The sequence below is a fragment of the Bidens hawaiensis genome, unplaced genomic scaffold (assembly GCF_021521415.1).
Source record: "Bidens hawaiensis isolate Kalapana, Puna unplaced genomic scaffold, B.hawaiensis_p1.1 tig00003141_1, whole genome shotgun sequence".
NCBI classification, from domain to species: Eukaryota; Viridiplantae; Streptophyta; class Magnoliopsida; order Asterales; family Asteraceae; genus Bidens; species Bidens hawaiensis.
In genome coordinates, this window is record NW_027491170.1 from 523,934 (window position 1) to 577,356 (window position 53,423).

At 36.8% G+C, this 53,423-nt stretch overlaps 1 long non-coding RNA gene and 1 pseudogene across 1 annotated transcript; both read left to right on the top strand.

Annotated features, from left to right (window-relative positions):
* Positions 1–24,663: 24,663 nt before the first annotated feature.
* On the top strand, positions 24,664–27,491 carry LOC143622412 (uncharacterized). Its single transcript, XR_013151699.1, has 2 exons — positions 24,664–24,850; positions 27,089–27,491. It is a non-coding gene; the product is annotated as an uncharacterized LOC143622412 (long non-coding RNA).
* Positions 27,492–42,235: 14,744 nt separating this feature from the next.
* Positions 42,236–46,465, top strand: LOC143622456 (TMV resistance protein N-like; annotated as a pseudogene).
* The last annotated feature ends 6,958 nt before the right edge of the window (positions 46,466–53,423 follow it).

Genomic DNA, 53,423 nt, shown 5'->3' on the forward strand with positions numbered 1-53,423 from the left:
TCAAATTATCTTGTTGGATACGAAACCATTCATCTGGAGACAAAAGTCCTTCGGTTCTGAAGCTATGACGACGAGTCCTTCTTGGATTGGAATCGCCAGAATCCTCTTCCAGGGCCAACTCTGAGTGAGTTTGGTGGGCGTCTCTCATGATTCGTTCTAGATCTCCCAGATTAGAACCTCCTAGGGCTATAAGATGCCCCAGGTCAGTAGTTGGTGTAACAACATTACCAGTGACATCTAGTAACGGAGTGAAATGTCCCCGAGCCGTTGAACCACCTAAGGTAAAACCTCCGGGGTTTACAGCATCAGTTCTTGTAACAGGAGTCGTGAATCAAGCAAAAACATACGTTGCTCCTTCACGTGATTCAAAATTGGGATCTCGTGAAGATTGCACCTGGTTCTCTGTCAGCCCTTTAGGTAACTGATTCATATCGTAAAGAGGACGGAAAAAATTTCTTGCTGTTCTAACAAAAACACGGATGGCGCCAATGAAGAAACACGGATCTACTCCCCTTGGCGGGTCTTAGATCCAATGAGTCCACAGGGTAGGATACGGTTAGCTGCCAATACGATATGAGCACAATTCCCAAAGTCCAGTGACGTGAACCTGCAAAACAGACACCGTGAGCTCGTTACGGGAAGGACAAGAGGGGGCTCTTCCCGTAACCACCCTCCGACGTGAGAATAAGTACAATCCCGATGAAGATAAAGTACTTAAGTAAATTGAGAGAGTACAGTGGGAGTGAATGAATACCTCATGACGATTGAGAGGGTATTTATAGCCGTAGGGTGTAGGAAGATGATTGGGCCAGCTGTCCCTTTGGAAGATACTTTCGTAACCACCTAGACACGTGTCCTCATGTAATAGGTTCAATTTATACGTTGCATGTGCATGTATAACAACCTGGACACGCGTCTTCCTATAATAGGGTAGTGGATATCCCTGGCCATGTGCACGGTTATAACGGCCTTGCCAGGTGTCCTTTTCTGGTTGGTTGAGAGATCACGTATTGCTCAATAAAGCATCTTGGTAGATCTTCTAGAATGTCACTAGTTGATGACAGCTGTCCCGGGGCATTACCTCGTAGTTATTTATGCGGATGCTTTCTCCGTCTTGCGGATGACTTTTGAGGGTGCCAGGATGCTTCCGCATGCCTTGTGGGGATGTTTCTCCCGCCAACAATTATGCGGGCGTTCCATATGTTCCGCGGGTGTCTTATGGGGGACTTTTGGTTGACCCGCGGGTAACACTTAAGAGTATTTGGGTCTTTTTGGTACCCTACCTCTATAAAGAGTTACAATAACAAATTATACCAATCCTTCCATAAAATGTGATTCCCATAGGATCTATTTTTTATCCATATGTAACCTAAGGCTTTAATGACTCCTACAGCCTTGGAAATACAAGCCGGTTTATTATTAAATATAAGCATGTTTCTTGTCTTCCAAATACACCAACATTCTGTGAAAATAATGCCGTGTAACACATTTTCTTTTTCTTCGATCAAGATTACTAGCTTCATGAACTTTAAGCAAATCTCGAACCGAGAAAGCGTAAATGGTAGTGATACAACACCAATTACTTACAATTGCCAAATCAACAAGGAAAACGAGTACAGTAAAGAGGATGGTCACTAGTTTCAGACTTTCAATATACTCACCGCATAGCCTACAAACTGTGGAACCGACCTCAACACCTCAACGTTTCTAAAGCTAAGAATCGACAATGTCACGATCCTATCCATTTCCACCTTCCACACAAAAGTATTAACCGTCTTAGGAACCCGGCTATTCCATCTCATTATAAAAGAAACCAAAGTCTTCGATCTTCAAACAGGATGGTCTTGATGGACCCAACCGAAAAGCGTCCCATGAGTCTTTTGGCCAAAGCCATTCGTCCGGCTGCTGGTAAATAGTTGCAATCTCGATATTGGCACTTACACATGAAAAAGACATTTTATTTTTTTGTCTCTTGCATGTTTAGAATGGTGTTACAACTTTGACTAAGCCATTATTTTGGATGTTATAAACAATTCATAGATAATGTGCTGATTTCGTTCATCTTCTAATAAGTATTAATTGAGTATATTATAAATAGCCATCGTTTTTCACATACTAAATAGACTCCAAACTCCATATAGGATAGAAGCTAGCCGACTTTATTTATATAAAATAAACTTGCAAAATAACGACTTAATTATATTATCATTATGATCTAGTTCATGAGTTTAAACGGTAGCTAACATCTAGTGGAGTCAAGTGGCGAATTTAACGAATTGCATGCAGAAATAAAGAAAAATAAGAACACGACAATTTAACGTGGTTTGGGTTTGATATAAATCCTATGTTTATAGGCTGCAACTAGGTATTTGATAAGAATCATACTCTAGTTTTAGTCATAATTGTCATTTGTCTATTTTCGGAGGGGGTTAAGTGTAATTATATTTCTATAAATAGGTGTCAATAGCTAATAGAGAGGGGGGAGTACGTTTATGTTGAATATGGCATTGTCATGGCTCCTGCTTATGCAGTGAAATAGGGCTAGGCCCGAAACTTGTAACCTTTACGTTTTCGTTAATACAATCGTTCTTCCTTTTTATCCCTATTATCCGATCTTCACTCTATCTATCACAATCATCACATATCAAACCCTATCAGTATTTTATTTAGCCAAGTTGCAAAGATTACACTATGATCTTCTTAGCTAGAATTTGTCTTAAAACCTTGGACTAATTAATGCACTTAATGCCCCTTTGTTCACAACTTAATCAATTTAGTTATAATCCTATTTGTCTATTACTATCCTGCCTTGTACTAGTTATCAAGTATGTGATCTTATTAATATCATTATTAATATCAGGTAAACACAAGTCCAATAAAAACTAAAACCCCGTATGTTATCTTGGTTATAAATTAATGACCATGATAGCATACTAGATTTTGGCTTTTTCTGGTAGGACCGAGATTTGCTCACCCCTTATAAACGTTAACATGAACGAAAACAACCACAATTTTCTTTCGGAAACATTCATTAATTTCGAAAACTTGTTCCATACAATTCAAAAATAACTAGTAACAATTCGATCTCCACCACTGCCAGCTCACTGCCTGCCTGGGCGAACGTAATATACATATGAAAGATCAAAGCCATATGCATAATTCGAAAGCTAAAATAATCAATCAGAAACGGAGTGATTGTTCCAACACACGAGCATAGAGACGCATCGTCGGAGTATGTAGAACCGCGTTCTATGCTGCTTAGCCATAGTTAAGCACCGTTTTTGAAAGGTAGCTTTTCGACGAATTTTCCGGCGATAATCCGATGATGATCGGATTAAGTAGGAATAAGTGTCCATTAGTCGTTGAAATTGGACAAACTATTAACATTTGTTAGGGCCTATTGTTTGTTTATACAGTGCAAATGTCACGAAGCAAAGTGGGAGCCATACAATATTTTATATAAAGTTTTATCCACCTTTGTTGATATCGACACCCATTCTTAAAAAAAGACATCATTGTTATACTTTATTAATTATAATAAATAATGATTATAAATATGTGTTTGAATTATTTAAAACTATCTAAGAAAGTGACGATTTTTTAAAAAAAATTAAAATTTTATGTGACGATTTGTACAGGTTTGGCACTGTGGAGCTCTAAGAGCACCCACTTTGGACTTGTGATTTCGAGGTCTGGATCAATGTGAAAACCAACATACTAGTATGTACACAAACGACTTTATGTGGTGTTGATTTCTAGTGGCGCCGTGGCGGCCTCTTTTGTGCAAACTCTATTGACACTCTAACGGCTCAATTAGTCGGCTTAATTTCATTGTTCGTTTGATGATTGAGGTTTTCTTATATAAAGGACGCTCCTCGTTCTCTGCTCGAGCATATAACAAATAAAATGCTTGCAAGAAGAATAAACTATTTACATGAAAAATTTGTTCATGATTTTATTTAGTATAAAGGTAACAAATTGTTTCAGTTTGTTAGGAATGTGTCACAATCATGAAGATAGGCTGAATCAGGTAGTCAAAGTCTACTATTAGCTCGTGATTTATTTTTAAAATAGATTTACTGTCTTTTTATATGTAACTTAGTTTTCATAAATAAATATAATATTTTTAATATATGTAAATTTGGTTATTTAAACTTATATATACCAATTTGTAGTTTATAAGAAAATAATAATACGATTGTGGTATGGATAATGGATGTGATAAATGACAGGGCAATGCAATGCATTAGCTTATAATTAAAAGTTATTAACTGATATAAAAAGTAAAGAAAGAAGGCCGTTATTTAATTCTATAATTTTTAATTAACATACAGACACAAACTATAAAAGGGCCAAGTGATACTAACTGTCTTACACGGAGCGTTACATCGGTCTGGTGTTTTTACTTTTAAAATATTAAGAATTGATGCTATCTAATACATATTAAGAATTGATGCTAGTTAAACGAAACATAAAGTTACATAGAAATACTATCTAATACATAAGCCTCTTAAATATAGCCTTACACAGTATCGACGACATTGGCACTAACTTGTAAACACATGATTAGCTTGTTATCGACATTTCCAATACCAAAGGAACTCGAAGTAGGCACTAAATTGTATACATGGAATTTGGCCTTTATCAACGCTACTGACACTAAACCGTAGGCTAAAATAATTTAACAAAAAAATAAACAACTTGAAAGTGTCAACATGAATTGGTGTCATGTGAACTAATCAAAATTTTAAGTGAGCACTAAACTAATAAAAAAAACGACTTGATAGTTTCGTTGGTGCAAGATTCATGTCCCTTTATCATGCCTATTTATCTTTTACTTCAAAACAAAAATGTTTTAAACTATCATTTTAAATACGCTAGTTACATGGGGTTAATTTAATAATATAAAATGGCATGGTAAATAGTTGCAAAATCAATATTGGCATCGGCCATCCACATGAAAGTGACAGATTTTCTGATTTTGGTCTTTTGTACTTATTTCCATCATCTTCTAGAGGGTATATAAAACTATTCTAAATAGATTCAAAGCCGATGTCTAACTATATAGGAAATAAGGATAATAATATATCTATTGATAATAACTTAAATAGGTTATTATGTTTTAATAAAATGCTTGTGTCATTAGTAAATAAATGTTACACATATTCTAAACTTAAACCTATAACTAGACTTAGACCACTCACATAAAGTTTCATGATATGGGTTGAGACCAAACCAATTTAAAACAATAAAAATCGCGAACAAAAACTGGAAATAAATGAAACGACTAAATCCATATTTTATTTCTAAATCCATAATTTATAATATACTGATGTTGTTTGTAATTTACTCTAAAAATGCATATAATCTTACAAAGTACATATAAAAGCATCCGAATCGAATTTCTATTCCATGTTACTATATGCCTCTCATAATTCAACACATCGTTAAATAGGAAAATTGGAGGGAGTCCTTAGTTTGATGTACCCTAACTTGGTCAAATCTAGGGAAAACTGATGCAGTTTTGACTAGAAATCAAATGGCTCAAGAACACAATGGTTTCATTCAAACGATTCAAACCGAATGATTCGGTAAACAAGCTTAAAAGCTTACAAATTCTTTATTCAAAATAATCAACTAACTAAACAAAGACTTAACAACTTATTAATAAATAAAAATAAACAATTGAGATGGGCCGGGCCGGACCGACTTAATGAACCAGATGCTCCTGCATCATACTCCCACTCTTGAAAAAAACTCGTGCTCGAGTTTTGTCTCCGGAACAAAGCCACCTGGATCAAATGGAACATCAATCCGCTCCTTATTTACTATCATCACAACCCGCGTAACTAGTTCAACTTCACACTTTGTCTCATCCATAAGAATTAATGGTGGGCATTGTTGGAGAGTACCTACGCCCACATGGACTTGACTTATATTTTCACACAATGCTTTAGAGTTTTTCATAATCTTATGTGTCCCATGTATACTTTCCTCATGCATGCAAACCTTTTTATTAGCAAAGATATCCTCACACAAGATATATTCCTCCATTTCAATATTGTTTCCATATTAAAATTCCATAATTATCGTATAAGGAGTCAAGGCTCCATCCTTTTGAATTGGCAATTCCTTAATAAATTCCGAAGGTTTTGGTTCAAAAGTCAAACCATTATCTTCAAGTTTAATTTTCAAATCCGGAGATCTGAAACATGACCATTCAACTTGCATATTTCCCACGATCCACGGTTGAATTGTTTCTGACTCCATAATTGGTTCATCTTCCCCGTGCACTGAACCAGTTTTAGCGATAGCCACACCGCTCCCTATCACGCTATCACCACCAAAAAAACCGCTAAGAATATTTTGCACAAATGAACATTCTTCTTCATCGAAATCACTCCCATCTTCATCGAATCTTGGTTTGTCTTCCAATAAACACTCTTCTTGATAGATCGGCTCGTCGAACTGAGGGTGGGGATGGCCGAAAGGATGCTCCTCTTCCTCGTTCACATCGTCCCATACGATAGTTCCCGATTCGGTTTCCTTAACACGCATCTCCCATTATAACTCAAGATCTCGGAATCGTTGTCGGAGCATTTTGATCTCTTGTTTTATTTTAAGATCACGGACTCGTCGCTTGAGTCTTTTGATCTCGTAATCCCATGGGTAGGGACAGACTCGATCGCTGCCTCGAGCGGCAAATCTGCGAGTAGGTAGTCGATCCTCTCCACGGGCACATGAACCACCAATGTTCTCGTCGATGCCTCGGTCGGCGACTCTTCGAACAAGAAAACACCCGCCTTCACGTAGAGCCATTTGAACAACAAAAGCTCTGATACCAAATGATGCAGTTTTGACTAGAAATCAAATGGCTCAAGAACACAATGGTTTCATTCAAACGATTCAAACCGAATGATTCGGTGAACAAGCTTAAAAGCTTACAAATTATTTATTCAAAATAATCAACTAACTAAACAAAAGACTTAACAACTTATTTATAAATAAAAATAAACAATTGAGATGGGCCGGGCCGGACCGACTTAATGAACCAGATGCTCCTGCATCAAAAACATTGATGAAATTTTATATCTCTAAGACTATAATTTATACTTGCATTGGATTAACAATGAGTTTTCCATTCATCTAACTCATTAAATCATTACTCTGTTTCAATAAGAGTATGAAGAAGAATTTGTGGATGAGAATTTGTAAATGAAAAAATTTAGAGGTGTGACTTGTGAGTAGAAATATATAACCACTTATAAAACCATAACTTTCAACTAATTACTCGAATTTGTGGATGAGAATTTGTAAATGAAAAAATTTAGAGGTCTGACTTATGAGTATAATAACCACTCATAAAACCATAACTTTCAACTAATTACTCGCATAGTTGCATGCTTGCATTTAGAGGTGTAAAAAAATACAAGTTTGAGACCGTTCATAGAAAACCAACCATAACCGGTTTGACAAACAAACCGGCTTCACCCAAACTGGTTCATGAACTGACCCAAACCGCCAGTTTTAGTTTTGGTATTGGTTCCTCTTTGAACAACCAAACCAGTTTTAAAACCGGACCGGTTTGAGGAAAACCGATTATAAACCGGTTATAAACTGAACTGAACCGACATGGACCAGGTCGACCTCTCTTGCTCCTAAACCGGTTTATTAACCGAACAGGTTTGAGTCAAACCGGTTTTGACCAGGCTTTAACCAAACCGATTTGGTTTGAGGGAAAAACCTGTTTTGTACACCTCTACTTGCATTTGCGCATATAAGAGCAAAATAATGGCCCACTTATATATCCAGAAGTCGAGTGTCTTTTGAAAATTAAATAAGAAAGTATATTAACATGGACCCAACTCAAATAAGGCCCAAACTCAAAAAAAAATGTTATCAAAGTTGAGTATAAAAAAATAAAACCAAAATAACATACAACCCAACAAAAATTGATGTAATACAACAAAAGGACTATCTTGATTATCCGGTCAAACATCCAACCTAGACTATAAGGTAACGTTTGGTATGCAGAAATAACAACGAGAATATTTTTAACTTTGTATTTTCAAAAATATATCAAGACCATAGACTTTTTCAAATTTAGCCGATCATAGGTTTCTACATATGCTAAGGACGTTATGTTTTACCGGTGCTTTTAACATTGAAAATGATTAAAAAAATAAAAATAAAATAAAAAAAGTTAGTGGATCTCACCCTTTGAGTTGCCATGTGTTACATCTACACTAAGATTAGCCTACAAATGCATTTCCTTAGCCGGCTTCTCTATTCTTAGTCAGTAGGATGAAATATGCACTTGTATGTAGGCTAAAATTAGCCTACTTGTGACATGCTTCAACGTCTGGTTGGTCAGAATGTGAGACATGATGTAACATCTCAGATTTTTCGTATTTGAATTCGTATTCATTTACCCTACTCGGGATTATATTTTGAATCTTTCGTTTGATAAAAACTTGTATTTAACTTGGTTTAACTAATTTTATACTTTAATAACTTTTAACCTTGTCACACAATGCTTATAAACCTTTAAAACTACTTATAATGGCTAAAAAAAATGCCTTTTTGGAACCATATGGACTAAAACTGACAATTTAGAAAAGAGTTGGCCAACCTCCCTTGCTGCGTCGCGCGGGGAGGAAGACCAACCTGGTCACGTAGCGCGTCCAAGTGTCTGGGCAGCTCTTGTTATTATGGTTCGTTAATTCGTTAAAGGGCTAAATTACTCCTAATCAAGCCCAAATCACGAGTTTTGAGCCCCAAGAAAAGTAATCCGCTAACGGAGTTTTACCGTCAGAGGGTGTGAACTAACAGGATCGGAATCATTAGTTATTATCAAACACCATGTTTAAAGTTTTCAACCCAACAGGACATTAAGTCTTAAATAAAAATGCAGAAGCGTAAATTGTAAACCAAAAAGTTTGCGCCACACAGGACGACTTAAAACCCAAGTTATTAAGATAAAAATTAAAAGAAGTTTTCAAAGCGATGGTGTTTAGCGAATGCATGTTCCTATACCGCGCGCCCGCCTCGGCTACCTGAGAATAACATACTAAAAGTGTTAACACAGTGTTGGTGAGTTCACAGGTTTATATAAATAAAGTGTTTGCGTTTGCGTTTACGTTTTGCGTTTGCGTTTTCGTTTTGCGTTTGCGTTTTGCGTTTGCGTTTGCGTTACTAGATAGTGTTAAGTCAATTTATATATCAATAGGTAGCTAACCTATCAACAAGTATTACTAAGTGTTCGACACCGAAGCTGACTGTTTATCAATTGCCTTGCCACCATGTCAACCACGACCATGGTAATGTGTTAGCCAAGATTACACCCACTCGACCTACAGTCGAGTTTAGAGTTGGGTGGGGTTTGTCAAACCCAGTAGAACTACTCAACAGTGACTCGCTATTATCCAAATATTAACCGGTTCGATGTTATGAAGGACTTTGGTTGGTTTGTTTGCCACTTAGCCTTACAAGTGATATATAAAAACTAAACAAAATCTACAGCGTTGGAGTATGTTATCTCCTCCAAATAAAAGTGTTTAAAAAGAGTAAAAAGGGGACGTGAAACTCTCTGTTTACGAAGATAACCAAAAAGATCCGAGAAAAAGGTGTGCGTCACAGAAAATCCTCACTAGTGTTCTAAAAACAAAAACGAGATTTTCTAAGTATTTAAACTACGAGTGAGTCCCTAGACTCGACACATACAACTTATGCATGAGATGCGTTTCGTGTTTCGTTTGTGAAATAAGTGCGACTCGACAAACACGTTGGTGATACGTTACATGTGTGAACAACTACTTACGTGTCAAGTATTAATATTGTACATTACTAGCAATTATCCCCCAAAAGGGAAATTTGGTCAAAACATTGCAAACATCGATCGGTTATGCACTTTTCATGACAATTTAAATAATACAGCAGCTAAATTATCCATGCAGATTTTCACTCGACAAGATTACTCTTATTAATAAATTCTAAAAGGTCAAATAAATCACCAAAAATCATCACAGAAGCATACGTGGGTTAGGTTTCTAAATCTATTTTTATTATATTTTTATCATATATGGTTTTACCACAAAGATCCAAACATCACAGCAAACACACAGCAATCATTATCATGCGCAACAGAATGTTATTTGTTATTCTCGTTAAATGAAAAATCCAATTAATGCAAGACCAATTGGGTTAGGTTCCTAACTCAATGTATTTTCTTCTAGAAGTGGAACCAACCCATTTGGTCTTGTATTTTATGAGATATCTTAGTCGCAAAACAGTCTAACAGCAGGTCTCCCAAATCAGCCTTGCATAACAGTTTTGTAAAATAATAAAAACAGACTTTTATGCGTCCAAAAATTACAAACTCGGACTTTTCAGAAACTAGACTCGACCTAGTATACTGTAGAATCAACAATCGCATCAAAACATAATATTAACATCGAGTTACAGTCGTCCAAACACGAATTCAATAATCTGTCCAGCATCAGTTTTCATCAAAACTCAATAAACAATTAACCTATGAACAATTAACCATGCAAGCAACCCTCTAGACTCATAATCTATCAACAATAAATAGTTTTAACATCTAGGGTTTATGTTTATTATGCTTAATCATGCAATTAACTCAATGGAATAAACTAGAGAGGATGTAATTTACCTAGCTACCACTTTAATTCTTCAAACAAGCTTGCAAGGAGATTGTATGTGTGTGTGTGTGTTCACGGCTGCCAAGAGGAGGGGGGAGGGTACGATCGTATTCAGGGATTAGGGGGTTAGGGTTTGTGTAATAATATGTTTATATTATTAATTATGTTACACTTAGCCCCCTGAACTTCTAGTTAATCAATTTCTAGCATAAACTAGGCTTTTGCTTCTTGAATTTAGTGTTATATATGTATATATATAAATATCAAGTAACACATAGATTAACACATAACTATCAATTACTTATCATTTGTTCACCAACGGTTTGAGTCGACTCGTGTGTGTTTCGGTGAAATTCTGAAAGACTACTTGTGTAGTGATTGTCATGCGTCATTTAAAACCTAATTTAAATGTAATGAGATATGCGTTACAGTTCGTGTGATCTTAAGTTTGAATTAACGGAGTTCGGATTAACGGAGTTAACCTGAAATTGACGAGTGTCACAAAAACACCCAATTTTGGTCATCAATGCATAATTCGGTTTCCTTAATCGATTAAATGCTTAACTAAACCCTTTAACCTCTGTATTATTCATCATAATACTTCCCCTAAACCCTAAATCACTTGTCTCAGCTGTCATCAAGCTTTTTTCCACGAATTCCCTCGTTCAACCATCCTAATCTTCATTAACTTAACAAGCTTATTCAAGGTTTGTTGACTTTGAAATTGAAAACATCGTTGACCTCAATTTCTTCATAATTCATCTTCTATTTTGGGTAAGTTATCTTCTATAGTTATATAGTCATTCATTCAATAAACAAAAGCCCTCAATTAATTTCACTTATTGAGGGAGTTTCGGTGGTCAATTTGATCCCGGCCCGTTAAGGGTGTTTTAGTCAAGCTTAATTGACTTGCCAATATCTCCATCTTCGGGTCAAAAACTAGCTTTAGGTTTGGAAGACTTTTTTGTTCAAAATCAAATTTTGAGTGTATTGATCAAAACCCGACTCCCAACTCACTTTTCGGATTTTGGTCAGTACCATCTCGTTTATTTATTAAAAATATCATAACAAAAGTTCTATAAATCCGTTGGGATTGATTCCAATGGCTATGTTCTCATTTTCTACTCTATTTTTTTGTGTATAAGTCTCATGTCTATTTGGATTATAACACTTTTCACGATAACCTTGCTCGTTTATTTTATCTCTCGGTTTACTCGCTTAATCGCTAAGGTGAGTAATCACTCCCCAATTTTACTGTTTTCAAATGATTTTATGGACTTTATGCATATAAAATCTTATTTTTCATACTACATATTATCCATACTAGTAAATCATGAGTATTGTGTTGTTGATCAATTAAATGTATATTTGCTAATTACTTGCCTGCTTATTTGGTTGATTCTAGCAATTCGGAGGGGTCCGTCATTGATTCTAGCAAGTTGTCATAGTAGCCATAGTCCGTTCGTGAGGCATGGTCAACTGACACCAATTATTTGCTTTCATTTAATTGTTGATGCTCATGATATTGATTTGCAGTTTTTATCTCATATTATATTTAATGTCGAAAACTGTTGATTTTCTCACTCAACCTCGTGTTAACAATATGTGTGTATATATATATATATATAAAGACAATTAGTTTGATTTATATTTGGATTTATATGTAACAAGTCGAGACGATGTGTACGTGATTGAATTTAAATGAATAAATTAGATTTTGTCATATTTTAATTGTATGATAGTACATTGTGAGTTGTGAGCAACCAGTGTAACACCCCGACCGATGGCGGATTATACATCAGGGCGCTACGAATTGTTTCATTACTCGTGACACTATTTGGGTGTCAATAATAAATACATTTCATCGCGCATGCGCATAACACACCATAAAGTAACATAAATCAACATATCATAACTCAAAATATTCAGATAACATAAATTTGTCTTGTTATATTTTAAACTAGGTCCAAAGTAAAAGAAAACATCCTACGTGTCCTCGAGTTTCCAAAAGCAGCTACAGCAAACCTGAACATGTGTTAAAATAAAACGTCAACACTTGCGTGTCGGTGAGAAATCAAGTTTAATAGATATAAATAGATAATAACAAAGCACTGCGCGCAACATGTGTATAACTGGTGTTCAACATAGTGTGTAAACAGATTGTGATCAAGCCTAAATAGATCATAGCTCATAGTTCATAGCGTGCTCCAAATCGAGCAAAAACAAATAATCATTCGTGTATGTGCAAACAAACCAAGAAAATCGTAACGATAGGTCTCCCGTGTTTATCTAATGGATCCATGAAAACTTCAGAATAGGCCGATCAAAGCGGTTAATGATCAACACATACAAATATACAACACTAGTAAACGTCCATAACACATGGGTTTTGCGCACATAATTTCATAAACAAGTTTAAGACTCAAGTTGTACGAACACATGAACATCCCAAAACGTTAAAAATAAAAGGGGATTAGGTACGAGATTACTCACATGTAAAAGGTGCGTTGAAAGATAATGCAAGAACCAACTTTTAAACAAGCGAAAGTTAACCTATAAATAAGAGGTTATTGGTTTAACGATTGGTTTTTATGTCTTGAATATATGTAAGCATATGTAATATGTATCGATTTTTGTTACTTAAACAAATTATTTTAAAAAAATATATATATTTATTTACCGAGATTTCTGGGCAGAAAAGAAGAGAAGACGGATTGCAAAGAGAGGGGAGTTGGAGGCGTCGCTGAGGATCTTCGGCTGAGAGTAAGGGAGAGATTTTGGGGAGTGTTTAAGTGTTTAATTATCCAAGAAAATAGTTTTATTTATAGGAAAACCCAAGGGAACACATCCCTTGAATTGGGGAAAAAGATCTTATCAAATCAAAGCAAAAGATATCAAAAGCAAGAGATATGGTGGCAGCTGCAGGGGATGGGGAAGGCTGACAGGTTACTGTTCATAGCATGGGAGGAGTCAGTCAAAGTACTGTTCAAGACATGGAAAAGAAGATTTTAAAAGATTATGCCAGTTACTTTTTCTATCAACCAAGAGGGTTGGTGAGCATGCTGCGCCGAAAGTGACTTTTCGGACAGATGTCAGATCTGGCCTACTGTGCCCATACCTTGGCAGGTATAGCACAGAAGATAAGATATTTCAAAAGCATACAGGCTGGCTTAAACTGGAGAAAAGACTTAAGTGTCTAGCGCGAGAAGGCTTGAGTGCGCGAGGGCGAAGGCAGACACAGAACAATCCTTAGCGCGCCGCGGGAAGAACTACAATCCATAGCGCGCCGCGGGAAGAACTACAATCCTTAGCGCGCCGCGGGAACAGTTCGCCTCGCGTATCGCAGGAACAGTTGGCCTTCACGCAGGCTTCCTTGTAAGGAGTCTGGCGCGTGGAGCTGCGGAGACATCCTTAGGCGGGAAGAACCAAAGGACAAGCAAAGAGTTAAGAGAAAAAGGGGTTCAAGGCTTAAGGGTTAAGCAGAGGGGCGGGACGGCGACAAGAGAGAAAAAGGGGCGGGACGGCGGAAAGGAATTATTATTATTAGTAATATATATATATATATATATATATATTTGATTTATTTAATGTTAAATTTATAAAGATTATAATTAAATTTTAAATCTTAAAATCGGATCCGAAAACGGGTACCTGGGTCGGGTCGGATTTGGGCAGTTGTCACAGTCTCCCCTACTTTAAGAAATTTCGTCCCGAAATTTATCTCGAAGTAGGATGCGCAGAGAAAAGGTGCGGGTACTTGATCTTCATCTGATCTTCCCTTTCCCAAGTGAACTCGGCTCCGTGCTTGGACTCCCAGCGAACTTTGACAATAGGGATGCGACTGCGCTTGGTTTGCTTCACCTCGCGATCCATAATCTCAACAGGCTTCTCAACGAAATGCATAGACTCATCAACTTGAACTTCATCAAGTGGTATGTGGAGGTTCTCGTCAGCTAAACATTTCTTGAGATTGGATACATGGAACGTTGGATGCACATTGCTGAGCGCGGGCGGCAGGTCCAGTTTGTAGGCAACTTTTCCCACTCTCGCAAGAATCTTGAACGGACCAACATAACGAGGTGCAAGCTTACCTTTCTTCCCAAAGCGGACAACACCCTTCCAGGGCGACACTTTGAGGAGAACAAGATCACCAACTAGAAATTCGAGAGGCTTCCGCCTGCGATCTGTGTAACTCTTCTGTCGGCTTCTGGCAGTCAGCAGATGATCACGGATCTTGGCGATTTTATCGGTTGTCTCTTGAACTAGTTCGGGTCCTGTGATTTGAACTTCACCCACTTCGTTCCAACAAATCGGTGAGCGGCACTTTCGACCGTAAAGTGCTTCAAATGGGGCCATACCGATGCCGGAATGATAGCTGTTATTATAAGAGAACTCGATCAGAGGTAGATGTGAATCCCAATTACCTCCAAAATCAAGAACACAAGATCGAAGCATATCCTCAAGGGTTTGGATGGTTCGCTCAGACTGTCCGTCAGTCTGAGGATGATATGCAGTACTCATGTCCAAACGAGTTCCTAACGTAGATTGGAGAGATTTCCAAAAGCGAGATATAAAACGGCCATCGCGATCGGATATGATGCTCAAGGGAGTACCATGACGGCAGACAATTTCTTTGACATATAGATGCGCAAGTTGTTCAACACGGTAGGTTTCACGAATGGGCAGAAAGTGGGCAGACTTGGTCAATCGATCCACCATTACCCAAATGCTATCATGTTTGCTTGCGGTCAAGGGTAACTTGGTGATAAAGTCCATTGCTATACTTTCCCATTTCCACGTAGGAATTTCTGGTTGATCGAGCAAACCAGATGGGCGTTGATGTTCAGCTTTTACCTTAGAACAAGTTAGGCATTTAGCTACGAACACAGCAATATCCTTTTTCATACCGGGCCACCAATAAGTAAGGCGCAAATCTTTGTACATTTTGTCAGCACCAGGATGAATGGAATACCGAGTTTTGTGCGCTTCACTCAGTATGTCAGTGCGAAGATTCTCATCATTGGGAATCCAGATGCGATTGAGATAACAGAGAGTTCCATTCAGGTTAGGGACTAGATGCGCTTCCGCACCACACGCCAACTCGGCGCGTAGGTTGCCTTTGCTGATCGATGCGCGCTGCGCGTCGCGAATGCGTGATTCAAGATTGCTTTGGATCGGCGCGAAGTGAAGCTGCGTGCGCGGCAAAATACAGTTGAGTTGACTGGGTTTGAGGCTGAGCGCATCGGCTACCACATTAGCCTTTCCAGGGTGATATCGGATCTCACAATCGTAATCGCTGATGAGTTCGTTCCATCGGCGTTGTCTCATGTTAAGTTCCTTTTGATCAAAAATGTGCTGAAGGCTTTTATGGTCGGTGTAAATGATGCACTTAGTACCATAAAGGTAGTGTCTCCAGATTTTTAAGGCAAATACAACTGCGCCAAGTTCGAGGTCGTGAGTCGTATAATTCTTTTCATGAATTTTGAGTTGCCTTGACGCGTAAGCGATAACCTTGCCTCGTTGCATAACTACACAACCGAGACCTTGGTTGGAGGCATCACAATAAACGACAAAGTCGTCAGTACCCTCTGGTAACGTTAGAACAGGAGCTTCGCACAACTTTCGCTTGAGCGTTTGAAAGGCTTCTTCTTGCTTCGAGTCCCAAATATACGGTTTGCCTTTGTGCGTTAATGCTGTTAAAGGCAAGGCGATTTTTGAGAAGTTCGAAATGAATCGCCGGTAGTAACCAGCTAAGCCCAAAAAGGAACGGATTTCGGTAGGAGTGGTCGGTGTAATCCAGTTCTTGATTGCTTCAATTTTGGATGGGTCGACATGAATACCCATCTTGTTTACAACATGACCAAGAAACTGTACTTCGTCAGACCAAAAATCACACTTGGAGAGTTTGGCATAGAGTTGTTCGGTTCGAAGCCTTTGCAACACCAACTGAAGATGTTGTTCATGCTCGGCCTTGGTTTTGGAATATACCAGAACGTCATCAATAAACACGATCACGAAATGGTCCAAGAAAGGTCTACACACCCGGTTCATTAGATCCATGAAAACAGCGGGTGCGTTGGTTAAACCGAAGGGCATGACCAAGAATTCAAAATGACCGTAGCGGGTTCGAAAGGCAGTTTTGGGAATATCCTCTTCGCGGATACGCAACTGGTGATAGCCAGAACAGAGATCGATTTTGGAGAAACAAGAGGCACCTTGGAGTTGATCAAAGAGGTCGTCAATACGCGGTAAGGGGTACCGGTTCTTAATGGTGAGCTTGTTCAGCTCGGTAATCAATACACATGCGAAACGAACCGTCTTTCTTTTTAACGAAAAAAACCGGAGCACCCCACGGCGAAGAGCTATGGCGAATGAATCCTTTATCGGTCAACTCTTGAAGTTGACTTGCTAATTCTTGCATTTCAGCAGGTGCAAGTCGATAAGGAGATTTGGCTACGGGGGATGCACCAGGAACAAGATCAACACGAAACTCGACTTCCCGAGCGGGAGGTAAACCAGAAAGATCATCGGGAAAGACTTCAGGGAAGTCACGCACGATGGGGATTTCATGAAGTTTCTTCTTTCCTTCATCGGGTTTGACCGCATGAGCTAAGAACGCGACACATTTCTTTCGTAAAAGTCTTCGGGCTTCAGTGCATGACATAAGTTTAAGACCGTTAGATGGTTTCTCGCCGTAGATATGAAGATCTTGACCATTTTCCCGAGGAATGCGAATCAATTTCTTGGCGCAGATTACTTCGGCGTGATTTTGCGAGAGCCAGTCCATACCAATAATAACATCAAAACTTCCAAGAGGCATGGGAATGAGGTCGATTAGAAAATCGTGTTCATTAAGGTTAAGCGTGCAATCTTTGATCACGGAGTTTATTATAATTGTTTCACCGTTAGCCATTTCAACTGTAAAGTTTCCGTTTAAGTTTATTCGCGGTCGCGCAAGTTTTTGTTCAAATGCGCGAGAAATAAAACTCCTATCGGCGCCAGTATCAAAAAGTATAGATGCATATTGTCCGTTAAGTAAAAATGTACCATTAACCACGTCATTAGTCGCTTGCGCTTGGTGCGCGGTTATATTAAAAGCTCGTCCGCGCGCCACTTGGTTTGAAATTTGGTTAACCGGATTAGCTTGCGTAATTTGTACTTGCAGTCTCGGGCACGCGTTCCGGAAATGACTGGGGTCACCGCAGTTATAGCACGACCTGGGTCGTGGATTATGGTATGTTGATTGTGGGTTTTGCGGGTAGGTTGGTGGTGTTTGCGCGATTGGGTTGGCGGGAAGGACTCTACAGTACTCAGCAGTGTGACCAGTACGGCCACATCGGTTACATTGTCGACACGGGGCTTGAGTTGGGTGATGAAGTTTACAGGTTGGGCAAAAGGGGTTGGTTTCCTGTGTAAGGTTTCTTAGTTGACGGGGCAGGGAGCGCGGAATTGGTTAAGGCATAGTTATGGACTACAGGGGGTGTTGGGTAGGTTGACAGTGGGTTAGGAGCGTGTACTGGAGGTTGGTAGGCGGGTTGCTGGACAACGAGCGGGTTGGTAAGCGCGTAGGCTTGATGATTGGGTTTGTGCCTACGTTTGAGGTTGTTACGGTTTGAGGGTTCTGGCTTGGTTTCTGTTGGTTCTGGGACAGTCTTGGTGAGTTTGGTCTTCTCGGCTCCCCGCAGGAACAGGGTTCCTGCCCTGACATGGTTGTCGCTGAGCACAGCGGCCAACTCGATGGCGTCAGAGAGGGTTACTGGGTTCCTGGCCCATACAGAATCTTGAATTTCCATGGGGAGACCCAGGAAACTTTTCGATGGCGCGGCGGGAAGGGGTAACTAGGTGCGGGACAAGCAAACTTAGTTCGTGGAAGCGCGTAGCGTACTCGCGCGCTTCGCCACTGTAGTGTTTCAAGTTCCAAAATTCCTCCTCAAGGCGCTTTACTTCGTTGGGAAGGCAGAATTCTCGAGTCAAAAGATCCTTGAATTCCTCCCAGAGCATGCTAGAAGCAGCTTCTGCGCCACGCGCGTGAGCTACTCCGTTCCACCAAGTAAGCGCCATTGATTCCAGGACACTTGAGGCGTATAAGGTTCGTCGGTCTGGAGGGCAATGGGTATGGAGGAAGGTGTTCTCAATTTTCTCGAGCCATTGGAGCATTACAGTGGCTCCTTCGAGCCCTGTGAATTTCGGAGGGTTACCCGCATTAAAGGACTTAATATTGTATCCGGAGGGGTTGGTATTATTTTGATTTAAGGCTTGGGCTATTGCGGCGGCCATTTCCTGGGAACGACGCTGCATACGTCTGCGCGAGGCTTCTCTCCTCTGATGACGGCGAGCTGATAGCGGAGGCATTCTATAAAAGTTTTAGTTTTTGTTAATATCTTGGTATGGGAAATCGTTTTAGCGCAAAATATATCATTGTAAAGCTTGTTTCGCGGAGTTAAATGCTATCAAATTTTGAAGTAAAATATGAATTTAAATGCAAACTTAATACAGGTAATGAATTCGAATTGAAAATCGACAATCCATGCATCACCGTGACTTTCCGAATTCTCAATTTAAAATATACGAGTAAATGAGTATTGGAGTTTGACAATTCATGTATCACCATGACTTTTCAAATCTTCAATTTTAGAACATAAAGTTAATGGGGATTGAAAATCAACTATTCATGTATCACCATGACTTTTCGGATTTTCAATGTTAAATCCCAACAACAAACGAATATGTAAGTAAAGAAATGAATTGAAATTTAACAATAAAAATCGAAAGATCGCGGATAAAACATGAAATCATGTGCTGCGTATGCGCAAGCATATTTTATAAATATCGAGTAATTAACAATTAGCGCGCAATCATGAGATTTTTCTCATGCGCGAGAAGGGACTCTTAGGTATTCTAGGTCGTTACGTCTAACCACCTAATCCTAAAGTCACGGAGCTCTGATACCAATCTGTAACACCCCGACCGATGGCGGATTATACATCGGGGCGCTACAAATTGTTTCATTACTCGTGACACTATTTGGGTGTCAATATTTAATAAATACATTTCATCGCGCATGCGCATAACACACCATAAAGTAACATAAATCAACATATCATAACTCAAAATATTCAGATAACATAAATTTGTCTTGTTATATTTTAAACTAGGTCCAAAGTAAAAGAAAACATCCTACGTGTCCTCGAGTTTCCAAAAGCAGCTACAGCAAACCTGAACATGTGTTAAAATAAAACGTCAACACTTGCGTGTCGGTGAGAAATCAAGTTTAATAGATATAAATAGATAATAACAAAGCACTGCGCGCAACATGTGTATAACTGGTGTTCAACATAGTGTGTAAACAGATTGTGATCAAGCCTAAATAGATCATAGCTCATAGTTCATAGCGTGCTCCAAATCGAGCAAAAACAAATAATCATTCGTGTATGTGCAAACAAACCAAGAAAATCGTAACGATAGGTCTCCCGTGTTTATCTAATGGATCCATGAAAACTTCGGAATAGGCCGATCAAAGCGGTTAATGATCAACACATACAAATATACAACACTAGTAAACGTCCATAACACATGGGTTTTGCGCACATAATTTCATAAACAAGTTTAAGACTCAAGTTGTACGAACACATGAACATCCCAAAACGTTAAAAATAAAAGGGGATTAGGTACGAGATTACTCACATGTAAAAGGTGCGTTGAAAGATAATGCAAGAACCAACTTTTAAACAAGCGAAAGTTAACCTATAAATAAGAGGTTATTGGTTTAACGATTGGTTTTTATGTCTTGAATATATGTAAGCATATGTAATATGTATCGATTTTTGTTACTTAAACAAATTATTTAAAAAATATATATATATTTATTTACCGAGATTTCTGGGCAGAAAAGAAGAGAAGACGGATTGCAAAGAGAGGGGAGTTGGAGGCGTCGCTGAGGATCTTCGGCTGAGAGTAAGGGAGAGATTTTGGGGAGTGTTTAAGTGTTTAATTATCCAAGAAATTAGTTTTATTTATAGGAAACCCAAGGGAACACATCCCTTGAATTGGGGAAAAAGATCTTATCAAATCAAAGCAAAAGATATCAAAAGCAAGAGATATGGTGGCAGCTGCAGGGGATGGGGAAGGCTGACAGGTTACTGTTCATAGCATGGGAGGAGTCAGTCAAAGTACTGTTCAAGACATGGAAAAGAAGATTTTAAAAGATTATGCCAGTTACTTTTTCTATCAACCAAGAGGGTTGGTGAGCATGCTGCGCCGAAAGTGACTTTTCGGACAGATTTCAGATCTGGCCTACTGTGCCCATACCTTGCCAGGTATAGCACAGAAGATAAGATATTTCAAAAGCATACAGGCTGGCTTAAACTGGAGAAAAGACTTAAGTGTCTAGCGCGAGAAGGCTTGAGTGCGCGAGGGCGAAGGCAGACATAGAACAATCCTTAGCGCGCCGCGGGAAGAACTACAATCCTTAGCGCGCCGCGGGAAGAACTACAATCCTTAGCGCGCCGCGGGAACAGTTCGCCTCGCGTATCGCAGGAACAGTTGGCCTTCACGCAGGCTTCCTTGTAAGAAGTCTGGCGCGTGGAGCTGCGCAGACATCCTTAGGCGGGAAGAACCAAAGGACAAGCAAAGAGTTAAGAGAAAAAGGGGTTCAAGGCTTAAGGGTTAAGCAGAGGGGCGGGACGGCGACAAGAGAGAAAAAGGGGCGGGATGGCGGAAAGGAATTATTATTATTAGTAATATATATATATATATATTTGATTTATTTAATGTTAAATTTATAAAGATTATAATTAAATTTTAAATATTAAAATCGGATCCGAAAACGGGTACCTGGGTCGGGTCGGATTTGGGCAGTTGTCACAACCAGTTCACGCCCCGACATTTCCGCTTTAGATTGAGGTGTGACACATGACATATCTTACTTTTTAAGATTTATTTCGTGCCAAAATGAACATGTCCTCCTTCACCCAACATGTTCCTTATGACTAGTCTAATAGGTTAGGAAGTTGTAAGCTAAAATGTTAACGTGTATTTTATAAGATGCCTATTCTGGTAATTTGCTCTAACTATATAAGGTCGTGTGTTGTGGAATAACCTAGTTTTGCTAGTTATTATGCCATGTCACTGTCACATAGGTAGAGAGGCAATCCCATGTTTTATGCATTGTGGGATAACCCAGTTTTGTTAGTTATCATGTCGGGTATCAAATGTCACATAATAATTGTTATTTATTTATTTTATTTGTTTAATAATTATAAATTTTCTTAGACTAAAAGTGTAAGATAAAATAAAAAGAAAAAGCCAATGTTCAAATTAAAATAACTTTACAAATAAAATTTAAACAAAAGGTAAATAATCAAAAAAGATTAAAATTACGAATCAAATTCACCATGGCGAAACTTCCCACGGTAAACTGCTTTATCTTATTCCATTAAAGCCCGGTCCTCCGATGGTAGGTGCGAGAAGTCTCCTGATAAAAGCCAAAACGTCCTTTTTTGCATGAGCCTTTTTTCAATCCTCTAGTAGCTTTCGTCTCTCGTCGCCCATTTAATTTCTTTCTGATGCCAATGTTTTTTTGATTGAGACAATTTCTTCAAGTTTAAGGTCCAAACGATCAAATTGGGCCTTAACTTCCTCATCCATTGTGCTTGAACTTTTACCAGACCATCCTCCTCATGTTCTCAAAAAATATTTACTAGCCTTACATCCCCTATAATATATACACACGCGCACACACACATACAAAAATTACCTTCGATGGAGTTTTCCAACGAGTCAAGCCGCGCATACATAAAGAACAAATATATACACACACATATAGAAATTACCTTCGATGGAGTTTTCCAACGAGTCAAGCCACGCTTTCGCCAATGCCAACTCCTCCTCGGGTGACTGCATCTCCCTCTTGGGTCAAGTTTCTTTCGGTTCATTGCTTGGTTTTCTTGTGTGTTTTCGTTTGGAGGTTGTCGGTTTGTTTTGCACATGTAAAGGTTTGGATTCGGGTACTTGAGTGGATGACGGTTGAGACTCGGGTTCTTGAGTAGAAAATGGTAGGCATTGGTTTGGTTGCAGGTCCACATCGGATGCTTCTCCACATCGAGTCCCACGCGTTAAAGGTCGAGCATTGGTTCGGTTGCGTTGTGAGGGTTTTTTCTTGAAGAAGAAGAATACAGAGTTTTTTGTATGGTTTGGAGAGATAAAACAAGTGTAGTGTAAATTGGGTTTGTTTATATAATGGTTTAAAATAATTATTAAGTATTTTTTAATTAAACTGTTGTATAACATCTAGAGAGGGTGGGGGGGCAAAATTGCATAACAATCTATATGAAAACATCGTGTACATAATGGCAATGGCCAAGGATGGCACCTTCGATTATAAGCTCGACCCGGTGTTTACCATCCAGCCTACATGGCATGGATAACGCCTTTTTTTCCCGAATACGCATACCCCTACCTATTCAGTACCCGTACTTGTACTCGTACCTGTACCCATACGTGTCTATTGGGTACGAGTATAGGTACCCACGTTTACTAATTATAGGTACGAGTAGTTTCGGGTCCAGGTCGGGTACAAGTATTGGTATTACGGGTATCGGTACTCGTTTAGAATATGTAGGAGCTTTATTAGGTTTCCAACACTCATGTCTTAACTTTCAAGCGTGATTTTCAAAACATAATATATATTAGTTGAATAAGTTCATTCTCATTCTATATGTGTATATTCATATTGTGTATTCGTATGTTTTTATTTCATGTATGTGTAATTGTATATATCATTAAATAACATGTATTAACTTTCTCTCTTATATTTCTATATAAATTGAGGAATAAATAAACAAAGAAAGGGAAAATGGAATGTATTTTATATTATGATTAATTTGTTTCATTTTTAGTTTGGGTATTATGTTTTGGCTGTGCTATTACGGTTTTTAGTTTAATGGAGATTTAAAAAAAAAGAACATAGAGTTACCAAAGCGGGTACTATACCCACCGTACCCGTACCACGTGCATGTACCATATAATTCGGGTACAAACCGTACAGGTATGGATACAAAGATTTACTGATTTTTAGCATGGGTACTTTCAGTTACAAATAGAACCATACATGTACATATGCATATACGGGTACGGTCCCGATCTGATCCTTAATACACAACACTTAAAGTCTAAAACTCTAAATGAGGAGGTTGGTAACAATTAAAATGTGAACCTGTAAAATAAAAAATGTCAAGTTGATAAACAGGGTATTAGAGTCAAGTTATTCTACAAAGGGTAACAAAAATAAGAAGTGTGAGAAGTCATAGATAATTGACATGTGTCAAGTGGGGACCAAAAGAAAAAGGGTATAGAGGTAATTGTACACATTTTCTCTTTCCACATGCAAAGCACATGTTAATACCTCCATCATTTTAGAACGTCTATAACTTTTTCGTATGATATTTTTTGTTTAAAAAAATTCATCATAATAACAAACGTTTTTTTTAATATGAGTATTATTTTTGTTATATAAAATTTAAAACAAAAATTACGTCATTGTGTCTTTTCGCACACCATTGTGTCTTTTCGCCCATCATTGTGTCTTTTCGCTTATCATTGTGTTTTCAAACACCATTGTGTCTTTTCGCTTTATTATTGTGTCTTTTCGCACACCACTGTCTCTTTTCGCACACCATTGTGTCTTTTCGCTTATCATTGTGTCTTTTCACCACCATTGTGTCTTTTCGCTTGTCATTGTGTCTTTTTTCGTTATTGTGTCTTTTCGCACACCATTGTGTCTTTTCGCACACCATTGTGTCTTTTCGCACACCATTGTGTCTTTTCGCTTATCATTGTGTCTTTTCACCACCATTGTGTCTTTTCGCTTATCATTGTGTCTTTTTTCGTTATTGTGTCTTTTCGCACACCATTATGTCTTTTCGCTTATCATTGTGTCTTTTTTCGTCATTATGTTTTTTCGTTATTGTGTCTTTCAAATCATTATGTTTTTTTTCAAAAATTCACGGGCTCCACCATCATCATCACCAGTTATAACCTTATCTTCTTCTTCATCCTCAGTCTCGTTGTTTTCAATACGCCACGGGATGATAAAAACCAAAACCAAAACGGCGTCGTATTCGAAGAGGGTTGTGTGTATGGCTCCACATGAGGAGAAGCTCACGCACCGTAACCCTCTCGATTTCCCTATTGTAAGTTATTATTATTTTAGGGTTTTGTTAATTGATGTATTAGTTTGATGTTAGGCTAGTAATTGTTGATTAGTTAAACCTGATTTTGAGTTTGTGAAACATATTTATAGAATTAAGTGTTCTTTGTATAAATATTTGGAGCCGATTGGAACCTTAGGTTTGGGACCGGTTTGTAATCCTTTTCGTTGTAAAAACCAGGGGTTAACCGACCAAAACGGGTCAAGAAACCGGTTTCAAACCAAACTAGTTTGGAACCGGCTCTCTTTGAAACCGGTTGTAATCCTTTCCAGTGAAATCGGTTCCAAACCAGTGAAATCAAACCAATAAATAACTGGCAGTTAACCGACCAAAACCGGTCAAGAAACTGGTTTTGACTTTTTGTTGATGGTTTCTGCACCCTCTACACTGCAAAAACCGCTAAGTCGGCCAGTGGGGTGGGGACTAGCGGTTAATTGGGATTAATTGGACCGGACTTTAATATATATTTTTCAGTTTTATACGTACGCGGGCACATTTTTATATGTAATATTTGGTTTTATATATACGCAAACATATTTTGGCCGAAAATTGGTTGGAATCTCGTTGGAAACCACTAATTTGGGTCGGAATCTTGCCGGAAATCGCTGATTTTGGCCGGAATCTCGCCGAAAACTGCTGATTTTGGCTGGATATGACCGTTGACCGATTTAATTAGCCGACTTGCCCAAAATTAATCAGTGAAGTGGGGACTAGCGATTAATAGGGGATTATTCGGTGCCTAGTCGGGATTTTTGCAACACTGCCCTCTAGTACTATTGTTGATACTAGAAAGTAAAAACCGAAAATAAACCAGCTTGGAACCGATTGAAACGGTAGGTCCGGGACCGATACATAACCATCTCCGTTGAAATCAGTTAGGGGTGAAAACGGGCCGAGCTGCCTGTGAGCTACTTGAGCTCGGATTGATAAAAAGCTCGAAGCTGGTCGAGCTTTTTTGAGCATGGGCCTCAAGTTAAGCTCGTTTGGTTGTTGAGCCCGAGCTCGAGTTTTATATGGGAAGCTTGTTTAGGCTCCTTAATGAGCCTTTTGTATTTTTTTAGTTATATCTCTTTTTCACTTTTATGTATTAATTTTGCTCGAGCTTAGATTTGGCTCGCCTAAGGTACTACACGGGCTCGAGTTGAGCTTAGGCTTGTTTAATGTTTTTATCAAAATATTTAACATAATTTAAAACGTATACAAATGAGTTAATAAATAATGAATGAGCTGAGCCTGATTATGGAGAAACAACACACGAGCCGAGCTTGAGCTTTAGAAAAAGAGCTCGAGCTTTAATAAGTCAACATGAGTCAAGTTTGGGCTCGGTTCGGTTCGGTTACACTCTTGAAACCACTTCAAAAATGTTGAAACCAAAATGAACCGGTCAAAGACAGGGGGTTAACTGATTACAACCTCGTCAAGAAACCGATTTTGGCACTGATCATTTACCAGAAGGCTTTAGAAAATAAGAATTATTGATGTAGTTATATAACTGTAGAAAACTAGATTGTAGCGGCTAAATCCCGTACTGGATAAAATTTTTTTTAAAAAATAAAAATGTTGCGTATGATTGGTGGCCAGATGTCTCTAGTTTCTACCGTTTGACCACGTTAGTTGGTCAAAGGTTTATAATCTCATATAGCATACAAGTAAACATTAGGGGTATGCAAGAAACCGAAAAAACCGATCTGAAACCGAAAAAACCGAAGCATCCAAACTGAAAACCAAACCAAAATAAAAACCGACGGTTTGGTTTTTTATTTTTCTAAAAACTGAACTAACGGTTCGGTTTTGGTTTTGCATGTAAAAAAAACAAAAGAAAACAAAAAAAACGAATTTCTAAACTTTTATTTTTTTTATCTTTTATTTTAAGTAATTTTTAAGAATTTAATAAACATGTAACTCAAATATTTTTGGTCAAATGTATAATAGTCTAAACTCATTATTTTCGGCCAACTCTTTTTTCGGCCCAAAAATTGTCACGCTAAAATGGCAAAAACCGAAAAAAAATGAAACCAAAATTTTGGTTTACGGTTTGGTTTCAGCTCAAAACATCCAAAAACCGAAATTTTGGTTTTCGGTTTGGTTTCAGCTCAAAACTGTACCACGCACACCCTTAGTAAACATAACATTCTTCTCCACCATGTTTCCAAAATATGTTTTTTCGTTACATTTTGTATCAGAAGTCCAAACAGTTGACCGTTTCGTGTTATATGACAGGAATGGGAGAGGCCAAAGCCCGGTAGGAGGCCCGATATCTTTCCTCAATTTAGTCCAATGAAAACACCATTACCGCCTCCGTTACCGTACGATCCTCAAATAGAAGAAGAGGAAGAGGAGGAAGAATAAAAGGAAGAGGAGGAAGAGGATCCCAACAAGGAACAGCCCGAGAAGTGAGAATTGTCGTGGTCATTGAACGTTGACCAGTCCACGATTTTGTTGACCGAACAGGAGTGTCTGCAAATGAAGCTTAAAGAGTATGTATTGTACTGTAGTTGCATGAGTCGTTCGTTGTAGTGTATCTTTCGACACAAGTTTTGTTATTGGTTTTTATTTATTGTGTATGTGGTAAGCTGGCCCAAGACTTTGTAGAATCGGTTTGGGAATAAACGGGTCTATATATTTGACAATCGTCCCATTGTTAGTGGGTCGTACGTTTTTTTTTAAATCGGTAGTTAGGGGTGTGAATTTTGTGTTACGTCGTGAGCCTAACATGAATTTCACGGGTTTGGATTTATTTAGTATCAAAGACATGAACATGTTTTGTTAGACGGGTTGTGTCTATTTTAACCGCTTGTTTGGTCAAAATTGAGTTAAGAACTATAATCTGCTTTTTCATTTTTTTTTTCTTTCTGAAACTAAACCAATTTCTTGAACTTGTAACACTACCCTAAATCTTCTGTATCTCAAATGAATCAGATCAAACCCTTTAAAAGTTGGAAAATCATACAAGCCAAAAAAGGTTAAGAAGCCCGAAGATATATATAAGATGATAATAAAGATTTTTTTGTTTCACGAAACTCATCCACAGTGTGACGTAAACTCTTTACCGTATCTTGCCTAATCTCAGGCATCAAATCGCTCTGAAAACTTATGCTAATCTCCAATGGGTTGAAAATTTGAACCCATGTTAGCACAATAAATTTAAGGGAGAACTTATTGACAAAAAGGATACGTAGTGTTACGATTCTTACGTTATAGCAACATGAACTAGAGCGATTATTATTACTCCAATTCAAACTATATCATAATAATAATTAATCTAATGTTTCTTATTTAACAACTCGGTTATCTCCATATATTATACCTGACCCGCCCTTATGTTCAGAATATTTTACTAATAAAAATACTGAGTTTATCGAGTAATCATTTTCATATCATCAATTGTTTATTATATATTTTTTTTATATTTAAATATATGTAAACAAACTTTCATTTATATTCATTTTGAACCCTAAACCAAACTTTAACCCTATTTTATACCCACCTCAATAGTCTAGGGACTATCTAGCAAGATCTGGATATTATTATCCAAACCCATTTACCTAATGATCCAAAACCCGTAAACTATGAACCCGTTTACCCAGATTGTGTCTTGAACCTTAATCATCGTGATATATATGGAATTGATCGCTGTGAATCACCTATGTTGCCTAAATGGGCACACCGACTTAACTAATTGGGAAAAACATATCTATAAGATACGTATTAGTAATATTAACCAAAACCGTCATAGGAGCTTTTCTTGAATAACAATCTATACATCATAAAAACACAATTAAACTGGCATGCACCATATGCGGGACATCGTGATTCAAACCCCATACTTAATTGGCGTATAACGATCTGCAAAGCGTCTAACCTCATCGTTTTGTTCCGCGGCTGTTCATCTCGTCGTCCATCTTTGATTCGTCATATTTTGAGGTAACTAAACAGTTTAGAATGTTCGTTTTGCTCCGTAATACAAAAGCCCTATACGGATTGAACAAACAAACAACAGATCCGTCAATTGCGAATTCTAGGGTTTGTATGGATTTTGGGGATAAATATGTTTCTGGTTTTAATTTATTAGTTTTAAACTTAAGCAGATGACACCCCAACACAGCTGGTGGGTGCGTTTGTGCTTAACTCCTTGAACCGGCCCCCTGGCGCGGGTTTGAGTCTTTTTTTCAAGCCTCAAATTTTCTTGATTACCATACATATAATCAACTTCTTCTTCTTCCATTTTGTCGAGCTCGTTCAGTTTATCACTAAAAATAGGTGACAGTATTCTGCCTAAATAGTAGACACAGATAACTAATAATAAAATACTAAAGATACCAGCCATTTTTTTTTTAATTCTGACTTTTTAAATTCTGACACATGGTATTTATTAGATCGAATGTACTTCCGAATAGATCGATTTTGCCGTATCCAAACTAATAACAATCCAATCCATTTCATGAATAAAATGTGACCAATTATCCAACCAACAAAACTACTTGTTACAAATAAAATCTTGTTGTTGCATCGAAACATAAAAATGTTGACTAATCTCGCTAACATTGAACTTGGTAAAATGAAATGATTCAATAATTGAAAAATGAGATTATTCAGGAATACAAATTAAATGCTGAGATTACGCATTGAATTTCTGGTAGTAGATCCATAATAAAAGAAGTTTTTTGTGATTATTGCAGAAGAAATGAAACAAAAGATACGGTAGAGCTAGGACAGTTATTGTATGAAGTCTACCCAGTGCTAGATGCAGAGGCGCATAATAGATCGATATGAACATTATGAGCTGTCCCGTAATAAAACCAGTTGTTGCTGATACCCTCTTCTCGGCTCCTTCTTCCCCTTCTTCCATAACGTGAGCTCGGAGAAGAAAGAGATAGGAGGGTCCTATGGAGAATGTGGTCAGAAATCCATAATAGAATCCGACCACAACGACCGAATTCGTTTGGTTCTATAAAACAAATGACTACGATTTGTCATTAATTAAACTGGAAAGAATACCTTCAGCGGGTATGAAGTCCCAGCTTTGTTCAGTTCTTATCTGCAAGAGCCGAAAGAAAAAAGCAAAAGACTTTAGAGGCCAAATAACTAAACTTGGAGTTCAACCATAAAAGTCCACTGGTGTAGGTGGAAAACAAACATCATCTTCAACCTAACCTAAGAAATACGTGAAAGTTATGATAAGATTACAAGTGTAAACCATAAGTAAATAGCAACTCATTGAGAAGTACAATGCCTGAAATTTTCCTGCTTTGGATCGATTAAGCCAAACACTAACAATAATTGAAACCAATTTAGAACTAAGACGACGTTGACTCAAAATCAAAACCATTATGGTTCGAAATTAGGGGGTTTTGGTGGTCGATAGATTACTGGATTATAGTGTGAAGTTAGATTTAGATGAGATAAAAACCGTTGATTTAAGAAATCAACAGAGAGAGATTAGAGGATGAGCAGGAAGGTTTTGGGTTTTTGGAAGTCGAAAGGGTTAAGTTCAGGTTTTATGACCCATGTAAGTAATCCGGATTTGATTTATAAAATAAACGGGTTAAATCAATATTTGGAAATCAAGTAATCTGGTAGTTTTAAATGGGATGGGGAGCGACGTGAGAGTGACAGATAAGATTTTATGGTAGACGGTAACAACTCGGTTTTCTCCATATATTATACCTGACCCGCCCTTATGCTCGGAATATTTTACTAATAAAAATACCGAGTTTATCGAGTAATCATTTCCATATCATCAATTGTTTATTATATATTTTTTTTATATATTTAAATATGTGTAAACAAACTTTCATTTATATTCATTTTGAACCCTAAACCAAACTTTAACCCTATTTTATACCCACCTCAATAGTCTAGGGACTATCTAGCAAGATCTGGATATTATTATCCAAACCCATTTACCTAATGATCCAAAACCCGTAAACCATGAACCCGTTTACCCAGATTGTGTCTTCAACCTTAATCATCGTGATATATATGGAATTGATCGCTGTGAATCACCTATGTTGCCTAAACGGGCACACTGACTTAACTAATTGGGAAAAACATATCAATAAGATACGTATTAGTAACTAGGGTATAGGCCGTGTTACGACGGGTGGAAAAACATGTCAACAAACATAATAAATTTAAACAACAAATTCATGCATAACTAAGTTGTTTAATAAGTGTGACCTTAAATTTAATTTTCATATTCCAAAGAGTTTAGAAGATCATCAAAATTTGACTCATAGTTCTCACACTCTAACAACCATTTTACCTTCTCGCTAACTTCATTTTCCAAATCCAAATGTTCCCTTTCTTTTCTAACATTAGCAAGATTCAAGTGATTCAAATCTCTTAAAAGAAACATAGATTCTAATATTGATTTAGGATAGTGCCCGTGTTACACGCGGTATAACATATTTAAAACATAATATATATGTAACATAATATAAATTTAATCAAATGAAAATGTTGTACTTAAAAATATATGATATATTTCAATATTGTTCAATATTGTGTCCAAATGATAGTATTTGAACTAACAATATATTTCAAACCCGGATAATATTTAAAACGAAAGTACGAAATAATTCGTAGTAGTTTTAGAGATTATAATATTGATTTAAAATTGAAATAGATTGGAAGATAATTTTTAATTTCGATTTTTTAATATTAAAGTCTATAACTTATTTTTGTAAAGTTCGTATAAAGGTTGAAAATTATATTCAAATCATTATCATTATTATAAAATAAAGTCTAAATCATATACCAAAGATGCATACAATTATCGGAAAGTTAATTTGAATTTGTAATTTATATATATACAATATTGTATATTGTATACAATTACCAAAGATATTGTATATATATATATATACAATATTGTATATTGTATATATTGTATATGGTCCTTAAGTTATTAACCTTTATAAACACAATTAGATTAAGTTGTTTAAATGTAACAATATAGTCAAAATTTAAATGTATATAAAATAATATAAGTTAGTCAAATCATTATTATTAATATGGACCATTAATTATAAATTAATGGTTAATCATATACCAAAAATGTTTAGAATTACCATATTCAAAACATTAACCTCCACTAACCTTAAATATGTAAGGTGAAATTTGAGTGCGTGATCAATTTTATAACTATCCATTACATATATTTATTTATGTAAGATATAAATATAAATAGAAACGATAATAAAATTTTGAAATTAGAATATAAATAGTAATCAAATAGTTTTGTAAATTATCAAAATATTATCAAAATAAGGTAATATAACTTATCTTTGAAAATTTTAATCAACTTATTATTTAAATTATTGATCATTAATTCTAAAATTAAGTTATTTAAATGTAACAATATAGTCAAAATTTTAATGTATATAAAAAATTATATTTTAGTCAAATCATTATTATTATTATGGACCATTAATTAAAATTAATGGTTAATCATATACCAAAATTGTTTAGAATTACCATATTCAAAGCATTGACCTACATTGACCTTAAATATGTAAGGTCAAATTTGAGTGCGCGATAAATTATATAACTATCCATTATATATACTTATATAGGGTGATTAAATTTATAACGATAATTGATTTTTTAAATTAGAATATAAATAGAAATCAAATAGTTTTGTAAATTATAAAAATACGGTAATATAAGTTATGTTTTAAAATTTAGTCAAAATTTAAATCTATATAAAATAATATATTGTAGTCAAATAATAATGGACCATTATTTATAAGGAAAGTCAAACTAAATCAATTGTAATAATAACCTGAAATAATAAAATCAAATATTAATATTGATATTATAGAGTATTTTAATTATAATTAATAACCAGAAAATTTTAAAGGTGTTATCGGAAAAACGAAATTGTGAGAATGACTATGGTACTCGGATTTTTTCGTAGAATTTAAATTGAAATTAGGTTGTATGTCTCATGACATTTACCTGAAATTATAAAGTAGAATATTAATATTTATGTTATGGAACATTTGATATTTAATTTATAACCGAAATATTTAAATGTCTTACCGGAAAATAACAAATAATGATAATAACCATGGTATCTCTGTTTTTTATTAAGAAACTAAAATCAAATTTTCCGTAAATCAATCAAGTAAATTACCTGAAATAATAAAGTTTTGTTATAACATTGATATTATGAAACATTAGAATTATAATTTATAACCAGATAATTTAAATGTGTCTTACCGGAAAAACGAAATAATGATGCTGAATATGGATGAAGCTGATTTATATTTAGAACCTAGAATAAAAACATGTATAACAAAAAAACAGGAAAAAACTTCAAATAAATACAAAACACCCATTGCTATAGATATAACACGTAAACGGAAAACCTACCGAAATAACTTACCGAAATAACGTAAATACGTAGAAATATTAGCTTCATCACCATTTTTGATTTAGAACCTTAACAATGAAAATAAAGATAAAAAGGTTAGATCTACAATAACCGGAAGAAAATATGATGTTGCTGGAAAAAGATATAACCTTGCCGGAAAATCATATAACATTGTTGGCCATTAAAGTATAATATACAACCTTACCGAAAAACGATTAATCTCGATCTACATTACCGGAATATAGAAGATGGTGGAGTTAGTAATTAAGCCGAGAGAGAGAGAGAGAGAGAGAGAGAGAGAGAGAAATTAAAATGATTAAAATGATGGTGGAAAATTATAAGGTTTAGATAGTTTGTGAGATTACACATGGCAGCATAATAGAGACTCTTAGAATGGAAATTTGGTGAGTTGGAAGCCTAGGTGAATAGCCTAGTAGAATGACATGTGGCAAATTGTATTGATTTAATAGATTAGTAAGATATTAACCAAAACCGTCATATGAGCTTTTCTTGAATTACAATCTATACATCATAATAACACAATTAAACTGGCATACACCATCTGCGGGACATCGTGATTCAAACCCCATACTTAATTGGCATATAACGATCTGCAAAGCATCTAACCTCATCGTTTTGTTTCGCGACTGTTCATCTCGTCCTTAGATTCGTCATATTTTGAGGTAACTAAACAGTTTAGCATGTTCGTTTTGCTCCGTAATACAAAAGCCCTAATACGAATTGAACAAACAAACAACAGATTCGTCAATTGCGAATTCTAGGGTTTGTGTGGATTTTGGGGATAAACATGTTTCTGGTTTTAATTTATTAGTTTTAAACTTAAGCAGATGACACCCCAACACAGCTGGTGGGTGCGTTTGTGCTTAACTCCTTGAACCGGCCCCCTGGCGCGGGTTTGAGTCTTTTTTCAAGTCTCAAATTTTCTTGATTACCATACATATAATCAACTTCTTCTTCTTCCATTTTTTCGAGCTCGTTCAGTTTATCACTAAAAATAGGTGACAGTATTCTGCCTAAATAGTAGACACAGGTAACTAATAATAAAATACTAAAGATACCAGCCATTTTTTTTTAATTCTGACTTTTTAAATTCTGACACAGGGTATTTATTAGATCGAATGTACTTCCGAATAGATCGATTTTGCCGTATCCAAACTAATAACAATCTAATCCATTTCATGAATAAAATGTGACCAATTATCCAACCAACAAAACTACTTGTTACAAATAAAATCTTGTTGTTGCATCGAAACATAAAAATGTTGACTAATCTCGCTAACATTGAACTTGGTAAAATGAAATGATTCAATAATTGAAAAATGAGATTATTCAGGAATACAAATTGAATGCTGAGATTACGCATTGAATTTCTGGTAGTAGATTCATAATAAAAGAAGTTTTTTGTGATTATTGCAGAAGAAATGAAACAAAAGATACGGTAGAGCTAGGACAGTTATTGTATGAAGTCTACCCAGTGCTAGATGCAGAGGCGCATAATAGATCGATATGAACATTATGAGCTGTCTCGTAATAAAACCAGTTGTTGCTGATACCCTCTTCTCGGCTCCTTCTTCTCCTTCTTCCATAACGTGAGCTCGGAGAAGAAAGAGATAGGAGGGTCCTATGGAGAATGTGGTCAGAAATCCATAATAGAATCCGACCACAACGACCGAATTCGTTTGGTTCTATAAAACAAATGACTACGATTTGTCATTAATTAAACTGGAAAGAATACCTTCAGCGGGTATGAAGTCCCAGCTTTGTTCAGTTCTTATCTGCAAGAGTCGAAAGAAAAAAGCAAAAGACTTTAGAGGCCAAATAACTAAACTTGGAGTTCAACCATAAAAGTCCACTGGTGTAGGTGGAAAACAAACATCATCTTCAACCTAACCTAAGAAATACGTGAAAGTTATGATAAGATTACAAGTGTAAACCATAAGTAAATAGCAACTCATTGAGAAGTACAATGCATGAAATTTTCCTGCTTTGGATCGGTTAAGCCAAACACTAACAATAATTGAAACCAATTTAGAACTAAGACGACGTTGACTCAAAATCGAAACCATTATGGTTCGAAATTAGGGGGTTTTGGTGGTCGATAGATTACTGGATTATGGTGTGAAGTTAGATTTAGATGAGATAAAAACCATTGATTTAAGAAATCAAAAGAGAGAGATTAGAGGATGAGCAGGAAGGTTTGGGTTTTTGGAAGTCGAAAGGATTAAGTTCAGGTTTTATGACCCATGTAAGTAATCCGGGTTTGATTTATAAAATAAACGGGTTAAATCAATATTTGGAAATCAAGCAATCTGGTAGTTTTAAATGGGATGGGGAGCGACGTGAGAGTGACATATAAGATTTTTATGGTAGACGGTAACAACTCGGTTTTCTCCATATATTATACCTAACCCGCCCTTATGCTCGGAATATTTTACTAATAAAAATACCGAGTTTATCGAGTAATCATTTCCATATCATCAATTGTTTATTATATATTTTTTTTATATATTTAAATATATGTAAACAAACTTTCATTTATATTCATTTTGAACCCTAAACCAAACTTTAACCCTATTTTATACCCACCTCAATAGTCTAGGGACTATCTAGCAAGATCTGGATATTATTATCCAAACCCATTTACCTAATGATCCAAAACCCGTAAACCATGAACCCGTTTACCCAGATTGTGTCTTCAACCTTAATCATCGTGATATATATGGAATTGATCGCTGTGAATCACCTATGTTGTCTAAACGGGCACACTGACTTAACTAATTGGGATAAACATATCAATAAGATACGTATTAGTAACTAGGGTATAGGCCGTGTTACGACGGGTGGAAAAACATGTCAACAAACATAATAAATTTAAACAACAAATTCATGCATAACTAAGTTGTTTAATAAGTGTGACCTTAAATTTAATTTTCATATTCCAAAGAGTTTAGAAGATCATCAAAATTTGACTCATAGTTCTCACACTCTAACAACCATTTTACCTTCTCGCTGACTTCATTTTCCAAATCCAAATGTTCTCTTTCTTTTCTAACATTAGCAAGATTCAAGTGATTCAAATCTCTTAAAAGAAACATAGATTTTAATATTGATTTAGGATAGTGCCCGTGTTACACGCGGTATAACATATTTAAAACATAATATATATGTAACATAATATAAATTTAATCAAATGAAAATGTTGTACTTAAAAATATATGATATATTTCAATATTGTTCAATATTGTGTCCAAATGATAGTATTTGAACTAACAATATATTTCAAACCCGGGTAATATTTAAAACGAAAGTACGAAATAATTCGTAGTAGTTTTAGAGATTATAATATTGATTTAAAATTGAAATAGATTGGAAGATAATTTTTAATTTCGATTTTTTAATATTAAAGTCTATAACTTATTTTTGTAAAGTTCGTATAAAGGTTGAAAATTATAGTCAAATCATTATCATTATTATAAAATAAAGTCTAAATCATATACCAAAGATGCATACAATTATCGGAAAGTTAATTTGAATTTGTAATTTATATATATACAATATTGTATATTGTATACAATTACCAAAGATATTGTATATATATATATATACAATATTGTATATTGTATATATTGTATATGGTCCTTAAGTTATTAACCTTTATAAACACAATTAGATTAAGTTGTTTAAATGTAACAATATAGTCAAAATTTAAATGTATATAAAATAATATAAGTTAGTCAAATCATTATTGTTAATATGGACCATTAATTATAAATTAATGGTTAATCATATACCAAAAATGTTTAGAATTACCATATTCAAAACATTAACCTCCACTAACCTTAAATATGTAAGGTGAAATTTGAGTGCGTGATCAATTTTATAACTATCCATTACATATATTTATTTATGTAAGATATAAATATAAATAGAAACGATAATAAAATTTTGAAATTAGAATATAAATAGTAATCAAATAGTTTTGTAAATTATCAAAATATTATCAAAATAAGGTAATATAACTTATCTTTAAAAATTTTAATCAACTTATTATTTAAATTATTGATCATTAATTCTAAAATTAAGTTATTTAAATGTAACAATATAGTCAAAATTTTAATGTATTTAAAAAAATATATTTTAGTCAAATCATTATTATTATTATGGACAATTAATTAAAATTAATGGTTAATCATATACCAAAATTGTTTAGAATTACCATATTCAAAGCATTGACCTACATTGACCTTAAATATGTAAGGTCAAATTTGAGTGCGCGATAAATTATATAACTATCCATTATATATACTTATATATGGTGATTAAATTTATAACGATAATTGATTTTTTAAATTAGAATATAAATAGAAATCAAATAGTTTTGTAAATTATAAAAATACGGTAATATAAGTTATGTTTTAAAATTTAGTCAAAATTTAAATCTATATAAAATAATATATTGTAGTCATATAATAATGGACCATTATTTATAAGGAAAGTCAAACTAAATCAATTGTATTAATAACCTGAAATAATAAAATCAAATATTAATATTGATATTATAGAGTATTTTAATTATAATTAATAACCAGAAAATTTTAAAGGTGTTATCGGAAAAACGAAATTGTGAGAATGACTATGGTACTCGGATTTTTTCGTAGAATTTAAATTGAAATTAGGTTGTATGACTCATGACATTTACCTGAAATTATAAAGTAGAATATTAATATTTATGTTATGGAACATTTGATATTTAATTTATAACCGAAATATTTAAATGTCTTACCGGAAAATAACAAATAATGATAATAACCATGGTATCTCTATTTTTTATTATGAAACTAAAATCAAATTTTCCGTAAATCAATCAAGTAAATTACCTGAAATAATAAAGTTTTGTTATAACATTGATATTATGAAACATTAGAATTATAATTTATAACCAGATAATTTAAATGTGTCTTACCGGAAAAACGAAATAATGATACTGAATATGGATGAAGCTGATTTATATTTAGAACCTAGAATAAAAACATGTATAACAAAAAAACAGGAAAAAACTTCAAATAAATACAAAACACCCATTGCTATAGATATAACACGTAATCGGAAAACCTACCGACATAACTTACGAAAATAACGTAAATACGTAGAAATATTAGCTTCATCACCGTTTTTGATTTAGAACCTTAACAATGAAAATAAAGATAAAAAGGTTAGATCTACAATAACCGGAAGAAAATATGATGTTGCTGGAAAAAGATATAACCTTGCCGGAAAATCATATAACATTGTTGGCCATTAAAGTAAAATATACAACCTTACCGAAAAACGATTAATCTCGATCTACATTACCGGAATATAGAAGATGGTGGAGTTAGTAATTAAGCCGAGAGAGAGAGAGAGAGAGAGAGAGAGAAATTAAAATTATTAAAATGATGGTGGAAAATTCTAAGGTTTAGATAGTTTGTGAGTTTACACATGGCAGCATAATAGAGACTCTTAGAATGGAAATTTGGTGAGTTGGAAGCCTAGGTGAATAGCCTAGTAGAATGACATGTGGCAAATTGTATTGATTTAATAGATTAGTAAGATATTAACCAAAACCGTCATATGAGCTTTTCTTGAATTACAATCTATACATCATAATAACACAATTAAACTGGCATACACCATCTGCGGGACATCGTGATTCAAACCCCATACTTAATTGGCATATAACGATCTGCAAAGCATCTAACCTCATCGTTTTGTTTCGCGACTGTTCATCTCGTCCTTAGATTCGTCATATTTTGAGGTAACTAAACAGTTTAGCATGTTCGTTTTGCTCCGTAATACAAAAGCCCTAATACGAATTGAACAAACAAACAACAGATTCGTCAATTGCGAATTCTAGGGTTTGTGTGGATTTTGGGGATAAACATGTTTCTGGTTTTAATTTATTAGTTTTAAACTTAAGCAGATGACACCCCAACACAGCTGGTGGGTGCGTTTGTGCTTAACTCCTTGAACCGGCCAGGGGCGTGGGTTCGAGCCCCCTGGACGCGGTTTTTTGGTTATTTATTTTTATTGGTTTTAAAATATTAATTAATTAATTATAATTAATATTGATATCAAATAAACATTTCTTTATATAAAGCTGACATCTTAGAGTCTACGTTTTCTCGTCAATAAATCTCGTTGCAAGTTTTGTATAAATATATGTATGTATGTATGTATGTATGTATGTATGTATGTAGTATAAGTGTATTTTAATAATAAGAAATCCACGTTAATTTATTAAAAGCCAACACCAATACTGGTGTTTTCTCGTCGTTTAACGTCCTTTATAAATTTGTTTATATTAATTTTATATATAGAAATATATTATATATATATACATATATATCATTCTTTAACAATTAGAACGGTTGTATTTTAAACGTACTAACTATACTTATAAAATTTGATTTTCGTTAATAGTCCAAGATGTATACTATATGATAGATATATATATATATATTAATGTTTGACTTAAATTAATTAATATATTACAGGATATATTTATATATGTAAACATTTAGTTAAATATTATTTAAATAATTATATAATTATTCAACTCATGTTTATTTAAATAATAATGATTTCATAGTAATAATAACTGTAGAGATCGATCGATCAATAACGTACTAATCACAAATCATAACTCAAATCACATCGAAACTTAACTCATTAAATTATGTTATATCATTTATAATTAATTTATATTATTATATTTAACTAGGAATCCTTGTCGGTGTATTCCGAAGGGTTCATCTTTCTCACATCATCACTTGTTTTTCGTTCATCCGATTAGGTGAGTATCTCACTCCCCCTTTTAACTCAATTTTAACCGTTTTGGGGACTTATGTGTATTTACAGTATTTATATATTATCTAATATTCAAAACCGCAACTGTTAATCTTTGTGTGTATATCAGTTTATGCGAAACTTACTATTTGCTTACTTGCTTTATTTGAACCGCATTCGGAGAGGTCCAACATATTCTCAGTCTAGTATGATCATACGACCGTCGTAGTGGCCGGCGTCCGACGCATTGACAATGGTTTCACCGACACCTCATTTTTGGTAACCAATGCCCATTCGCATGGAAACGGTTTAGCCCTTTCTTTATGGTTGATTGTTTGTGTATGTGCTATGGTTTAACTGTTTATCTCACAGGAATAGTTTGCATCTTTCTTTATTTATTATATATTATTACTGTTGTGTCTTAAATTGGTGTTTTACTCGCTCAACATGTGTTGTTGACAAAAATATATTTTATACACATTTGCAGGTTATCAGCTTGGTTGTTTAGCAAGATGAAGATCACGTAGAGATGTTTTTTAGAATACAAACTTAATTAATCATTGTTGTAATTGTTTTATACGTGATGTACTTAACTGTAATTGTTTATTTAAATATTTTTAATAGATATAATTTCCAATATTGCATGATAATAACCTTTGAAAAGCTGTGAGCAATCAGTTCCCGTCCCGACATTTCCGCCGTATGTTAGGGTGTGACATCTTACACTTTTCATATTAAGTTGTGTGTACCATATCCGGCTGATCTGCATAGAAGTGATTCTTTGTGCGAGAAACGTAATAAGTTGTGTGTTTGATTTTATTATTATTATTATAAACACTACTTTTAATTATATTTATGGGAGATTAAAAAAACCTATTTGATCCTTTTAAGCAATGACATCTAACTGTTTAACATAGATTTCATATTATTTGATCAATAAATAAAGTATACATACATTCAGAGGTCTCTTTTTTAATCACTTTTCACTGGACCAGCTCCTACCCACTACCTTCCGGCCACTTTCAAAGGTTTTAGCATTGTTCTACTTTTTCTAAGTGGCCCAGATCATGTAATAAAAGTCACCTTTTAGTAATATAATTAATTAACTAACTAATAAAGTAAAGTCGAGAAATACCACTACAATGATGAATGGCCATTACGCGTAATTAAGTAAACAATTAGCATTGCTTTATCTTTATGATCTTTGTCTATTTTTTATTATGCAGAAAGAACCTTTATCTTCTATAGAGTAGTAAACCGTCTACAGGATTATGAGTCTCTTATCGGTTCATATAATATTCCTTCAAGCCATGGCATTTACTTCGGCGTCATTCGTTCAAAAGAGCTTCGAGCATGATGTCTTTTTACGTTTAAGGGGTGAAGACACCCGTAAGAACTTTGTTAATCATCTCTACATGCTCTACAACGGAAAAATATTAACACTTATAAAGGTGAGCTATTTGGACTAAAAGCCATGTGTTGTGCATTTGATTTTTGTCCAATGATTGATTGACATAATTAAGTTATGGGAGGCATGAAGATTCAATCTTCTTTTATGGATGACTGAGCCATAAAAAAAGTTATATTGAAGTGTAAAATTAATAAAAAAAATTAAGCTTATATCTCCTTTTGATTCCTTAATATAAATCCTATAATTTGTATTTTGTTACAAGCCTTCTGTTGCAAGGTTTACTTTGAAAATTAAACAGTAGCTGACTAAAAGAATTATTTAACATATTTATTTGGAGCAAAAGTAATAATTTAAGGGGTGCGATCTTCATACACCACCCCTATGGTAACTGTGCAGGCCTATATGACACGCATAGTCCTATGCGAGTCATATAGGTCTTCAACAACTCAGGTATACAGCCCGTATAGCCCTATACGAGCCTCGTATCCATGGTGGTGTATGAAGATGTTTTGCCTAATTTAATTCCCTACATTTTTTTTGCCATGAATAGTCAGTTTAGAAGTCGTATCTTATCTTCACCAAAAAAGGGGCTTCACTCCTCAACCTAAGTGAACGTACATATTTTCCACTCAAATATCCAACTCTTGAAGGCATATTCGATCATCTCTTACAAGTTTATTTGCAATCAGATCATACAAATTTCATTGCATTCGATCATTGAAGCTTACAATCAATGGCGTCTACTTCAATTTCATCCGTTCAAAAGTGCTTCAAGTATGATGTCTTTATAAGTTTCAGGGGTGAAGACACACGTAAGAACTTTGTTGATCATCTCTATCATGCTCTCCACCAGAAAGACATTATAACTTACAAAGATGATGAAAAAATCAAGAAAGGGGAAAGGATTAAGGAGCAACTCGTCAGATCCATTGAAGGCTCTGAGATTTTACATAATAGTTTTCTCCAAGAACTATGCAGCTTCATCATGGTGCTTAGACGAACTCGTAAAGATCATGGAGTGCCAGAAGACGATGGAGCAGACTGCTTACCCCATCTTCTATGATGTAGAGCCCACTGAAGTCAGGCACCAAAGTGGGGTAGTTGGAGAAGCCTTTGCGAAACATGAAAAGGGCAGTTGGAGCTCTGCTCTACCTCTCCAACGTCTTTTTTATATTGTAGCATCTTGTTGTAACAGATCTTCTTCTTCAATATTGAACGGTTTCATAGACGATCTGGTAGCATCTTTATATATGTATTTGTTCTACTTACATTATTCAGTGAATGATTTGTGTTTTATAGTAGAAGAAGTTTCTGATTCAAATATTTTGTCATTGTTTTGTTAAAACTTGTCCATATCATTTCGCACTTTGCCAAACAGGAAAATGAAGATGATGTTGGAAAATGGAGGAATGCTCTGAATGAAGCGGCGGGGTTGGCGGGGATGGAGTTGAAGAACACTTTCAATGGGTATTCTTCATTTTTTTTCTTTCAAATTTGTGTTTAATAGGTACATCAATGTCATCTCATGTTTCATGTAGGATTCCGAGTAATCTAATTGAATCTTATTTAACATAGGCATGAAGCCAAATTTATCCAACAAATTGTTCATGATGTTTCACTAAAGCTACGCTTCACTAACCCATGTGATGATGGGAAGTTAGTAGGCATGGAGACCCGGGTGAAGGATGTAGTTTCATCTTTAGAAATTGGTTCCGATGATGTCCGCATGATAGGGATCAAGGGGATGGGAGGTGGTGGAAAGACAACTTTGGCGAGAGCTGTTTTTGATCATATTTCCATTTGGTTTGAGGGTAAAAGCTTTGTTGAGAATGTGAGGGAAGTTTCAAAAGGCTCGTTGTCTGGTTTGAAGGAATTGCAAAAACAGGTCCTTTCAGCTTTGTTAAATGATCAAATCGTAGCTAGTGTTTCTGATGGGAAAAGTATAATGAAAAAGATTATGCCTAGTACAAAAGTTCTTCTTGTTCTAGACGATGTGGATGATATAGAGCAACTTGAGGCGTTAGCAGGTGAGTTCACTTGGTTTAAGCCAGGAAGTAGAATCATCATTACAACAAGAGATGAGCAAGTATTGGTAGCACACCGAATAAAATTTATTCATGATGTCAATTTGTTATCGGATCATGAAGCAATTTGCCTCTTCAGTAGGTTGCATTTGGGAAAGAGATTCCTACTCAAGGGTATGAAGAGCTATCAAGAAAAGTTGTACATTATGCTGCCGGTCTTCCTTTAACTATCAAAGTTTTGGGTTCACATCTTTGTGATAGAAGTGAGCATGAATGGGCAGATGCCATAGAAAGACTAAAAACAATTCCGTTGGACAAGACTTTGAAAAGATTGGAAATAAGTTATAATGGTCTAGAGAATGATCAGAAAGAAATATTCCTAGATGTTGTATGCTTATTGAAATATGAAAAAAAAGACCATGCAGTTAGAATACTTGAAAGTTGTGGATTTAATGCTCACATTGGTTTAAGTGTTCTTGTGCAGAAATCATTGATAACTATTTCTAATTTTGACCGCTTGGGTTTCCATGACCAGATTCAAGAAATGGGTTGGAATATTGTCCGGCGTTTTCACCCTAATGAGCCTAGCCGACATAGTCGATTATGGATTAAAGAGGAAGTTGAAGATATATTGATTAATGAATCGGTAAGTTTCAAGTTTATACGCATTGTGGAGGACTAGAACATTTTATTTTTTTTGTGATTAAAGATTCACATGAGCTTTTATTTATAGGGTACCGAAGAAACAAAATGTATAAAATTGGAGTGTCACGATGTCGATCCAACAATTATTTTGAAAGGTCTAAGAAAGATGAAAGAACTTAGATTTATTTACATGCCATATGGACCTAGAGAATGGAAAGTTTATGAAGTTGGCGAATACTTACCTGATGCTTTGCGATCTCTATGTTGGCATTGATACCCTTTTTGGTCTTTACCCAAAACATTTAGAGCAAATAAGCTTGTTAACCTTGAAATGTGTCAGGGAAATATTTCTCAACTCTGGGAAGTGGGAGAAAGAAAGGTAGAATAATGCAAGATTGAATGATTGGTTTGCATGGTTCTTTATTATGCTCATTGTTTTTTTCACGACACTGATATTCATCTTTCTTGTTTCTTCTTAATTATAATAGGTTTTTTATAAGCTCAGATACCTCAACCTCAGCTGGTCAAAGTTGAAAAGCTTTGACCTTGGGATGACTCCACATCTCGAGAAGTTAGTTCTTGAAGGATGTCATGACTTTGTAGTACTCCACATGCTCAATGAATGTCCCAATCTCAAATTCCTCAACCTCTCTCATTCTAAGGTGAGTAACCTTAACCTCGGGATGACTCCACATATAGAGGAGTTAATACTTGTAGGATGTTCTTATCTTCAAGAAATTCATGCTCCAGTCAGCTGCCTAAAAAAGCTTCTCTACTTAAACTTAAAAGGTTGCTTGAGGTTTGATTATTTTTTGGTTGACAAACCGATTGTATTTCCTAGTCAGGATTCTTTGGCCAAGTTAAAATTGTATGCAATGCCCCTAGATATGTGTCCACTACATCCTAACAGCGCTATGCCAAAGTTTCAGTTTAGATTCGAATACGATGAACCTCTACCCTCATCGATTGGAAATCTTGAGAAGCTTCTTTCTTTTGGTCTATGTTCTTGCACAAACCTTGAGTCTTTTTCAACAACTATATGTGGTTTACGACAGTTAAGAGAGCTTACACTTAAAGGCAAAATTCCTAAGGTGCCCGAGGATCTGGACCGGATACAATGCCTTGAAAAGCTATGTTTTGTGAGTATTGAAGAGATTAAGCAGCTTCCAGATAGCATTTATATGTTAAAACATCTGAAATCACTTGAAATTGACTATTGTTTGCTTCTAGAGCAGTTACCCAAAGATCTTGGCAGATTAGAGTGTTTAGAGGAGTTACACCTGATGGATTGCATATCCTTACGAGATATTCCGAACAGTATCTGTAAGATGAAAAGTTTGACGTGTCTAGATCTCTCTGGTTGTCATCAAATTGAGCAATTGCCTGAGGAACTTGGATGTTTAGAACGTTTTGAGAAGTTAGACCTAAGCTATTGTAGATCCTTACGAGATATCCCGAGTAGTATCTCTAAGACAAAAAGTTTAAGATATTTAAATCTCTTCGGTTGTCATCAGGTTGAGAAATTGCCAGAGGATCTTGGGTGTTTAGAATGTTTAGAGAAGTTAGACCTTAAGGAATGTATATCCTTACGAGATATCACAAACAGTATCTGTAGGATGAAAAGTTTAACATATCTTGATCTCTCTGGTTGCCATCAAGTTGAGAAACTACCAGAGGAACTTGGTTGTTTAGAACATTTAGAGATGTTAGACCTAAGCTATTGTAGATCCTTACTATATATTCCGAACGGTATCTCTAAGATGAAATGTTTAACATATTTAAATCTCTCCGGATGTCATAAAATTAATAAATTACCAGAGGAACTTGGGCATTTAGAATGTTTAGAGAAGTTAGACCTAAAGGAATGTAGATCCTTACGTGATATCCCAAACAGTATCTGTAAGATCAAAAGTTTAACATATTTGAATCTCTTCTCTTGTAATCAACTTGAGAAATTGCCCGAGGAACTTGGATATTTAGAACGTGTAGAGAAGTTAGACCTAAGCCAGTGTAGATCCTTAAAAGACATCCCCAACGGTATCTGTAAGATGAAATGTTTAACATATTTAAATCTCACGAAGTGTCATCAAGTTGGGAAATTGCCTGAGGAACTTGGGAGTTTAGAATGTTTGAAAGTGTTGAATTTAGACGGTGCGGGCATAAGTCATCTTCCACAGAGTATTTATCATATGGAAGGTCTGCATATTTATGGATCCAAGGGGCAGCTTGAGTCTTATGGTTTTTCATCCTTGACAGAACAACTGTGGAACACATACTATGTAGAGCTGTAAAATTAGATTCAAAGTCCAGCCGCTGAAAATTTGAATTTGTGATTTATAGAATGTAACCGGGACTTTATGTTAGATTTTTACATCGTTTGAAATTTTTAATTGTTCTTTCCAGCCAGATATTAGTATAGTCTGGGCTTGATATGAAATTTTTAATTCACTATGACTGTGACGTTCTGTTCTCTTTAACTGACTTTAATCTTGAATGGAATTATGTTTTAGGTTTTTCATTTTTGATAATTTTGTTTAGGGTGATTAATATCTTAAAGTTTTTTGCCATGTATTATTAAAATGTCTTTGAAAAAATAATTATCATAATGTAATCCGATTTTGGAGACCCAATCGATTTAATCATGGATTCAAGCAAGTGGATGTTAAATTGAGTACAGTTAGGGGAGAGATGAATTGCCAATAACTGATTCTCCACAATCAACAAGCAATTCTTGATAATAAACTGCGGGCACACGCATGATGTAATATTTTGTACGAGTCAAACCGAGTTGGATAAAACTGAGATCACTCCAAAATATTTCTTCCATGAATTTAATTTCTTACAACTAGTTGGTACAAGTAGTTTGATGAAGTTCTTAATTTTTCAATAAAATGATTTGAATGGTGTTATTCGTTAATAAAATAAAAATAATCTGAAACACATGATACTATGATAGTATGATGTTGCTTCTCACTATAAAAATCCCGCCCGAATGGTTTCCTCTTCTGATCGTTAAAAACGCAGCGGCAAAGTCTAGATTTGGATCAAAACCTGTGAAACCGAACTGAACTGCTCAAATTGGCGGTTAACTGACCAAAACAGGTTTCAAACCGAACCGGTTGACTTTTTGTTGACCAAACCGAACTGGTTTTCACTTTGGAACCGGTTTGTGCACCTCTAGTACAACTGCTGACACTAAAAGGGAACTTTTACATTAAACTTAATCGTCTCAAGTTTTTCGTGATTAGTGTTCACTTTAGGCATCATGTATCTGAAGTAGGACATCATATTAGAAATTGATTGTAACAATTCTGAATTTCCGATTCCAAGGAACTTGTAAATTAAGTTCTAGAGGATAAATATTTTAGTGCTTTCTGTTTTTTTTTCTTTTCTTCTGTAGTTTAGATGACTGTGGAATTAGTATAGATGTTTCTTGTTTGTACGATTATTTTGCATATTGGACTAATCAGTTTGGAATAGGATAAGCTACTTTTAAACTGATTTTCAGAAACCGATCATTTTACTCTAAAATGATCAAGTAATCATCTTTTATTTCACAGTAATCAGATGTTCAGTTTGAGTATGCAATTCCAAACACCGCCTTTTTAAGAATGAAGAACGACTATATGCACAAATATTGACACTCTAATATCACAAACAGGCAACATGCTAACACAGTACATTGCATTGTTACACCATTTCTCAAATGAGTTTTACATTCACACCAAGTATGTTATTATGTTGTATGTATGCATGCAAAATCTCTTATTTGTTTATATTATTACATTAGCTCAAAACCACATCGAACTGCACCACGCGCACCTCTAGTAAACACAACATTCTTCTACATTATGTTTCCAAAATATGTTTCTCTGTTACTGTTATCTTAGAAGTAAAAAAAAAAAAAACAGGTGACCGATTCGCGTTATGTGATAGGAATGGGAGAGGCAAAAGCCCGGTAGGAGGCCCGATATCTTTCCTCAGTTTAGTCAACCGGTAGTGGGTCGTAAATCGTTTTATTATTATTCTTTTTTAGCCGGTAGTTAGGGGTGTGAATTTGTGATACGTCGTGAATGTAACACGAATTTCGTGGGTTTGGATTTAGTATAAAAATGTCAGTTTCGTGTCAAATCCAGTAGAATGTTTTGTTAAACGTGTTGTGTTTGTCGACCGGCTGTTTGGTCAAAATTGAGTCAAAGTAAGAATTATATTCCTTGTTTTTTTGTTTGTAACTAAACCGATTTGTTTTTGGTTTGAAACTAACCAATTTGTTTGTTTTTATTAGTTTGGTTGGTAAATGTTATTTATGTTTGGATTAGACATGGAAAAACGAGTGGGTCGGTTTGGGTGACGGGTCATACCGCGCTCTAGAACGAACTGATTAAACTTGTTTAATTTGGTTCCTGAAGAAACGTGGATCAACTCACTGGTAGCAGATCTACTTTCCTCGGGTGTGATTATACTCTTTCACCGATGGTTCCTCTGGATCAGTGTTCTTCCACCTACAAAATGAACAACGCCGTTATCTTACCCCTCAGAAAGGGACAGAGGGGTCCTCTTTGGGGTAACCCTCCGGCGTGAGAATAAGTATATGTAGGAGAAGATAACAATGTGAGAGTAAGGGAATTTGGAGAGTATTGCTTAATAGCTGAATACTGAATGTTACTCTGTTCGATTATGTGATTGTGTTTCTGTGTGTCTTTCCTTGTGGAGATGATGCTGTATTTATAGTGCTAGGGTTTCCACTGATTGAGCTGAGACCAAATTAGGGTTTTGTTGGCCTCCTCCAATCGATTTGCGCCACGTGTCCTTGGAGACACCTGGTGCTTTTTCATTGGTTGTAATCACGTGGTAACCCATGAGTCATGCTGAGCTGTCCACCTTTCATTTAGCAGCTGTCAACATCAGCATATGATTATTCCTTAAAAAGATGCCTTCTGGAAGGTTGTCTGACGTGCACAATCAAGGTTGCCCTAATCCTGATTTGGATAAGGACGAGGTTGATTATGTGCATGCGTGATATGCGCCCATCCTGAGGATGCGCGAGGTCTTCTCTTTATTCTCACGCGCAGATATTTCATGCGCAGATGTGATACGCACAAGCATGTAATACGCGTCACTCGCGGATGCCCCACGCGCAACTGCGCCATGCGCAACTGTGATATGAGTGGGCATGTATGATGCGCGAGCATGTGATATGCGTCGCGCGCGGATGCGCCACGCACGATGTGATATGCATAAGCATATATGATGCGTGAGCATGTGATACGCGCAAGCATATGTGATGCATGAGCATATATGTGATGCTTGAGCATATGTGATATGTGCAAGCATGTGATGCTTGAGCATATGCGATATGCGCTGTGCGCATAAGTTTTGGCTTTGTGCCTTGATAATATCTTTGATTTCTAATGTCTTGTATATATCTTGTGGGTTGACTCGCCCCGCTCGATATTGAGGCGGGTACATACCTCTTCAAGCCCCCAGTCTAATGTGTGTCTTATCTCGCGCGAGCGCGGTAAGATAGATATTAGACTTTGATTTGGTCTTTTAATGAAGTTTTGTCGTTTTCTTGGTTGTTTCCATCGTTGCGCGAAGTTCTATCCATTTGGTTGAAACGAAGGGTCCAAACACGTGGTTGGTTGGTGGTGACGTGCGCCGGAAACGTGTCAGACGTTTCGTGTGCTCGAGGTGCTAAATTTGCCTTTCATGTCCCCTCGCACAGCTGTCTTGGAACACGTGTCGCGCTCGCATTGGTTTGCACCTGCGAGTGGGGGCGCGTCTCTGCTCCGTGGCAGTTCCGTTACGTTTTTATGTCCCCTCAACAGTGTTAGGGACACGTGGCGCGCCCGCGTTGGCTTACACCTGCGAGTGGGGGCGCGTGAAATCCGATCAGTTGCCAATTTTCTCTCTCCTGGGCCTATAAAAGCAGGCCCTTAGGAAAAATTTTTATCTTCATCTTCATTGTTGTGTACTCCAAAGCTTCCATATTTCCGATTTTCGGTTATTGCTTCCCGATACCCTGTTATCTGTTGTTGTTGTTATTGTATGTCTGATAGCTCAGACTCCTCTAACCCCTCAATCACCTCTGTTGCCTCTCGAAGACGCCGTGTGAAATCTGTGGTGATGTCGACATTGAAGCAAAAGGGCAAGGGGAAGAGGGTTGTTGAGACCACATCGGAGGAAGTAGGGAGGACCAAGGCTACGAAAAGGTGGAATGAAATCCCCTGCAAATTGAGGCAGGCCGATCTCGACAGCCTCATCTCGTCACAGGGTTTTCTCCCTGTGTTTGGCTGCATGTTGCCTGCAGCCGGGCAAATGGCGGCGGACCTGCCTGCCGGCTATATATCTCTATATAGCCATTTTTTCACCCACTGCAACCTTCGTCTTCCGGTGACAAGGTTTGTAGGCGCGGTGCTTCGGTTTTATGGGATTCATATATCCCAAGTCCATCCGCTTGGACTCGTGCGCATGACTCATTTCGAGTTCATGTGCAAATCACAGCGCGAGGAGCCCACCCCTCGGCGTTTTCAATTTTTTTATAAGCCCAAGATCCAAGATTCTTGGTTCTCCTTTATTCCTCGCAGTCAGAAGGTTAAGTGCAGCACTGTCTCATTCAAGAGCCTTCATGACTGGTCTGAGAGGTTCTTCTACATCAGGGCTGGCGTGATCCCCATCCGTATGACCATGCGCTCAATCTCTTCTGCGCCTGCGGATGTGGGTGTTCTCAAAAACCCAACTGGCGCCTGGGTTAAGAAACTGACCACCGAACCGTCCCCCGCCAGGAAAATTTTCGAGGAGGCGCTGGTGGGGGTGGGCATGAGCAGGCGGTGGGCGGACAGCGCGCTTGAGCCCGTTATCCAAGTCGATGGGTCGTGTAAGTTTATCTCATTGCTTTTGTTTTCCTGCGCGAATAGAATTATTTTTGCTGATATCACTTTACTTGTTTTGTGCAGTCACCAAGGAGTATATCCATGCCGCTTATGATGATCAAGTGGAGGGTGGCTCCGTCGCGCTTGGCGCTGGGGAGGTGGGCTTCCCAGATCGCTTTGATGACATGTTCATCCCTGTTGATCTGGGATTTAATTTTGACAGCGATGCGCCTGGTAAGCCTTTGTACTTATGTTTATGCCCTTATGATATCAGATTTGGTTTAACACTTCTGTTGCGCGTATTGTAGATGCGCTCGAAAACTACGAGCTGGAGCTCGCGGAAGAGGAGGAGGAGGAAGAGGAGGCGCCCCTACTAAAGCGCAAAGCTAAGGGGAAAACTGGCGCAGGGGCCAGTAAGAAACAGAGAAAAGATGATGCCCCTGTAGTTCATCCCCATGCTCAAGCGAAGGGATTTGGAAAAACCCAGGAGTTTACCTCCAAAATTTCCTTTTCCTCCATGCCTGTGAAAGTAGGCAGACCTCCTGTCCATTTGAGGCATGGTGACGCTACCTCCTCCCTTCGCGCTGCTGAAGAGAGAAGCGAAGCTGCGCCCGCGACAGGTAAACTTTGCTCATCCATAATGGTTCAATGAGCGCGAGTCTGATTGAATTTTTATTAAATCTTTGCTCATTTGAATGTTTGCAGGCCCGGCGACGGCAACAGATCAGCCGCAAGCGCAACAAGGTGCCGCGGCTGCGCCGGGGGCTGCTTCGAAGTCCCCTGTTCTACCCTCAGAAAGGGGTAGAATGGATTTCATGGCGATGTTCGCCGCACGAACAGAATTGCGCCAAGGTATTTGTTGCGCATTTGTCGTCTTAATTTATTCTTTTGGATCAAGTCATAAACTCTTTTCCCTTGTTTATTTGTTCATAGGAGTTGTAGCTGGAGTACTAGCTGCTGGTGACACTCCTTGCGCCGTTGCTGGCGCCGCTGGTTCTGCTCCTGCTCCTGCTAGTGTTGAGTCTCCTCTTATTGGGATTACAAAGGAGCAGGAAGCCGCATTGCGCGCCGAACTGGCGGCGTTAAGACCTCCCTCGCCTCCTCCTACGCGCAGCCCTCCCCGCGAGACTGGTTTGGAGCCCTCCAGGTCGCAGGAGAAGAGGCCGATTGAAGAATATGAGGAGGATGAGGGAGCTCAAGCTGAAGACTCCTTCGGAGTACGTGTCAGCCCTGCGATGCCACAAGACTTCGCAGCGCATACTTCTGGTGGGGCTGGCGCTGACTTTTCTGCTTCATCCCCGCAGGTATGTTTTCTTTTTTGCTCCGCTGCGCGGACTTCCATCTTAATGTTTTGATGACTTAGACAATTTTTTTTGTTTTTTGCAGGAAGCCGGTCACACTTACTGCCCAAGATGGAATATAACTGAAGACAGCACCTTTCAGTCCATGGGTGTGTGCGCGGAATTCTGGGCTCATGCTGTGCCTCCATCTGAAAGGAGGTTCCAGAAGGACCGCGCTCGCGACGACCTGCTGAATGATCATATGGTTGCTGGGTCGGCCTTCATTGCTGCCTCCCAAGAGCTTCGGTCTGATTACGTTAAAGTACGTGATGCTCTTGAGGAAGCCAAGCATGAGGCTAAGGTGTCTGCTTGGCATCTTTCTGATGCTCGCGAGAGAGCTGAAAAGCTCCAAGCCGAGCTCAGTGAGAACAGAGCCAGTGCCAACAGTGCCTTCGTGAAGCGCGGGCATGAGCTTCAGGCGGCGCGGGAGAAGCAGCAGGTGGCGGAGGCCGAAGTTGCCAAGTACGCGCGGAGAGTGCGTGACTTGGAACTGGAGGCGGAGGCGCGTGACCAAGCTATCGTCCAGAGTATCACTGAGAAATCATCACTGGAGGGAGAGGTTGCGCGCCTGAAGAAGGAATTGGCGGCCGCGCAGGCCGATAGAGATGAGGCCTTGGCGACGGCAGCGTCTAGCCAGGAAGCACTTGATGCTGCGCAGGCGGAGAAAGAAAAAATTTTGGCGGCAGCAGCGTCTGATAAAGAGGAGCTAAAAAAGACCAAAGAAACTGTTGAGTTATTAAACTCCCAGGTTCCCGCCCTCGAGACGTCTGTTGCCGGGCTCGTGCAGGATCGCCAATGGCTAGTGTCACAGGGCATGACTCGTTGCGCTTTTCTGGCGAGTTTCAGGCCCTTGTGATGAACTGCAATGCTGCCGCGCGCTTGGTGGGTCGAGCTGAAGGGTTTACGGATGGCTATGAATATGGCATGTTGAAGAAGAACCCATCCGAGTACCCTTACAAGAGCGACGCGGCCTGCGCGGACATGGCCGCGATGGGGGTGAAGTATATGAATACTCCCATCCCCATCCTTGAGCAGGT